The 72,089-nt window shown below is 39.3% G+C and overlaps 3 protein-coding genes and 1 pseudogene across 4 annotated transcripts in view; all 4 read right to left on the bottom strand.

Moving 5' to 3' along the window:
- LOC136174250 (tripartite motif-containing protein 5-like) overlaps nt 1-536 on the bottom strand; it is a 6,597-nt gene extending 6,061 nt beyond the window's left edge. The window contains 1 exon segment of the mRNA XM_065944264.1: nt 59-536. Coding sequence (XP_065800336.1) covers nt 59-481 — 423 coding nt within the window. The 5' untranslated portion in view covers nt 482-536.
- Nucleotides 537-12,042: 11,506 nt separating this feature from the next.
- On the bottom strand, nt 12,043-28,461 carry LOC136174185 (tripartite motif-containing protein 5-like). Of its 2 annotated transcripts, none has more exons than XM_065944155.1 (8): nt 28,305-28,461; nt 20,721-21,203; nt 20,049-20,144; nt 18,869-19,099; nt 15,368-15,390; nt 14,059-14,159; nt 13,766-13,792; nt 12,043-13,550 (listed from the first exon to the last, which is right to left on the bottom strand). In XM_065944155.1, exons 2-8 carry the CDS (start codon nt 21,141-21,143, stop codon nt 12,799-12,801), a joined length of 1,653 nt encoding a protein of 550 aa, XP_065800227.1. In that variant the 5' UTR covers nt 21,144-21,203; nt 28,305-28,461; the 3' UTR covers nt 12,043-12,798. The 2 variants fall into 2 exon arrangements, with proteins under 2 accessions (XP_065800227.1, XP_065800228.1); XM_065944156.1 differs by having other exon boundaries at nt 18,932-19,099.
- A 7,077-nt stretch (nt 28,462-35,538) lies between these two features.
- On the bottom strand, nt 35,539-42,643 carry LOC136174657 (tripartite motif-containing protein 5-like; annotated as a pseudogene).
- A 2,856-nt stretch (nt 42,644-45,499) lies between these two features.
- On the bottom strand, nt 45,500-66,109 carry LOC136174139 (E3 ubiquitin-protein ligase TRIM34-like). The gene is made up of 8 exons (XM_065944023.1): nt 65,931-66,109; nt 60,047-60,527; nt 59,385-59,480; nt 58,593-58,823; nt 48,782-48,804; nt 47,251-47,351; nt 46,947-46,973; nt 45,500-46,737 (listed from the first exon to the last, which is right to left on the bottom strand). Exons 2-8 carry the CDS (start codon nt 60,464-60,466, stop codon nt 46,148-46,150), a joined length of 1,488 nt encoding a protein of 495 aa, XP_065800095.1. The 5' UTR covers nt 60,467-60,527; nt 65,931-66,109; the 3' UTR covers nt 45,500-46,147.
- Between the last annotated feature and the right edge of the window lie 5,980 nt (nt 66,110-72,089).

Below are 72,089 nucleotides of genomic sequence, written 5' to 3'. Positions count from 1 at the left end.
GAGATTTCCCCTCAAGTAACAATCTACGACCTGTCTGTCCTCCATTCTTTTCTCTTACCTGATAGTCCTGGGCAACCTCTTCCATGAGGAAAGTGTGGTGACCATGGTGCTCCTGGGACCGCTCACAAAGCCAGCAAATGACTTCCCTGTCCTCCTCACAGAAGAGCATGAGTTTCTCTCCGTGGCGCAGACAGAGATTTTTCTCTTGCTCCACCTCTGGGCTCAGCTTGACCTCTCTGAGCCTCTGTACTATGTTGGCCACATGCCTATTAGGCCTCAGTTTCCCAGGCTCATAACTAATTCTGCACACAGGGCACCTTCTCTCCTCGTTTTGGCCACTCATGGACGCCATGTTGTTTGCAGTGATGCAGGCTTGGCAGAAGCTGTGGCCACAGTCAAGGCTCAGGGGTTCTGTCAGAAGCTCCAGGCAAATGGGGCAGGTCACCTCCTCCTGTAGGTTCATCATGATTCCTGAAGCCATGAGAGTTGCTCAGCTGCTCCGACTTGTCCTGACTTCTGAGGGTACTCTTTCTCAGAGATCCTTGTGTGTTGGACGGTTTAAAAGGGGGCAGAGTTAGAAAGATAGAAATGCAAGATACTAGTTGTGAATAAATTAATACAGTCAAATACCAGATTATTGATGGACAAAAATGAAACATGAAGATACAAGATAAGGAGCTTGGTGACCTGGCAAAAAGGATATTTCATAATACTTTAAAATTTTTTATTTATTTTTTTCATTGAATGGGAATTTGCTCTATGACTCAGGGAACTCAAACCAGGACTATATACCAACCTAGAGCGGTGGGATGGGGAAGGAGGTGGGAGGGAGGTTCAAGAGGGAGGGAACATATGTATATCTATAGCTGACTTATGTTGATATTTGGCAGAAACCAATACAATTCTATAAAGACATTTCATAATAATTTTAAATACTTTACTCTTGATTCATGTCACATGACAAATTATATCCTTATCTGTGGAATTATTTTTATTATTTAATTTTACTAAACAGAAGGATGACCTGACACCTTTTCCACTAAGATCCCTATGTGACCCAACATCTTCCCATGCCCCAAATATCCTCAGTATCAAAATATCAGTATGACTGTCTCTTGTACTTCAGTAAATTCTACTTAAGTGTTCTCTTATCACATAGACCTGCTCTGAAGACTTATCACAGTGTAATCATTGTCATCATTTGTTGGACTTTTACAATGATTTCCCTTATTGTCATGACATAATTTTAATATATGACAAGGGTTCCCAGGTGACTTAGTGGTAAAGAATCTGCCTGCCAATACAGGAGATGCAGGTGACTCAGTTTCAATCCCTGGGTCAGGAAGATCCTCTGGAGGAGGAAATGGCAACCCACTCCAGTAATCTTGCTGGGAAAATTCCATGGACAGAGGAGTCTGGCAGGCTTCAGTCCATGAGTTCGCAAAGAGTCGATCACAACTGAGCACACACATACAATATTTGACTATGTGTGTCTGTACATGGTAAGAGCAAACCCATTATCAGATATGTAAAGAGAGATGGTGACTTACAAAGATCATGTATCTTCAATACACAGAGTGGAACTAAACCTAATGTATTAGGGGTCCTCCTTCAGGGGCCTGTCTCCTACCCACTGAGCTAATCAAAGACAAACAAAGGCAAATTCATGGACTCAATTATTACCCAATGCAGTGGGGGTGTGGAAGTGAAGAAGTGAAGACATACAGATCACTTGGGAGGTACTGGGAAGTCTTAGTGGGTAAATAGTGATTTCACCTTGGCCTGGAAATAGGTCAAGGATATTGATAGGAGTCCAAAGATGGTGTGTATAAGAGGATTATAGGGAGGGAGGTATATCAATATATTCAACTGATCACAGAAGTCAGGTATCTGAAAACACATAAACAGGTGAAATAAATGTCCGTCTTGAAAATAAAACTCAATATATTGGGCAAGATCATTCAACTAATAATCACTAATAAGTAACATATGCTAGCAACTAGACTAATATCCATAAAAAGAAATATGAGTCTAAACAGAAGGTTTAAACCACTATTAACTTGATATTCACCTGGAAAATAATAGTAAATAAAAATTCAGCCTTAGGTGCATATATATATACTTGTATACACACAAAAGAACAAATGTGGAAAATATTGCCAAAAAGATGCAGATGTTTTTTAGAAATCAAATAATTGGAGAAAATAAAGGTTACCCAAGAATTTCAGCTTGAAAGCACAACAGTGAAAGTGCAAACTGAAGAAGACAAAGGAAATATGAAATGAGAAAGAAGAAAAAAACCTACCAGGTAGAAGAAATGAGCTGTGTGTGGAAGACGTATCATCTTGTATGAGTTTGAAAAGACCAGTGTGGCTGTTGTACAGAAGACCGCTAGACTTTCTGCATCACAAGAGGCTGCAGTGACATTAAACATGACACTTCCCAAATTATGTAACATTCAGGGACCCATCTCCAAGGGTCAGGAGAAGTTATTAATGTTTTCCCACCAGAGAGGAGTAGGGGCATGACCAGCTGTGCCCTTAGGCTGTAAGATGTTGGATGGACCCAGTGTGGAATTGGGAAGATCAGGTAGGGTGCAGGCACAGCTGCTCAGTGGAGAGATGATGATAGTTTGAGGGACAGGGTGATGAAGGAAATGCTGGGCAGCGGGTGAGAGTGAGATAAGAAGAGGTAAAAGAACAAGATTGGGAGTTGGACTAGATATGTGGGAACAAGGGGTAGCATCAGTCCTGGAATCTTTCTTCCTGGAAAGGTAATACTGGCTTACTCTTCTAAGTTTTGTTATTGTCGTTGTTGTTTGTTCTGTGGTGTGTGTGTATGTGTGTGTGTTTTGTTTTTCTGGAAAGCCTACTGGGTTACAATAAAGTGAAAAGTCAGCAGACTTTTGAGAGGGTAACAGGCAGGAAGGCCAGGGGTCTCCAAACGGAGGCAATAGGCTGCAAGTGTCAGACGTTCTTTATGTCTCCCTTAAGCAGCAGGAGGAAACAAACTGTAAGTGTCAGAATTTTTTCCTTCTCTATAAAAAATTAAAACAAGGTTTCTCTTAAAATTCTGTGTTGCCATGATGACACCTTGTTCCACCTGAATTTGACTTTCTCAATCCTTGAGTTAACCAATGTGTTTTTCCTATGGAAATGTGTTCCTTAAGCATGTTAATGAAACTATGTCTCTGCTTTGGAATTTGCCTTTCTTCAAAGTGGTTCCACCTAAGGCTAACTTTTTTCTTTTCTCAAATCTTGGATGGATAATAGCTCAATAAACCAGCATTCATATCAATTGTTTCATGGCTGGGAGATGACATACCTCGTGCCATCCTATCTCAAAAATGCATTCTGTGGGAGAGGGCCCAGTGAAGCTCCCTCAGTCTTCAGGTGTCTCTCATCTAATTAATAGCTGTCTAAAAGACATAAAACAGCTTGCTATAACTAGCAAGGGGGGCACTACTTCTGCCCCCTTCTGATGTCTATGTCAGAAGCTTTGTCGATCTCTTTTATACTTTAATAAAAATTTGTTAAACAGAAGCTTTGAGCGATCAAGCCTCACCACTGGCTCTGGATTGAATTCCTGTCCTCTGGAGGCCAAGAATCCTGGTGTTTTTCATGGCTCAGCAGCAACGTTTCACTTTAAGGCCACATTTTTGACAGTAAAACTAGTCTGGATGTATTAAGTGCATTTTGGTAGGTGCACAAGATAACACGTTAATGAATATCAAGGTCAGGGGTAGACATTATATCATTTTATGGCTAAAGCTTTGCTTAAAATATGGTGAGGGGCCTCCAATTATTTCTCATCCTATTCAAGAACCAGCTACTGCTGAGATGCATCAAGAGCCTATAAAGAAGGGAGGCCCAGAGCATGCATTCAGACATGAAATGGCAAAATTTATTTTCCTTGCAGTGCTCCAAGGATCTAATATCAAAGCAGCTAGATTCACAAGAGACATGAAGGAACCAGTCCTCATATCTGAAGGATGACACTCCATCACTCTCTAAGCAGTGAAACAAGCTTCCCTCGGCAACAGGAAGATAGATGTGGGAACATGAGAGGCATCTGCCTGATGAAACTTCAAGTCCCATTTGACTCCCATGATGTCAGAAGCTTGATCCTTACCTTCGATCTTTTAACTTGGAGCTCATGAAAACACAAACTTAAAACACCTCAGATATAACAGTCAAAGATAAGCATAAAGGACATAAAAAGACAGTATTTACATAAAAGGGAAAATAGTAAGATCATAGAGATGACTTTCTTCTTTTGTGACTACAGTTAAACTGTTTCTCTAAACATAATATAGCCACAAGTTGTGAATGTTATATGAGAAAACTTTACATTTCCCAAATTGAATTGGAATGTGAAATTGAGTTTTGTAATATTTCCCAGGAAGTCATCTACTATTATTTAATATAAATAGCTTACAATACTAGCAAAGTAAAATCTGAAAAACTAAAGTAACAAAACAATTCTAAAGACTTGTAGCAATTGGCTTGACAGAGGTGAACTGTATGAATTCAGAAGACAAGGGTCTAACACTGACTATGCCTGAGAAGGTGACAAGAATAGGTGGCAGAGGTGACTATCTCCAAAGTCAACCTTGATGAAACAAGACTTGGTCAGAAAAAGGGAAATTGGAGTGAGGAAAAAGATTTGACTAGTGTCATCCATATGCCTGAGAAAGGTGGGTGCAGATGAAACTTCTATAGGAAGGAGGAAAGCAGGGGGGAATGCAGAGACTCCTCTAAATTACTTTCCATGTGGGTCTCACAATGTTGTTATTGATAATACTTCTCTGACATCCTTTTATATCATTAATACCAATCAAGTAAGATTTTAAAAATAAAAGTTAGATATCACTGTTATTAGAAGGTAAACGCTTCCAGATGTCACTTCTAGAAATTCTTCCCATGTGCTCCCCTTGCCTCTGATCGCCCAGCTGAGTTGGTTCTAGGTGGCCTATCTGGCTCAAGGAGAAGGATGAACAGGTTAGGGATGTAAGGAAATGCAGCAGTTCCGAGTCTGGACAAGAGAATTCATGAGAGGCTGCAGAGCCTGCCAGATGTCATAGCCTCCAACACCTGAGCCCAGACAAGCCTAGGGAATGAGAATTTACCTGCACAGTCATGCAGGTAAAGGTCCGCAGCAAGGTGCAATTCAAACTCACAGAATGGGAAGGAGCTGTGGGTAGATTCAGCCTTGAAAAATAAACATCCCTTCCAAGGAAGAAACAATAAAGTCATTTGCTTTATTCCAGCCCAGCTTCTTGTAATAGTTCCCCTCCCCAGACATATCTTCAGTCAGCACTCTCAGAAGGAAGTTTGCAAGTTGGGCTTTTCCCCCTTTAGAACAGTTTTCACACAACAAATAAAACTCACCAAAGAAGATTTAATTTTTTCTAGTGTGTCTTTCAAACTCTGCCCTCTACAAACCACTCAGTTATCCTCAGACACCAGTGGAGAAGTTGTGATTCCTTGGAGAAGAGTGAAGGCAGGAACTGGGCAGATGTACTCAGGATTCACCCACCTCACCAGCAGCCTGACCTCCACTATGATGATCCGAAGTAGAAGATGAGGGAAATGAAAGTTAAATTCAAGGGTGTGGAGTAAGGGCAGGAAAGGATAAGATAAACTGTAGGCCAATAGAAGCTCTCTGTATAGGTTCTATGGGCAATGACAAGGCTTTTGTGCCTGAGCCTGGTGGGTCAGTGATAGTTTCTTTCTATCTCAGCTCTCCTCCTGGAAACTGTTCTCCTGTCTCTTCAAAGTATTCTATCCTTTGGAAAACTGAACTTACTGAGCAAGTTAATTTCACAGACACCCAACTTGTCTTGTTTCCTTACTGATAAGCTGTCTGGAGGAAAGAGTAAATTACCCCCTCTACCCCAGTGAAGACCCACACTGAGGATTTCCCTGAGGCAGCAACACCGCTGTGCTTTCCCCTGGCCCGTGTCCATAAACTAAAGTAAGTGAATCTGGCCGGTCTATCCTATTAGGTCATGTTAGAGGAGATGGCTCAACGAATCTGAAATCACTCAAGTGGTCGGTCAGAGGGGTGATCACAAAGCAGTTGTTCACTGACGCCAACTTTCAGGAGATAGACGTGATATGACCAAATTGACACTTTTCCTAAATAGGCTGAGAAAGATGAAACTGTAGTCATGACATTTATTGGGCAATGCCATCTAATATTATTTAACATATAATCCCTATGACCTTAGCATAATAATGATAAAGTAGGAAAATTAGTGAGATGGTTAATTTTATGTGTCAACAAGGGGCTTCCTAGGTAGCTCAGTGGTAAAGAATCTGCCTGCCTATTCAGGAGACCCAGGAGACATAGGTTCAATCCCTGTATTGGGAAGATCCTCTGGAGTAGGAAATGGCAACCCACTCCAGTATTCTTGCCTGGAAAATTTCACGGACAGAGAAGCCTGGAAGGCTACCATCCAAGGGGTTAGCAAAGAGTCAGACACAACTGAGCACACATGTCAACAAGACTAGTCACTGGGTGCCCAGATTAGACATTCTTTCTGGGTGTGTCTGTGAGTGTGTTGTTTACAGATGAGATTAGAATTGCATCTGGAGACTCAGTAGTTTGCATTCCCCAAGTTGGTTGGACATTATCCAATTTGTTGAAGGAATGAGAGCTAAGATATGAGTACGTGCATACACATACAGACAGAGAAACTGGAAAAATATCCTCTTGAGAATCTCTTGTCAAATCAAAGATTGTCCAAAGTTAAAGAAACTGGGAATTTGAGGGAACAAGTAGGAATGAGAGCAGATATCCCTGATCCACTTTATTTTTTTTTAAACTTTGATTCTATTGGAGTCTTTTAATATTAATAAATACTGGATTATTTATTGGGAATAAAGAAAAGTTAGATTTCTTGAAATAATATTTATTTTCCTTCTTTCCTCTCCTTTTCTAATGGGATACACATTACGCTAGTAGTGCTTTTCCTAAAACTGTCAGGTAGCTCTTACAAAATTTCCTTATTTCCTTACTTAGGGCTGTGTTAGATGTTTGTTGCAACATGGACTTTCTCTATTTGTAGCAAGTGGGGTCTACTCTACTTGCGATATGTGGGCTTCTCACTGCAATGGTTTCTCTTGTTGCAGAGCACACGCTGTAAGGTTAGCTGCTTCACGGCACGCAGGATCTTCTTGAATCTGGAACCCAACTCATGTCTCCTGTTTTGGCTGGGGGATTCTTTACCACTGAGCTACCAGAGAAGTGTTCCTCATTTTTTAGTATCATATTTCTCTTTCCTCTTCTACTTGTATCATCCTTAGATGTCTTTCTGTGAGCTCACAAATTCTCTCTTCCTATGGTCTGCTCTATTTTCAATGTCTTCCAGTGAATTCTTTACACAGTGAATTCTTTGTGTGTGTGTGTGGTGTGTGTGTGTTCTTCAGCTCCAGAATTTGTTTGGCTTTTCTTTAGGTTCAGTCTTCGGGGGAAAGCATTCCTCTGTTCTGTAATTTTATTTCTGAGCTCATTCAACTGCTTTTCTTAGTTTTCTTATCTCTTTGAGTTTCTTCAGACCTATTTTGAATTATCTATCAGTTAGATCAAAACATTCTGTTACTTTGTTCCGTCTCTGAAGAACTGTCATTTTCTCTTTGTTGAATGGTTTACTGTGCTTCTTCACACTGTTTGATGAATTGTTCTCTGTGCCTGGGAAATTAAATGACAGATTTTGACAGTCCTTTCCTTTGTTTTCCAGTAGGTGACAACAAGGTTTTGAGCTCTCCTATCTGCTTTGCCTCTGGTTGCATTTGAGAGGTGGCAATTTCCAGCCTCCACCATCTCTGTAGGGCTTCCCAGGTGGTGCTGGTGGTAAAGAACCCGCCTGCCAACCCAGGAGAGACGTAAGAGATGCAGGCTGGGTCCCTGGGTTGGAACGACCCTCTGGAGGAGGGCATGGCAATCCACTCCCGTGTTCCTCCCTGGCTCATCTCGTGGACAGAGGAGTCTGGCATGGGGTTGCAAAGAGTCGGACATGACTGAGCGACTTTCACTTCCTTATGCCACCAAGATCATTGTTGCCTTGTTTCTGCTAGATTTGCTGTCATCACCAAGATGATGCACTCTATCCTTGAATCCAGGATCCCCTGAGACATAGGCTCTGCTATTGGGGATGGGGGGAGGGACACAGACAACTGGATCAAGCAGGTCTTCTCAGTATTTAAATTTCAAATATTCAATTTTTTTATATGAAAGTGAAAGTCACTCAGTTGTGTCCGACTCTTTGCGACCCCATGAACTGTAGCCTGCCAGGCTTCTCTTTCCATGGGATTTTCCAGGCAAGAATACTGGAGTGGATTGCCATACCCTCCTCCAGAGGATCTTCCCGACCCAGGGATCAAACCTGCATCTCTATTACATCTCTCCTGGATTGGCAAGAGGGTTCTTTGCCACTAGCACCACCTGGGAAGCTCTATGTTTTTATATATTGGAGTCCATTTAATGTTATTATAAGCAACAGTTAGATTTGCCCATAGTATACAATATATTTTTGTACCTTATTTATTTTATGCATAGTAGTTTGTATCTCTTAATTCTATATAAATACCTCATTTCTCCCTGCTTCCCACTTACCAGTTGCAACCACCAGACTGGTCTCTATATCTAGGATTTGTGTCTTTTTTTTTTTTTTCATGTATTAGTTGGAGGCTAATTACTTTACAATATTGTAGTGGTTTTGCCATACATTGATATGAATCAGTTATGGATTTACATGTGTTCCCCATCCCGATCCCCCCTCCCACCTCCCTCCCCATCCCATCCCTCTGGGTCTTCCCAGTGTACCAGCCCTGAGCACTTGTCTCATGCATCCAACCTGGGCTGGAGATCTGTTTTACCCTTGATAGTATACTTATTTCAGTGCTATTCTCTCAGAACATCCCACCCTCGCCTTGTGTCTGTTTTTTTATATAACTTTGTTTTATTTTTTTGATTCCACATATAAGTGATAACAAATTTCTTTCATTATCTGACTTATTTCACTAAGCATAATGCACTTTAGGTCCATGCATGTTGCAAATGGCAGAATTTCACTTTATTTTATAGGTAAGTAATATTCCATTGTGTATGAAAAGTGAAAGTGAAAGTCACTCAGTCCTGTCCCACTCTTTGAGACCCCATGGACTGTATAGTCCATGGAATTCTCCAGGTCAGAATACCGGAGTGGGTAGCCTCTCCCTTCTCCAGGGAATCTTCCCAACCCAGGGATCAAACTCAGGTCTCTCACATTTCAGGCAGATTGTTTACCAGCTGAGTCAAGGGAAGTCCAAGCATACAGGAGGTGGTAGCCTATTCCTTCTCCAGCAGATCTTCCCAACCCAGGAATCAAACTGGGGTCCCTGCACTACAGGCAGATTCTTTACCAGCTAAGCTACCAGGGAAGCCCCCAAATGATGATGCACACTGCGAGCCAGCCAGGAGTCGAACCTGGACTCTTCTGATCCATAGTCAGACATGTAGTGTGTATATACACTACAACTCGTTCATTCATCTGTATGGACACTTAGGGTGCTTCCCTATCTTGTCCATAAGAAATAATACTGCTGTGAACTTTGGGGTGCATATATCTTTTTGAATTGATATTTTCATTTTCTTCAGACACATACCCAGGAGTGGAATTGCTGAATCATATGGCATTTCTACTCTTAGCTTTTTGAAGAACCTCTGTACTGCTTCTATAGGGTCTACACCAATTAAAAATTTCATCAATACTGTGCCAGTGTTCTCTATTTTTCCTCCCTCTTCACCAACATTTGGTATTTGTGCTATTTATTTTCTCTTTATATTTGTGGAATTTTTGACAATAGTCATTTTGACAGATGTTAGGTGATATTTCTTTGTAGGCTTGATTTTCATGAAACCTGATGATTAGCAATGTTGAGAATTTTTTCATGTGCCTGTTAGAAATCTGTCTTCTTTAGAAAAATGTCTATTCCAGGCTTATATTTATTTGTTATTGGGGTCTTGGTTTTTTCTTTGATAAATTTTGATATTAACCCCAGTGGTCATATCACTTGCAAATATTTTCTTCCTTTCTGTATGTTGTTTTTTCATTTGGCCAATTGTTTTGCTTGTTGTGCAGAAGTTTTTAATTAGGTCTCATTCTTTTTTGTTTTTGTTTCTATTTCTTTTGCCTTAGGAGACAGATTCAAAAACATATTGCAATGATTTTTATGAAAAACTGTCTTACCGACATTCTCTTTTAGGAGTTTTATGCTTTCAGGGCTTACATTTAGGGTTTTAATCCATTTTTAATTTACTTTTGTATGCGGTCTGAGGAAATGTTCAATTCTATTCTCTTACATATAACTGTCTAGCTTTCCCAGCATCAGTTATTGATGAAATTCCAGCACACTTTCTTTAGTCTTTTACTGAGAAGAGAATCTGTAACTGGGAGAAACTTATAGATTTCTATTCTTTTCAGCAGCAGGTGGCTTCATTTCTGGGGTCAGGAACCTCTGTGAGAAAGTGAGTACCACACAATGAACAGAACTTTTCTTTTGTATATACACATTCAGATCTTCATTTTCTCATAACTAGGTGCTTTATCCTGAACTGGAGAATAGGGTATTCCAGTAAAAGAAAAGGCATCAATGTCCCTGGAGAGCCATTGGTCAATAATTCAAGAGTACAGATTTTTCCTAGTAAGTCAGAACTTTATAGTCATAGTAGCAATGGGCAGACAGGAAGGCAGAGGTCAAAGGGAAAATTTAAAAGCCCAATTTTTTTCTGCTTCCAAGAATCAGTACTAAGATATTGATTGTGCACACACACACACACACACACACACACACACACACACACACATACACAGAAACACTGGAAAAGTCCTCCTTGATAACCCTTGTCTCATCCTAAAAGGTCTTCCTAAATGAGAAAGTTGAGAATTCCTGAGAACAAATAGGAATAAAAGCAGTTATAGCTTAAACAAATAATCCATTTTATTTCTTTAGAAAGAAAAAATGAACTATGATTTGCTTGGAGGAAGACTGGGGAAAAATTCCAAAAGATATGGGGTTCCATCAGTCCCTGAAAGAATATTCACTTCAGAAATAATTCTTTCTCTAATCTCACTAAAGGAAGATAGTAGAATTTTCTCTTCCTTTTTATGAACTTTCACCTCAATGCAAAAGTCTGACCAGGGCTCAGAAAACATTTATCTACACCACTGTTAAGAGATCCCATGACTACACTTTTGAGTATTAATGTATCACTTTTACTGTGAATGTAATCATTGTTAATTTTTTAAAGCTGGACAAACAGACCATGGGTTTCCCTGGTGGCTCAGACAGAAAAGAATCAGCTTACACTGCTGGAGACCTGGGTTCAATCCCTGAGTCAAGAGATCCCCTGGAGAAGGGCATGGCTACCTGAAGTATTCCATGGTCAGAGGAGCCTGGCAGGCTCTAGTCCATGGGGTCACAAAGAGTTACACATAACTGAGCGACTTGCACTTTCAAACAGACCACAAAATGAAATTCAACTTCAGTGAAATAGAATTACTACAGAAAATGTTTAAAATGTGAGATAATGTGGCTATCCAAAAACATTTATTTAGCAATTAGGTAAGATTGAGAAAAAATTGCAATTCTTTAATTTATTCTGTTTCTTAAAACAAAAAAATAATGTTGAAAATAAAGTAACATGTATTCTGAAAATGATTTATTTCAATCACAGTGAGAAGGAAACAAAAAGGAATAGACATTTATACTGGGTTTCCCCTTATGGGCTAGAAATTACAGAAGTTATTGCAAATGTTGTATTGTTTAATTTTCACAATATTAATCAGGTGAGTTTTTAAATGAGAAACTGAACTCTATAGAATTTAGTTTACTTGATAAGAGCTATTATGTAGAAACATAAGAATTATAATAAAATTCTGTGATCACACACACATATACACACATACTCTTCTATGGCAGGAAGAGCTACAGTAGTCTTGACAGCAGCACAAAGGTATCTAGGATCTGAAAAATGAGACTTCAGTGAAAAGAACCATTGTATTGCTGAAGGAACAAATCTGTTTAATGAGATACCTGATATAGGTTATGTAGTTTAGTAACTAATGGATAAAATATTTATTATTGAGACAGTTATATGCTTTACACTTGGTTGCATTTATTTTCTCACAATGATCTTGTATATGGTACAATTTTATAATAAGATTGTTTTAAGAAAATAAACATATCAGTTAAAATATGCTATTCAAGTTTACACTTCTAATATGTAGAGACAGAGCTTGAATTTAGACACTCTGAACACTGAAAACTTTCATTCTTAGTACATGTCATTTATGATATTTTCCCCTCAATTCCTTAATGAATATGGGCATCATGGATAAACTGAGACACAGCTCAGCACTCACTCTTTAGTGAAGGACGCCTATACTAGGTCTAATATACAAATGTTGTCAAAAAGTTTTTATTTCATTTTCTCAGTCAGTGGCAGAGTAAATGAGATTGTAAAATTTGGCAAAGGTGTTACATCAATACTGCTCTTTATGGAGCATCCATCATTTTACCATGGATAAGGAAAATTAATTAAGATTTTCTAACACATACCTGATATTGGAGAAAATATGACACAAGGGAAATTGTTCACCCTCTTAATGAATGAAGGATGTTCAAATGGAAAGAAAAAAAAAAAGAGAGGCAGCAAGGAAAAAGGGTAAGAATGTTGCAGATAAGGACAGGCGTGTTAGATGCACCTACAGTAAGAGGTACTATAGAGAAGGGAGTGTGAATGTCAGAAGACTCAACAGCTTGGTGAACACAGAGTCATGGGTGCTTCACATTGCATAGGATGGAAATATGGAACTGTTCTCTTAGGAAATGAACATGAAGAGAATTTATAAATGGGAAACCCGTGGTTGGTGACATTGAGAAATAAGACGGTGCAAGCCTCATAGTCTAGGAAAACCCCAACACGATGGGGAGAAACACTCAGGGAGAGGGTTAAAATCACAGGACATGAGGAGGAAGACTCATCAAAGGCATTATATACAGAATCATGCTTTAACCCTATGACCCAATAGCCATTTTTAGGTTGATATCTTGAATAAACATTTTGACTATTGCCATTTGTAGGTTGATATCCTGAATAAACATTTTGACAATTGCCATTTTTACGTTGATATCCTGAATAAACATTTTGACAATTGCCATTTTTACGTTGATATCCTGGAAAAACATTTTGAAAATTGCCATTGTTAGGTTGATATACTGAATAAACATTTTGACAATTTCCACTGGTTTCTAATGATAACGTCATGATATCTTCACAGTTTTCACCACATACCCCCAGGATCCAGGCACGTTTCTCTGACACGTCTACCTCCCAGTAATGTCTCCCTGATGTGATAACTGGGGAGCCCAGGACACCAAAATCTTCATAATTATGATTCCGATGTGTGTCAAGGTATCGGTAATTGGACGCATATCTCACTTGTCTCTTATCCGGAGAAACGACAACATTTGCACCCTTGGGAGAATTCAGGGTCACCTGAACTGTTGAAAAATATAGGCTTGGATTAGGGTAATGATGTAGTTTTCTTGTGACATTTTGAAAGGGATCTTTAGAATAACTTGACTGGAAAAGTAATATGTTTGCATGTGTTGGGAGAGAAAACATGGGTCTTAAAACATGGGACCTGTTAGAAAATGAAAAATTCTAAAAGATGATGAGACCAGGGTGGCTTGATTATGCTATGATGCCTCCTTACCCCAGTAGCGTTGCACATCTGTCAGCTCTGAAATGATAAAAAAAATTCACAATATTAAATATAAGCAATAGAGTCAGCCCTGAAATCTATTTTCTTCCAGATGAGGGGAATGGCTATGGTGAGGTAGTGAACTGGCAAAAGACAGGATGAACCAAGCCCCCGGTCACCCCCCATAAATATGACGACATCATTAGCACAGTGTCTGGGCTTTGCTGTCTCCATCCACACATAGAAATTGGAGCCTCCTAGCCATTTTCCCTCCATCAGAGAAGCCCTCCGACACCATTCCTCACCATTAAACACACGCAGTATCTCTCTCAGATCAGGAGCTCGAAACACTCTCCTCTGTTCCTTGGGAAAAGTTTTTGGCTTCTTCAGAGCCAAGGATTCACTCCTAGGGAAGACAAATTTGATGCCCACAAATGTGATTTTTTTTTCCCCTTTAAACCACTGGCTTGCTATATTTTCACCCTGTTTACGGGCTTGAATTGTCTTTCTTGGAGACCTTGGGAAAGAAGAGAGTGGATGCCTGATCTTGGAGCAAGAAAGAAAGTGTTCATGTCTACCTTCCCAGGTACCCTCTGTGTGACCTGGATGGTCTTAAAATGTCAGAAGGGGAGTTTCTTCCTTCTATAATGAAATCATTAACGCACCATACTCCACCTCCTAGGGATCATATGAAATTATATGAAGCAATGGATTTTACAAAACAAAACTTTGGTATCTAAAAAAAATAATTTGTGGAAAAGTCCCTGCACAGATGTGTGTTTCCAGGAAGGAGTCAGAAAGTGAGGTTGCAGAATCTGGCTCCTGGGTATTTGAGCCATACCAGGTATGAGAACACTCTCTAGAGTCCCAAGATCTTCAAAGACTTCTGTCCAATAGAGAGACTCTCAGAATACCCTGAGATTCCACAATCACTAGGAATGATTACAAACCCTTGGAAAAGAAGACATTATGAATAATAAAGAGTAGTCTGACTTTCACGTGTCTGCAAAGGTCTTGATGTTGCCATGTGGGTGTGTAAACTCAGACACAATGATTCTACCTTTCTGTTCTGGGTTCTAGAGTATGTGACCAAGCTTGATCAATAGTTTGCTCCAGGGCCAAAATATCCCTTGAGATTCAAGTCTGTTTTTGGAAATCTAAGCAGAAAAATATACAAGGACTTTGTCTCTTCTGGGAGCAGAAATTAAAATATAAAGGAGTTGTCTCCAATTCTAGGTGCTTGGCAGGAAAAGAAGACTCAACCTTCACATGACAAGTCAAGCACCTACTAAATATGGGAACCTGAGTTGCATATTGACACACAGTGTGAATTAAATTGATGAAGTTGTGGGGATCTGCTACTGTATTTTAATACTGGTACTGACCCAAACTCTGCAACTTCCCACAATTAATATTCTCTAATATAGAATCCAGTCCATTATCAATGTTTATAAAACAATCTAGTCCTGATGTATGAACAGAAATTTAAAATAAGACTATCCTCCATTTTTCTGCCTTGAACATTGTTTTATCCTAATTGGCCATCAGATAACTCTAAGGGATTTAGGTTATTTTCACAGCATAAATGGACTATCTCTGGTTTCCCACACATACCTTTTCATGATAACATTCACATCCTAGTGAGAAAAGAGAAAACATGAGTCAAAAAGTAGTAAGTCTCCCCACTTCACAAGCTTATTCACATCCCCATCAGCCCTTGATTGTGGGAATAAAGATGATCTCAATGTAAGAGCCAAAAAGTAGAGACAAGTGAAGCTAGTCATTCCAGAAGACACATGCGATGTTGTCAGATTTCCCAAAGGTAAAAGGCTTTGACCCTTGTAGAAGCATGAGGGAGACTTCTAGTATCTGGAGATGAGACATATTTATGGGAAAAACAAAAAGCTTGTAAGTTTGGTGACCCATGAGATGATCTGAATAATTCACAATTCTTCCATTTATTCAACAAAACTGTACAGTGATGTATTATTATTTGCCAAGCATTAAACCAGGCTTTGGAGAATCAAAGATGAGTTCATAATCCTAATATTCCTCAAGCTATTTATATTGCACTTGTTGAGAGTACAAGCAAACAAATGTGTTACTGTAGATAGTTTTTTGGTCTCTTTCATCTCATTTTATACACTATAAGTGATGTCACACTCCCTTAAATCCAGCATACTTACTTCTGTAAGTACAGTTGATTTCTAATGCCTTAGTTTTACTCAGCTTTGTCTCTTAAATGCTTGTTAATATATTCAGTTAAACATAAGCCACAGGAATCAGTAACTTAGGATGTCTAATATGTAACTTACTATTCATCAATCAGATTGTCTCCTCTCTTGTACCTCATTTTTATAATGTTACCAATATGCAGTCACTGTCCAAAAACTAGAGCATTTATCTGTATTGTAGTCTATACTGAGTCTGCTTAGTCCATGACTTAACAGTTTTTAGCCATGTAAACTTCTTAATCATCACATATATTATTTTATTAGTTTATTAGTTATAATAGATATACATCATTTTATCTGATCTGTTTTTCATGAAGCTTTATTTCCTCCATGTTCACAAAAACAAGAGCAACCAGTCGTTTTTGATAAAATTCTCTGTATTAAAGCTCTTTTGTGTATATCACAAAAATTAAGTAAAATTAGAATAAGTAGAGAGAAAATAAATGATTGTGGGGGGGCAATTACAAATTTATTCAAAGTCTAATCCTTAAGCCCAAACCTTGTCATCAGAAGCGGGCTTGCGTCTTTTGCAATTCTGTTCATTCCACCTCTACTGACTTTATTCTCAGTTTAAAGAGATGAATCTCCTGATAAAAACTCCAGAAGAGAGCTTCCCCTTCCAGTGTAACCAAAAGTTCAGAAGCCTGCAGTTATTAGTTTACATACAATCAGGTGTCCATATTAAAATCATCATTGTGTTGTTGCTGGGAAGAAATGAAGCAATGTTACAGGAAGGTTCTGTATTTACTGAAAATAAATTAGTTTTAGTGTGAAGTAGATCATGGTAGGATAGGAAACACTGTAGTCACTAGAGCAAACCACAGGGGGAAAAAATTTTTTTTAAACACAGTTAAAAATAGGAAAGCTTAAAATTTTACACCAGGAATATTTGTTTAACACAAAAGAAGCTAGTTAAGAAGAAAGAGAAGAATGAAAACTACAATAGCCAAATAGAAAGCAAATAGTGAAGTTTAAGTACAGCTAATCAGTATTTGTATTAAAGCTATCATCTTAATACACCAATTAAAAAGTTAGAGATTGTTGGATGGGATAACAAGGAAGAATTAGTGATTGTTATTTATAACAGATGTATTTTAGATTTAAAGATACAAATGCTGCTGCTGCTGCTGCTAAGTTGCTTCAGTCGTGTCCGACTCTGTGCGACCCCATAGACGGCAGCCCACCAGGCTCCCCTGTCCCTGGGATTCTCCAGGCAAGAACAGTGGAGTGGGTGCAAAAGTAAAAAGAGAAAAACTATAGATCATGCAAGCTCTAATGATTTCAAATTTTTATACTATTATTAGAAAAAATTAACTTTAAAAACAATAAAAATTATGAATGAATGAGAGGATAATTTTATAATGATAAAAGGTTTAGTAAATCAAAAAGATAAACCAATTATACATGTGCATACACCTAACAATAGAGATTTAAAATTCACCAAGCAAAATTAAAAGGAAAAATGCAGAATTTAACAATAACAGTTGCAGATTTCAACTCACTCTCAATAATGAGAGAACAGTTTATATGGAAACCACCCAATTATAGAAGACATGGACAATACGATCTACCAACTTGACCTGACATCTATAGACCATTTCACCCAATGAATGCAGAATACACAATCTTTTCATAGTGTAAATTTTTCTGGACATAAATATCTGAGGCCATAAACAATTATCAGTGAATTTAAAAGTTTAAAGGAATAAAATATATATTCTCTGATTACAGTTGAATTAAATTTGAAATCTACAGCAGAAGAAAAATTCAAAAATCACTATTACTAATTAACAATACACCTGCAAATATCTACATTTTAACAAAAAGAAATTGCATAGGAAATATGAAAATAAGTTTATGTGAATAAAAACAAACACTAAATCAAAACGAATGGAAAAAAACTAAGACACTGCTGCTTATATTATTAAGATCTTCTCAAATCAGTGATCTACTAAGAAAGAAAAGTTGTAAAAAACAGTGCACATACACACACACATTACACATGCACACATGCACATGCAAAAGTGTATACAAACACACAAAGAAAACAATAAATGTGAGAGCAAAAATAAATGCATAAGAAAATTTACAAAATAAATAAAATCAATGAAATAATACTTAAAAAAATTAATATAATTGACAAAAATAACTAAAAGGAGTAGGGAAAAAAGTGAAAGGGCAAAATCTGGAATACAAAAAGGGACTTTGCTCTGAGTACTATGGAAATTAAAGGTACAATAAGGAATTGTTATAACTAACTTTATGTTTACAAACCAGACAACTTCGGATAGACAGATTCCTACAAAAACATACAACAAAGGACTAACGGACTGCAAAAATCTAAATAATCTTAATACAAGTAAAAAAGAAAGAAAAAAATATGTATATTTTAAACGTTTCCAATAAGAAAAAACCTGGAGTGAAATGGTGATGCTGGTAAATTATACTGAGTATTTAAAGATAAATAACAGTTCTTCATAAGCTGTCTTCAAAAACAGAAAAGATAGACAATCTCAACACATTGAGGAAAAAAATCTTCTTGGAATCTGAAGTTAATTTGTCTGTGATAATCTGGATCATGAAAAGGTACTTGATAAATGTTTAGCACGGGACCACAGAAAACAGGGGCTTATGGAAAATCACTGAACACAATAAGTCTTCTCTAGACAGTGAAGTGTTTGCAATGAGTTTGATAACAGTAAAAATAGAACTTTTCCTTGTTATTCCTACATTGAATAATTCAGTTATTCTTATAACCTCTGAAATAGATGCAGAGAAGGTATATTGTAGGGACAAAGCAACCTCCTCGAGGGCATCAGAAGGATCACAGGAACTTAATTCTCTCATGCCTCAGATGCTGGGGTTCCTTTCCAAGTCTTACCTGCAGCAGCTCCATTGTTGACCCTTGCAAATGGTGCTCCACATCTGAGATGAGATTGGTCACCAACAGCTTCTCTTGGACCAGATCATTCTCAGATTCTGCCAGCTCTTTGAGAATAACTTCCAACTCATCCTTCAGTTTTTTCAGTTCTTTCACCTCCTCACTGTCCAGGATTTGTCTTAGCCTTGTAAAGTTTTCCTGGACACTTTGCATCTCATTTTGTATTTGAGTCTTCAGGAATGAGAAAAAGACAGAGAGAGGGACTTGGGCCATCGGCCTGAGACTGGGAGCCAGAAAATAACTATTCTGCTTGGGAAGTTCCCACAAGGAGTGAAAGTCTCTCAGTCATGTCTGACTCTGCAACCCCATGGACTATACAGTCCACGGAATTCTCTAGGCAAGAATACTGGAGTAGGTAGCCTTTCCCTTCTCCAGGGGATCTTCCCAACCTAGGGATTAAACCCAGGTCTCTCGCATTGTGGGTGGATTCTTTACCAGCTGAGCTATAAGGGAAGCCCAAGAATACTGGAGTGGGTAGTCTATCCCTTCTCCAGGGGATCTTCCCCAACCCAGGAGTTGAACTGGGGTCTCCTGCATTGCAGGTGGATTCTTCACCAACTGAACTATCAGGGGAGCCCACAAGGAAGTGAAATAGAAAGAGGAAAGCAAAACTTGGGGGAGCTGACTTTGTTTATAATTTTTTTCTCTTTACCATATTTCAAAATAATGGTCCCAAGTCTGCACTGTTGAAGGCAACTCAGAGCCAAATGGGATCTCTGGGTGTGGGCAGCCTTCACACATCTGTCCAGGATGCCCATGCCTCCCTCCATTACTCCTGACCCCCTCCCACCACCCTCTCCCAAAAAGTTGAACACTGAGGGCAGAACGATGAGCCATTGTCAGATATCTCCCTGAGAAGATTAATAAACATGACAAGAATGGAATATGAAATTTCCTAGCCATCCTCATCAGAGAGGCCCTCTCTATAAATACTCCCCCTCCAGTATTTATGTTTATTTGTGGTATGGTCCCTTTTTAATACCACACCAATTATAGGAAGGCTGAAGAAAAGGATGAGCCAAATGACTTAACTGTCATGGTGCAAAGAAAAAGGCAGCTCCTTGTGACCAACCCAAGGTCCTGCACCTGTCTAACTTTCTCAGGAAGTGTCTTCTCATACCTTCCAAGTAGACATCTCTTCTCTGACTTTAATTTCCAACTCCTCAGCTTCCTGTTTCTCCGCCTTCAGCCTTTGCAGACATGATTGGAGCTTTTTCTGTGAGAGAAGAATCACACCAGTGTCAAGATATGGGCTTTCCCAGCATCACTATATTGGATAAATGGGATAAATAAGGCTGACTTCCAAAGAGAATAGGCTTAACTGAAACTGTGAAAGTGACTAGAATCTCTGACTTGGGCGAAGACCTTGACAGTGAATGTGTTCTTTGAGACTCAAGATATAGGAGACACTGTCCCCTCACCCAGAGAAGACTGGTTCTCTTTGTTTTGGAAGAAACTTGATTCTGTAAGAAAAAAAAAAACTTACACCTCAATCCACCCAGTGTCCTAGTAACATGTTCAGAAGGGTAATGAGAGCTTCTCTTGGCCCCAGATGTCCACGCCCTAGCACAAGATACATGAATGTCTACTTTTGCTCAAGAGTCCATTTGTTTGCTTATACTTCGATGGAATGCACAGAAATTTTCTTCACATGTCAGAAGGTAGGCATACGAAGAAAAGAGATCACAGGCCTCAAGTCCCTGGTAGCCAGGTAATTAAAGTCCAATGCAAAGTAGAGATTTCCCTCAAGGACAATTTCCTGCTGTGTTTTTTCTCCATTCTGGTCTCTTACCTGGTACTTTGGTGCAACCTCCTCCAAGAGGAACGTCTCATGACCTCGGTGCGCCTGAGATCGCTCGCAAAGCCAACAAATGACCTTCCTATCCTCTTCACAGAAGAGCTGGAGTTTCTCTCCATGGTGAGCACAGAGATTTCTCTTTTGCTCTTCCTCTTGGTTCCCCTTAACCTCTTGGAGCCTCTGCACTATATTGGCCACCTGCCTATTAGGCCGCAGGTTCCCAGGCTCAAAACTAACTCTGCATACAGGGCAGCTTCTGTTCCCCTCTTGGCCAATTATGGATTCCTTATTGTTTACAGTGATACAGGCTTGACAGAAGGTGTGACCACAGTCAAGGCTCAGGGGTTCTGTCAGAAGCTCCAGGCAAACAGGGCAGGTCACCTCCTCTTGTATGTTCATCAGGATTCCTGAAGCCATGGCAGTTGCTCACTGCTCCTTCTTGTCTTGACTTCTGACAGTTCTCTCGTTCACAGATCCCTGAATGATTGGAAAGATTAAAAGTGCAGAGTAAGAAAAGTAGAAGTAAAATGACACTTGTTATCTAGAAATCAAGGATGACCCAAGAACAAAATATTGAAGGATAAAAAAGAAAAGGTGGAGATATAAAAAAAGAAATTCTTGACCTGGTAAAATGATTTTTTATAATAATTCTAAACATTTTGCTTCCATTTCATATCACATGACAAATTTCATCTATCCTTATCTATGCGTTGATTGTTATTTTTCTTTACCAAAACAAACACTAGTGAGCTTTTCTTACTAAGATCTGTGAGTGACCCACCATCTATCCTGCTTTTTCTCCTCCATGCTAAAAGCACATCCTCAATGTAAAAAGTCCTAAAGCATTTAAGTATTTGGGCTCTTATACCTGCTCTTCTCTCCTCATGGTGTATCAGTATTACTCACTCTTTTTTTTTAATTGAAGTATAGTTGATTTAGAATGTTGTGTTAGTATTAAGTGTACAGCAAAGTGATTATATATATATGTGTGTGTGTGTATATATATATATATATATATATATATATATTCTGTGCTGTGCTGTGTTTAGTTGCTCAGTGTCTGACTCTGTGACCACATGGACTGTAGCCTGCTAGGCTCCTTTGTCCATGGGGATTCTTCAAGCAAGAATACTGGAGTGGGTTGCCATGACCTCTTCCAGGGAATCTTCCCAACCCAGGAATTGAACCAGGGTCTCCTGCATTGCAGGCGGATTTTTTACTACCTGAACTACCAGGGAAGCCTATATATATATATATATATATATATATATATATATAGGCTTCTGGGTTCAGTCTCTGGGTTGGGAAGATCCTCAGAAGGAGGGCAAGGCAACCCATGCCATTATTCTTGTCTGGAGAATCCCATGGACAGAGAAAACTGGCAGGCTATAGTCCATAGGGTCTCAAAGAGTCGGACACAACTAAAGTGACTAAGCATGCATACATATGCATGTGTGTGTGTGTGTGTGTGTGTGTGTGTGTGTATAGGACTTTCCAGGTGGCACAGTGGTAAAGAATCTGCCTGCCAATGCAGGAGATGTGGGTTTGATCTCTGGGTCAGGAACATTCCTGGGGTAGGAAATGGCAGCCCACTCCAACATTCTTGCTTAGAGAATCCCATGATCAGAGGAACCTGACAGAATAGTCCATGGAGTCTGAAAAAATCAAACACAACTGAGAAACTGGGCATGCATGCATATATATGTGTGTATATATATGTATATATATACACATACACACACGTATATATATTCTTTTTCATATTCTTTTCCCATTAAAGTTTATTAAAAAGACATTGAGTATAGTTACCAGTGCTATATAGGAAACCCTTATTTACCCATTTTAAGTAGAGTAGATTGTATATGTTAATTCCAAACTCCTAATTTGTTTCCCTTACCCATCCCCTTTGATAACCATAAGTTTGTTTTCTATGTCTATGAGTCTATTTCTGTTTTGTAAATAAATTTATTTGTGTCATTTTTTTTTAGATTCCAAATATAGGTGATATCACAATATTTCTCTTTCTCTTTCTGTCATATTTCACTGAATATAATAAACTCTAGGTCCATCCATGTTGCTACAAATGACATTATTTCATCCTTTTTTATGATTAATATTCCATTGTATATATTCTTTATTTATATGTTGATGGACATTTAGGCTGCTTCCATGTCTTGGCTATTGTAAATCGTGCTGCAATGAGTACTGGGGTGATGCATGCACCTTTTTGAATTAGAATTTAATCTGGATATATGTCCAGGAGTGGGATTATAGGATTATACAGATACTCTATTTTATTTGTTTTAAAAAACCTCCGTAATTTTTTCCATAGTGGCTGCAAAAATTTACACTCCCACCAAGAGTCTAGAAGGATTCCTTTTCCTCTGCACCCTCTCCAGCATTTATTATTTGTAGCCTTTTAAATGATGGCCATTCTGACTGGAGTATGAATCTCTCATACTTCATTCAGTACACTCTCTCTTTACATGTTCTTTTATCACATAGACTCTTCCGATGACTTATTATAGTATAACTCTTACCACCATTTGTTGAATATTTACAGTGATTTCCCTTATTAGCATGCCATAATATATGACAATAGGTTTGTGTATATAGTAAAAAAAAAAAATCCTTTATCAGATGTGAAAATAAAGATAATGACCTGCAAAAATCATATATCATTAATACACAGAATGGGAATTCAGAGTCCTCCTTGAGAGGCCTCCTAACCCACTGAGTTAGTCAAAGACAAACAGAGGTGACTTCATGGGCCCAATTAATACCAAGGCAATGAGGGTGTAGAAGTAAGGAGACCTAGACAAGCTAAGAGGTCCTGGGTAGTCTCAAGTGTGTAAATATTGATTTCATTTTGGTCCAGAAACATGCCAACCAAGGACATTGATAGGAGATTAATAACATGAAAGTATGAGGATGGTGAGGAGCAAGATGGTGCAAATAGATTCATAGGATCACATGAGTCAGATACATAAAAAAATAGAAACACAGATGAAATTAATGTTGCTTTTGAGAAAAATATTCTCAAAATACTAGCCAAGATCATTCAACTAATTATTGTTGACAAAGAATTGTGTATTGTCAATTGGACAAATATCCATACATAGAAAGTGGAAACATAGAGTTTAAACTACAATGAATGGGCTTACTATTCACTTGGAAAGTAATAGTAAATTAAAATTCAGTTATATATATATATACATATATCAGGCTTCCTTAGTGTCTCAGATGGTTAAGAATCTATGCACAATGTAGTAGACCCAGTTTCAATCCCTGGATCAGGAAGATCCCCTGGAGAAGAGAATGGCAACCCACTCCAGTATTCTTGCCTGAAGAATTCCGTGTTCAGAGAAGCTAGGCAGGTTACAGTCCATGGGGATGTAAAGAGTCAGACACAACTGAACAACTAACACTTGTATATATATACATATATATATATACATATATATATAAAGAGATAGAGAAAACATTGCTAGAGAGACATATGTGTTGTTCAGAAGTCAAAGACTGGGGGGAAATATGGAATTATCCAAAACTTCCAACTTAAAAACATAAGGATTGAACTGAAAACTGAAGAAGATGGAGACATTAAAAGAGAAAGAGAAAAAGTGTGTATTAGGTGAAGGGAATGACCTGTTTGTGGAAGACATATCATCTTGTTTGAGTTTTAAAAGGCCAGTGTGGCTGTATACAAAAGACTGCTAGGCTTGTATTACAAGAGGCTGCAGTGACATTAAATATGACACTTCTCAAATTATTTAACATTTGGGGACCCATTTCTGAGAGTCAGGAGAAGCTATCAATGTTTTCCCATCAGAGAAGAGTAGGGGCATGACAAGCTGTGCCTTGGGTTGTGAGATGTTGAATGGACCCAGTGTGGAATTGGGAAGATCAGGTAGGAAGCAGCTGCCCAGGATAGAGATGGTGATAGCTTGAGGGACAAGATGATGAAGGAAATTCTGGGCAGCAGGTGAGAGTGAGAGAAGAGAGGAGGTAAAAGGACAGAACTGGGAGTTGAATTAGACATGTGGGGAAAAGGGTTAATATCAGTCCTGGACATTTTCCTCCTGTAAAGATCATATTGTCCTTTTTGTTCCTAAGGTTTTTTGTTGTTGTTGCTGTTTTTGTTGCATGTGTTTTGTGTTTCCGGAAACCTACTGGATTACAACAAAGTGGAAAGTCAGCAGCCTTTCATGACCACATTGTTGACAGCAAAACTAGCCTGATGTATGAAGCGCATTTGGGCTAGAAAGACTTTGCATGGAATTTAAATGATGACTGATGAACATACATCTCATTTTTCACAAGGGAATTGTGAGTCTTCTGTCAAATATGTCTGTTTTAGGTCCCTAGAAGTTGTGCTCATGATCATTTACAAAGAGTTCAGATCTTTACAGAACTAGACTTATTTCACCTGTGGTGGACTCACACACATTCATCTAGCATGGTTCCTTACAAAGTTGAGATGACAGGGATAATGTCCCTCCTGTAACGAACATCTCTGAGAGCTCAACTAAAGCAGCTGTGCCCAATGCTAGTTCTCCTGGCCTGTAACTCTGAGCTAAGTTTAGCCAACCTGGCAGTTTATATTTTATGAGGTTGTATGGGTAGGATTGGTGATTCAGATTGGAAACCACTGCTTGTGGTCAGTCAGTGGGGGTATCGCAGAGCAGTAGCCCAGTGATGCTTATTCATCAACCTGGACTCACTATAGCCCTGTGGCCATAGTCCAAACTCAGAGGGTCTATCAGAGGTTCCAGGCAAAGGGGACTATGAAGCAACAAACAAGAAACGGAAGACCTCAAATGATATTCCTGTCTTAATGCTTGCCAAGGTTTGATGACAAAACAAAGATCTCCAGTGTGAGACAGCTACTTTTCTCTGTTCGCTCTGAACAAGGGAATGAAAGTTATACAGCCTGCACAGACTTCAACTGAGGCTTACTGAAAATCTCCAGCTGCGCCATGTTCATCCTACATGAAGGATCCTGATAAAGATGAGGCTGAATCAAAAAGTCTACAAACCATAAATACTGGAGAGGGTGTGGAGAAAAGGGAACCCTCTTACATGGTTGGTAGAAATGCAAACTAGTATAACCCCTATGGAGAATAGTGTGGAGATTCCTTTAAAAAATGGAAATAGAACTGCCATACGACCAGCAATCCCACTGCTGGGCATACACACGGAGGAAACCAGAATTCAAAGAGACACATGTACCCCAATGTTCATTGCAGCACTGTTTACAATAGCTAGGACATGGAAGCAGCCTAGATGTCCATCGAACGGATAAGGAAGCTGTGGTACATATACACAATGGAATGTTACTCAGCTACAAAAAAGAATACATTTGAGTCAGTTCTAATGAGGTGGAGGAAAATGGAGCCTATTATAGAGTGAAGTAAGTCAGAAAGAGAAACACCGATACAGTATATTAACAAATATATATGGACTTTAGAAAGACAGTAACGACTCTATATGCAAGACAGACATCCCTCTGGATGGGGTGGGGAGGCAGGTGGAAGGGGGGTTCAGAATGGGGGGGGGACACATGTGCACCCGTGACTGACTTATGTTGATGTATGGCAAAATTCACCACAAAATTGTAAAGTAGTTAGCCTCCAATGATTATATAAATAAATACATTTTTTTTAAAAAGATAAGGCTGAAGGTGAACCAGAAATATAACCCAGCTAATGTTACAGATACCGAAAATATGCACTTTGCCCCTGACTGCAAAGATCAAGTGCCCCAGATCACTCTCTGATGAATAAGATCAGAGGTTAACATTATTCAAATCTAAGACTAAAACTGTGATCCAAATTTGGTGAGGGGCCTCCAGTTATATCTCAGTGCATTCAAGATACAACCAATGCTCAGATGCATCAAGAACCTATCGAGAAGGGAGGATCAGAACATGCATTCAGACATGGGGTGGCAGAATTTATTTTCTCTGCAGAGCTAAGAGTTAATGTCAAAGCAGTGATCACTAGACACAGAAGAAACTAGTTCTCACGTATGAAGAATGATACCTCACCACTATCTAAACAGTGACCCAATGTCTCCCCAACAAGGAGGAAGGTAGATGAGGGAACATGAATCACATCTGCTTGATAAAAACTTCAGGTGATTGCACCTTACAGGTTGGTCATCTGACATTTGAGCTCATGAGAATACAAACTCACAATATCTCAGAGGTAACAACTATAGATCAACAAAAAAGGACATAAAACTACAATAATTAAGTAGAAGTCCAAACAGGAAATTTATAAGCAGAACTTTCTTCTTCTGTGACTGCAATAAAGCTGTTTCTCTAAATATGATAGAGCCACAAATTCTTGATGTTAGATGGGAAACCATCATTTTTGTAAGTCAAATTGGAAAGTGAAATTGTGCTTTGTTTTATGTGTTAGACAGTTTTCTACTATTATACAGTATAAACTACTTATAACACTTGCAAAATAAAACCTGAAGCACTAAAGTAACAAGTCTATTTGAAAATCATGTAGTAATTACCATGGCAGAGGTTCACTGTGTGAATTCAGAAGATGTTTCTAACACTGGCTGTGGCTGAGAGGGCGACAAGGAATTTGTAGCAGAGATGATAATGTCCAAAAAAAAGATTTTGTCAACAGAAAAGAAGTTATGGTGAGAAAAGAGATTTGACTTCCATTTCTGTACCTTGAGTACAGTGGGTACAGCTGTAACTTCTATAGGAAAAGAGGAAGGGAGATAAACACAGTGATTCCTCTAACTTAACTTTCCTGGTTAAGTCTCATGATGTAGTATAAGAATACTTCTCTAACATCTTTTGATATCCTTAGTAAGAATCAAGTAACATGTCTTTAAAACTTAAAGTTAGATGTCACTGTTACTAGAAGTTAGATGCTTCCAGATGGCACTTCTGGAAGTTTTTCCCAATTTTTTTACTTGCCCCAAGTAGTTTTTCTACCTGCCCTAATCTCTCAGCTGAGCTGCTTTTGGGTGGCACATCCCGCTGAAGGAGAAGCATGAGCAGGTTAGGGATGTAAGGAAGTGTAGCATTTCCCTGTGTCTGGCCAAGAGAATTCATGAGAGGCTGCAGAGCCTGCCAGATGTCACAGCATCTGACTCCTGAGCACAGGCAAGCCTAGGGAATGAGAAATGATCTATAGAGTCATGCAGAAATATTGCATTTCTACACTGATAGAAAATAAAATATCAGGACTGGAAGACCCTTCAGCCTTTGACCTGTTACTGAGGGAAGGGACTTTCTAACTCTGAAAGACCAAAGATTCTGGCTGTTCTCAGTATGTTCGATTCATACTTACAGAATACAAAGGCTCTGTGGGTAGATTCACCGTACAGAAATAAACAGCCCCTTCAAGGAACAAACAAAGCCTTTCTTTTCTTCCAACCACCTTTCTCCAAAGAATTCTCCTCCCCCAGACTGCTCTTCAGTCCACACTCTAACCCGGAAGCCTGCAGGCTGGGCCTTTCCCCAGCTTAGAACAGCTTGCTGCTGCTGCTGCTGCTGCTGCTGCCAAGTCATTTCAGTTGTTTCCGACCCCAACAAATAAAACTCACCTAAGCAGATTCCATTTTTTTCTTGTGTATCTTTCAAATTTTGCCCTCCACAACCACTTAGTTATCCTCAGATATGAATGGAGAAGTTGTCAATCCTTGGAGGAGGATGAGCATTGGTCCTGGACACATGTGTTCAGGATTCACTCGCCTCACCAGGGGCCTGAAGGAAACTGAAAGTTAACTCCTGGTGGGTGGAGTTTGGGCAGGAAGAGAAACTATCGGCCAGTAAGAGGCATCCACATAGGGCCTCTGGAAAGTAATGAGGCTTTTGTGCCTGCGCTTGATAGATCAGTGAGTGCCTTTTATTCCTATCTCAGCTCTTCTCTGAGAAGCTATTCTCAAGTCTCTTCAAAATAATCAGTCCTTTGGCCAGCCTTCCCAAGCAGTGCAATTTCACACACCCATCTTGTCTTGTTTCCTTACTAAAGAGCTGTCAGATGCAGGAGTAAGTACCCCCTTTACCCCAGTGAAGACCCACACTGAGGGCTCCCCTGAGGCAACAGCATTGACTTGCTCTTTACTGGCCTGTGTCCACCAGCTGAAGGAGTGAATCTGGCCAGTCTGTCCTCTTAGGTCATGTTAGAGGAAATGGCTCAACAAATCTGAAATCACTCAAGTGGTCAGTCAGAGAGGTGATCACAGAGTGGCTGTTCACTGATGCTGACATTCAGAAGCTGGATGCCATGTGGCCAAAATGACACTTTTACTAAATAGGTTGAGAAAGAGTAAACTGTAGGAGGGTTATTTGTTGAACAATGATATCTAATACTATTTAACATATAATCCTTAGGATCTTATAAAACGAAGCAGTAAAATTAACTTTGTGTGTTAACACAAACTGGTCATTTGTGTCAGACTGTTTCTAGATGTGTCTGTGTGGATGTCGTTTCCAGATGAGATTAGAATTAGATCTGTGGACTCAGTAAAGTAGTTTGCTTTTTCCAGGGTGGGTGAGCATCATCATTCACTTTGTTGAGGAATATGGAAAGAACAAACATGTGGAAGAAGGAAGAATTTGTTCTTCCTGTTCCCGCCTGCCTGCTTGAGCTGAGATGCAGCTCTTCTATTGCGTTTAGACTAGACTGTACTGTGGCCCCAAGCTTCGAACTTGGACTGAGTTACCTAGATTTCCAGCTTGTAGACGGCAGGACTGGAATTTCTCAGGGTTTGTAATTATGTGAGCCAATTCCTTACATGAAAGAATCTTCAAATAAATATTCATGATGAAAATAGATATATAAATAGATATTCTGCCTCTCTGAAGTACCTTGAATGATACAGTAAAGAAACAATTCTGTGTTTTTTCTTGACAGAGGTGAAGTATAATAAAGATAATGACACAGATAAGCAACAATTTCCAGACATGAGCCAAACAGTGATATTTTGGGTTTTTTTTTTTTTTTTGGATATTGAATTGTATGAACTGTTTAAAATTTTAGATATTAACTGCCGAGGTCCAGCCCCAGCAGGACCAGTAATACCCAAGGGATGAGTGGCGTTGGCGAGGAAGAAGACACACATACAGAGAAGGTTGCGTAGAAGAGGTAGCTTTTTTTTATTTTTAGGATAGCTCAGTTTTTATAGAATCAACGTTACCTCCCCCTTCAGTCACCACATATTACATCAGATATTGGTTTGTGCTTCTGTCAATATTTTTTTCCCCATGTTTTTCCCCTATGCATTCATCTGGAACTTTTCCAATTACAGGGTTTATTCTTAAATGTCCTGTACATAGTCTTCTTGCCTCAATGGCCTAACATTCTCACTCTAACAAAAACTATGTTCCACAAATCTCAGGTACAGTGTAAATTCTTTGGACAATAAAACAGTACATGGGAAGGGTCACAGCAACATGTTTGACATTTCTGAGAATAGTACCATGAGAAAAACCTTGATATTTTTCTTTACCTGAAACCACAAAAATCTCAATTTACACTGATTAACTATTAAACAGCAAAAACACCTCTAAAGCAGCAAAACACCTCTATTAATAGTGAGATAATGGCAGTGAAGCTGGTTAATATAAATCTTCTATTGAAATCTGCGGGGAGCCGGCCTGACTGCTCAGGCCCCTTCTTGGCCCTGAGAGAGATCAAAGGGTCCCTCTCTGTCCCGCCACCCCTGATTTATTAAAGTGCAAATTGGCCTTTCTCACCTCCCTCAAGGAAATTGCTGCAGCCACCATTTGCCCATTCTCCTGACTCTGACAAGATTATCAGGCTCCTGTGAATCTTTAACTGATTGTAAGACTCCAGTGCCATCCTCTGCTAGTCTTAAAGAGTTGAGATGAAATTCATGAGCTAAAACTAGTGTCTGCAGTTCTACACGTATGCATGTCTTTGATCTAAAATTTGGTGAGTCCTGTTAGCACATATATGTATGTTACCCCTCAATAAAGTCGTCGGAATCAGTCACGGGCTGACTCCGTCCCTCTCAACCCCATCTTTCTGAGTCTTTCTCAGGTGCTCTGGTGATTGCGTCCTTGACCTGTTCCTTAGCCGGCAGGCCCGGCAGAAATCCTATGTACCCCATTTCCTAACTCTACAAAAATAGCCATAATCTCATGTTGTTTAAAGAAAAGGAAACAATGAACAAATAGCAGCAAGGAAATAGCAATAATGAAAACCCTCTCAACCAAGGAGCAAGTAAACTGAAGCGGTACATCTACTTCTAAACCTAAGTGCCTCTACTCTTTCCTATTTTAGAACATTATAATCTTTTAAGCAAGCAGCCAAACTATACCTGTGGCCTTTTGTTTTTTGACTTGATGTTTATGGTCGTGTCCTGAGCCAGAGCAATCATGAACATCTCCAAAAAGTCTTAGACTTTTCCAGGGAGGCCTTATTACTATATATTATATTTCCAAAAATGAATAGAAAGCCCAAAAACAGTAAGACAGAAGGAGGAAAGGGACATACCGGGCCCCCAGGACAAACTCGAGGGGAAGAGCTGCCTTGCAGATTCCTTTTTTGTCCTGTGACCTTGTCCCCGGGACAACCCTCAAGGGGAAGAGCTGCCTTGCAGATTCCTTTCTCAACCCGGCGGCTCAAATTGGGCCCCCGGGGCAGCACCGTGTGAGGAAGAGCTGCCTTGCAGGTTCCTCTCTCTCGTCCCCGTGACCTTGTCATGGTTTGGGGGCACCCCAGACGCTCCCAACAATTAACTTGGTATTATTCATCTCAGTTGCAAATTTTCTTCCATTCAGTAGATCTTCATTTTGTCAAATGTTTCTTTCGCTGTGTAAATGCCTTTAATTCAGTCCTATTTGTTTACTTCTGTTTTTATTCCTTTGCCTTTGGATATAAATACAAAAATATATTGCTGTGATTTATGTGAAACAGTGATCCAATTAATTATGTTATCTTCTTTGAGCCTTACGGTTACAGGACTTGCATTTAGGCCTTTAATCTATCCTGAGTTTGCCTTTGTATCTGGTGGGAGGAAATATCTGGTTCTCATCCTCATGTGCGCAGTTATACAGTTTTCCCAGCACCAGTGACTGAGGAGCTTCCAGGACACTTTCTTCAGTCTTTAACCAAGAAAAGAACATGTGACTGGGAAAAACTTGTAAGTGCCATATTCTTTTCAGGAGAGGGCTTCACTTCTGGGGCCAGTGAACGTCACTCATTCATGTCTGACTCTTTGCAACCTCATGGACTGTAGCCTGCCAGGCTTCTCTGTCCAGGGAATTCTCCAAGCCAGAATACTAGAGTGGGTAGCCATCCCCTTCCTCAAACCAAGGTCTCCTGCATTGCAGGTGGATTCTTTACCAGCTGAGCTACCAGGGAATTGCAGGAGTCCCTATTAAAAGTTAATGCCCCTCTGTGTGCAGATCTTTTCTGTTGGATACAAAAATCCAGCTCCTCAGTTTCTCATAACTAGGTACTTCCTCCTGAACTGTAGAACTGGGCATTCTAGTAAATGAAACAGCATCAGTGGCCCTGGAGAGTCATTTGTCAATAATTCAAGAGTACAGAGTTTTCCTAGTGAGTCAGAATCCCAGTCATTGTAGCAATGGGAAGACAGGAAAGCAGAGATCAAAAGAAGTATTTAAAAGACCAATTGTCCCTTGTTTCCAAGGGTGAGTGCTAAGACATGGATGTGTGCATACACACACAGACACAAAAACTAGAAAAATTCCTCCTTGGAAACCCCTGTCAAATCAAAGTTCATCCAAAGGTAGGAAGTTGAGAATTCTTAGGGACAAGTACGGATAAGAGAAAATACACTGGATCCACTTTTGAAAAAAATTAACTTTGACTCCATATGGATTAAAAATTCCAAAAGACATGAGGATCCCATCAAGCCCTGAATGAACATCCACTGTAGAAGTAATTCTTCTCTTATCTCACTGAAGGAAGATATCATACTTTTCCTTCATTCCTGAGAACTTTTGACTCATTAAAAAAGTAAGGCTGACCAGTACATACAAATACCTGCCTAAATCATTTTTAAGAAATCTCACAATTATACTTCTGAGTCTTAATGTATCACTGTGAATGGTAAATTTGGGGCAAACAGAGCCTAAATTGAAATTTGAATTCAAAGAAATAGAATTATTGTACAATTTTTTGAAAAAATAAAATAAGGCACTATCCAGAAACATTTATTTTACAGTTAGGTAAAATTTAAACAAAATTGTAATTCTTTCATCAATGTATTCTGTTTCTAAAACATAGAAAGGGTTATAATGTTGAATATAAGCTAATGTTTATTCTGAAAATGACTTCTTTTACTCACAGTGAGAGGGAAGCAGAAAATGAATAAACATATAGAGCACCACTTATGAGCTAGAAGTTACAGAAGTTATTACAAACATTGCATTGTTTAATAGATGCAATGCTAATTAGGTAAATTCTGTATATATATATTTTTACAAATAAGATCCTGAATCTCATAGAATCTAGTTTACTTAATAGGGCTTCTCTAGCAGCAGCAGCAGTGGCCCAGTTGGTAAAGAATCTGTTTACTTAATAAGAGCAAGTATATACCAATACTGAAATTTTAATGAAACTGTAATCCCGTAAACACAAAGAGACACACACACATAGGCACACAAGCTTTTCTATGACAGGCAGAGCTGGAATTGTCTTGACAGCAGCACAAAGGTGATCTAGGATCTGCAAAATGATGCATCAGAAAAAAGAATCCTTGTGTCCCTGAAAGCACAAACCTGTTTAATGAGACACTGACACAGGTTATATTTTTTTGGTATTCAATAGGTCAAATATTTATTATTGAGACATTTAGATGCTTCTCAGTTAGTATCATTTTGTTGTTGTTCAGTCGCTCAGTCATGTCTAATTCTATGATTCTACAGACTCCAGCATACCAGGCTTCCCTGTCCTTTACCATCTTCCAGAGTTTGTTCAAACTCATGTCCATTGAGTCAGTGATGACATCTAGTCATCTCATCCTCTGTCATCCCCTTCTCCTCCCACCCTCAATCTTTTCCAGAATCAGGGTCTTTCCAAGGAGAAAATATCATTTATCATCTGACAATAATATTATGTATGGCACAGTTTATATCATGATTACATTAACAAAATAAACAGAAAAGTTAAGGGTGTTATTCTAGGTCACACTGCTAATATGTAAAAACAGTTCTTGAAATAAGATACTCTGGGTATGAAACTTCCACTCAGGCTTTCAGAACCTGACTCCCAGGTGTTTGAGACATATTAGTGTGTGTCAAGAGTCCCCATGCCTTCAAAGGCTGCTCCGCAAAAGGGTGGGCATCAGAATACCCTGAGATTTCATGATCCCCGGGAATAATTACAAACCCCAGGAAAAGACGACATTATGAATACTAAATGAAGAGTGGTCTGAATTGCATGTGCTGGTAAAGCTCTTAATGCTGCCATGTAGGTGTGCAAATACAAACACAAAGATGCTGTCTTTCCATTCTAGCTTCTTGGGTATGTGACCAAATGGATCAATGATTTGCAGCAAGGCCAAAGTAGTCCTTAAAATCCAAGTCTGTTTCTGGAAATGTATACAAAAAATACCGGCTCTCTTTTATACTCAGGAGAAAATTGAAATGTAAGGGAATTGTCTCCAATTCTAGGTCTTTGGCAGGTAAAGATTCAACTTTCCCCTAAGTCAAGCATCTACTAAATATGGGAACCTGAGTTGCATGAGAGTAAGAGTGAAAGTCTCTCAGTCGTGTCTGACTCTTTGCAACCCCATGGACTACACAGCCCATGGAATTCTCCAGGCCGGAATACTGGAGAGGGTAGTCTTTCCCTTCTCCAGGGGATCTTCCCTACCCAAGAATTGAACCCAGGACTCTCGCATTGCAGGCAGATTCTTTACCAGCTGAGCCACAAGGGAAACCCAAGAATACTGGAGGGGGTACCCTATCCCTTCTCCAGCGAATCTTCCCGACCCAGAAATTGAACCGGGTTCTTCTGCACTGCAGGAGGATTCTTTACCCATGGAGCTATGAGGGAAGGGGGCTGCAGGGCACAAAGCAACCTTAGTGACAACACCAGAAAGAACACAGTAACACAGAAGAGATGGAAATTTTGTCTTCATTTTTCTCAGGTCTCAAATGCAGGGGCTTCTTCCTCAGTTTTACCTGCAGCATCTCATTTTTTGGTGCCTGCAAATGATGTTCCACTTCTGAGATGAGATCTCTCACCAAATGGCTCTGCTGGACCAGCTCATTCTCAGAGTCAGCCAGGTTACACAGACCAACCTCCTCCTCAGTCTTCAGGTTTTGCCATTCCTTCAGCTCCTCACTGTTCAGGATCTCTCTCAGGTTTTAAAAATCTGCCTGGATATTTTCTCTCTCATGTTGTATTTCATTCTTCAGGAATGAGAGAGAGAGGAGGAGGAAAGCAATTCTTGAGGAAACTGACTATTCCTGTTTTTTCTCTCTGTCACTTTTCAAAGGCTTCCCTAGTAGCTCAGTCAGTAAAGAGTCAGCCTGCAATGCAGGAGACTCGGATTCTATTCCTGGGTCAGGAAGATCCCCTGGGAAAGGAAATGCCAACACACTCCAGTATTCTTGCCTGAAGAATTCCATGGACAGATGGACCTGGCAGGCTACGCAGTTCTTAGTGTCTCAAGAGTCAGACACAACTTAGTAACTAAACCACTACCATCATCACATTTCAAATGAATGGCCTCAAGTCTGAATTACTGAGGCCAACCCTCAGCCAAAATGGGATCCTCATGAACATAGCTCAGCCATCACACATCTGTCCAGGATACTCACACCTCCCTGCATTACTCCTAATCCCCTCCCTCCTTCTTCTGCCAAAAAGCTGAACACTGAGTACAGAACCATGAGCCTTTGCCAGATGTCTCCCAAGAAGAGTTAAATGCTTTAACTTCCATGGCAGGAATGGAATGTGAAATTCAACAGTTATCCTCACCAGAAAGTCCCTTTGTATGAATACCTCCTTTCCAATATCTGTATTCATTTGTGATATATTCCCTATCCAGCACCCACTCCTATTAGGGAAATGGTGAAGAAGAGGACTAGTCAAATGACTAACTGTCAGGGAACAAAGAAGAAGGCAGCTCCTTGTGATCAACTCAAGGTCCTGCTCAGATATCTGTCTAACTCCTTCAGGAAGTGACTCCTTCTACCTTCCAGGTATTAATCTCTCCTTTGACTTGAGCTTTCAGCTTCTCAGCTTCCTGCTGCTCCCTCCTCAGCCTCTTCAAAAATTCCTGGAGTTTCCACTGTGAATAAAGAATCACATCAGAGTCAAGTTATGGGTTTTCTCAACATCACCATAGAAAATAAATGGTGGAGAAATGAAGATGTTTTCCAAAGAGAATAGACTTTACAGAACTGAGAACAGTAATTAGAATCCATGACTTTAGGGGAAAAAAATGAGGTAGGCTGTGTGTTCTTTACAACTCAAGCAATAGAAGTCACCATACACTTGCCAAGAGAAGACTGGTTCTCTATGCTCTAGGAGAGACCAGATCCTGTAGCAAGGAAACAATTTCTATCTCTTTCACCTAGTGTCCTAGTTACCCTCCTGTTCAAAGGGGTAATGTTCTCTTGACCATCAGATCTCCAACTATTAGCACAAGGTACATGAATGTCTACTTCTGGCTAAGTGTCTATACGTAGGGTCGAAGTGTCTAAGTATCGATCACTCTCTGATGTGGACTCTTTGCAACCCCACAGACTATAGCCTGCCAGGCTTCTCTGTCCATGGAATTCTCCAGGCAAGAATACTCTAGAGGATCTCCCCAACACAGGGATGGAATCCAGTTTCCTGCATCCCAGGCAGATTCTTTACTATCTGAGCCGTGTATAGGGTTATTAGTATATAATTGGAGGAATGCATTGAAATGTCCCTCAGACATCAGAAAGTGAGCATATGAAGAAAAGAGATCACGAACCCCAGGTTCATTGTGAACAAGTAATCAAGTCCAGTGCAAAGTAGACATTTCCCCTCAAGTATCATTTCTGAATTGTCTTTCCTCCATTCTGGTCTCTTACCTGATTCTTCTGGGCAACCTTCTCCATGAGGAATGTGTGGTGGCCACAGTGTTCCTGAAACCACTTGCAAAGCCAGCAAATGGCCTTGTCATCCTCCTCACAGAAGAGCAGGAATTTCTCTTCATGGCACAGACAGATTTCTCTCTTGCTCTTCCAGATTTCTCTCCTTGACCTCCCAGAGTCAATCCACTATGTTGGCCAGGTGCCAATGAGGTCACAGGTTCCCAGGTCCATACTTGATTGTGAATACAGGGCACCTTCTCTCCCCATCTAGGCCAATCATGGACTCCTTGTTGTTTGCAGTGTTGCAGGCTTGACAGAAGCTTTGGCCACAGTCAAGGCTGAAGGGTTCTGTCAGAAGCTCAAGGCAAATGGGGCAGGTCAACTTCTCCTGTAGGTTCACTAATTTTCCTGAAGCCATGGCAACTTGTCCCCTCCTGTCCTGAATTCTGAGGATCCTCTCATTCACAGATCTTCACATTATTGGGAAAGATAAAAGGGACAGAGTAAGAAAGGTAGAAATACATGATAATAACTGCTTATAAATTTAATACAGGCCAAGAAATATGGAGGACATAAAGGAAAATATAGAGAAACAAGGGAAGGATCCTGGGGACCTGACCAAAATGACATTTCATAATAATTTTAAGCACTTTACTATCAGTTCTTGATTCATATCATATCAAATTCCATCCTTATCTGTGCAGTGATTCTTGGTATTTAAATTTTACCAAAGGAAAGTTCCCCTGATACTTTTTCTGCTAAGATACTTTGATGCACCATCCATCCTGCCTTTTCTTTCCAGTGCCCAGGAAACATGCTAAATATCAAAAGACTGAAACCACTTAAAGCCATTGGGCTTTTATATCCACTCCTCTCAGCACTGGATGCTGCCACTGATATCCATATGACTCTCTCTTATAGTCCAGTAAACTGTTTTCTGACATAGTCTCTCATCCTAAAGACCTGATCTATCTAAATTATTTACAGTGTAACCATGCCATCATTTGCTATGCACTGACAATGATTTCCCACATCATCACGACCTAATATATGACTATGTGTTTGTATGTATAAGAGCAAACCCTTCAACTGATGTGTAAATGGAGACAATGACTTACAAATATCATGTGTATTCAATACACAGAATGAGGTTGAACTTAATATGTTAGGGGTCCTCCTTCAGAGACCTGTCTCCTATCCCACTGAGTGAAAGAAAAGAAAAGAAACTTCATGGACCCAATTAATACTCAGAGCAATGAATGAACTCTGCTAGGTTTTGTCTATATAAATAGTGATTTCACCTGGGCCTAAAAAGATTCATTGAATTATAGAAGTCTGGTATCTAAAAGCATATAAACATAGATGAAATGATTATCAGTCTTGAGAAAAAAATCTCAAAATATTAGTCCAGGTCATTAAACTAATTATCATTGATGAATTATCTGCTGGTAGTAGGGCTAATATCTATATGAAGTAAGATGAATCTAAAAAGAAGACTTAGATCCAAGATGCCAGAGGAATAGGTGGATGTGAAGCACATCTCTCTCCATGGATACATCAGGAATACACCTCCAGACACAGAAGACCTTGCAGAACACCAGCTGAGAATGGACAGAAATACCTGACCACCAGAAAAGAATATATAAAACCATGCAAAACTCGATAGGACAAAGGAAGGAGGGCAAAAAAGAGGAGAGTAGGACTGGATTTACCTCTGGAGGGTGGAGAAACTGAAGCAGGGGTCAGATCCCCATATCAGGACAACTGTATGGGAAGAGGTGAAGCACTTGAGGCTGTTGGAGAGTGAAGCAGCTGATCTGTGGCAGTCTAAATGGAATGATAATCACACAGACAACCCTTGCTGCAGCCATATGTTCTCTGGACAAGGACACAAGTCCCCTAGAAAGTGCAGCAGCTGGGAGCTGGAGCATAGAGATTGGAAAGCAATCTCCCTGCTATTGACTGCAGGGAAACAGCCCAAGGGGACCTGTGGAAGGAGATGCAGTGGGAAATGTTTGTGAAGGAAAGCCAAGCAAACATGGAGTCAGGGTGATACTGCTGAGTCACACACAGGAGACAGAGCCACCTCCATAGCCTCTCTTTCCCCGCACGTCATCACTGGACAGGACAGGGGGACCCTGTCCAGAGACAGAGACAGAGACAGAAAGATCCCAGAGAGAGTGGCCCTTTAAGTGCCTGACGCACCAAGCAACAGTGACGGACCCCAGTCAGGGTGGCCGCTTAAGTGCTTGATGTGCTGAGAAACAGAAAAGGCCTCCAAAGTGAGGGAGGGTCGTGTAAATGCCCGAGGTGCCAAGAAACAGAGAAGGACCCCAACTGGAGCCGGGGGGTGGGGGGAGTCCTGCAAATGCCTGAGTGGGTCAAGCAACAGAGAAGGCCTAGCCAAAGAGGCCCTCTAATTGCCAGCTGCCAGAGGCTTCCCTGGTGGCTCAGACGGTAAAGTGTCTGCCTGCAATGTGGGAGATCTGGATTCGATCCCTGGGTGGGGAAGATCCCCTGGAGAAAGAAATGCCAACCCACTCCAGTACTCTTGCCTGGAAAATCCCATGGATGGAGGAACCTGGTAGGCTATAGTCCCTGGGGTCACAAAGAGCAGGACACGAATGAGCGACTTCTCTTAGAGGCTAGGAAAAGACTCTAATAGGGCTGTAGCTCTTGCGGCTGAGGCAGTTGGTGTCCCTGTGCCCTTGACGCCACCAGAGTTCCCACGATCCAAACAGCTGTGTCACCTCCATGCTCAATCCTCACTGGGGCAGAGCTGCCAGAAGCAAGTTGTGGGCCACCCTGGTGGCTCAGACAGTAAAGAATCTGCCTATATTGTAGGAAACCTGGGTTTGATCCCTGGTTCAGGAAGATCCCTTGGAGAAGGGAATGGCAACCCACTCCAGTATTCTTGCCTGGAGAACTCCGTGGAGAGAGGAACCTGGCCAAACCCTAATAGCACCATATCTTCTGTGACAGTTGCCACTGGCACCTCTATGTATCCAGCATTGCCATGGGCCCAAGCTCCTGTGCCACCCCCTCAAATAACCCCCACTTGGACAGAGCAGCCAGAGGCTAGGAAAAACCCTAAGGGCCCCATATTCCCTGTTGTCCTAGCCGCTGGTTCCCTTTAGTACCTGCTACTGCCAGGGCCCCTGAGATCCAAGCAGCTGCACCGCCTCCATACCAGGTCCTCCCTGGGGCAAACCCAAGACCTCCAGAGCAGCCTCAGGAGCAAACCTCTATAGACCACTCACATGCAGAGGTGGAGATAAAACCACAGTTGAAATCCAGGGGTAATGTGGCTAAGGAAGAGAACCCAGAACCTTCCCACCAGTGGTACACGCTGCAGATTAAATTCACGTGATCAACTAGGCAGACTTTGTGCCTGTGGAATATATATAAGGACAAGAGGGCCTGCAAAAGAAAACACGCTAGCATGGGCAGATGCAGGCATCAGAGGCAAGAAAATGCAGGAGTAGGGTCAGATTAGAATCTGAGCTGTCCCACAACAGGTCTAGAGACTAGCCCAGTATTGGAGGGCATCCTAGGGAGGTGAGGTGGACTATGACTCACAGCGAGGGAAAAGACACTAACAGGTGAGATCCAAGAAAAGCATTTACTATTCTTATATTTTAACTTGTTCTGTCATTGTTTCTGGACCTTTTTTTCTCTTTTCTTTTTGTTCCCTCTGTTGCTGTAGTTGTTGATTTTATTAATGGTATTAAATCTGTTTACACTTTTGAGAATTTTTTATTGTTGTTAATCAGACTTCTTATTTCCTTTAAGTATGACTGCCTCTACATTGGCCTTTTGCAGTTGTGAAGGTTTTTTCCCCCATTTTTTTAAATTAAAAAAAATGGTTATTATTATTTTTCTACATCTATTTTTTCGTTTGCTTTTCTTATTCTTTTCCTGTTGTAGTTATTCTTTAGTATATACAAATCTCCTTTACCTACTTCTATTTAACTTTTCTTTTCTTTCTTTCTTTTCTTCCTTTTCTCTCTTTTTCTGTTATTAGTCTGTTTTGTTTTCATTGCTTTATTTCCCAGCTGGCATATTGCTTTAGTTTTGTTTCTCAGTTTATGTTTTAGTTTTGTTTTTAACTGGTTGATATCATTTTTGCTTTCCTTTGCTCACCAGATCAATCTCTTCTACTTTCTTCTTCTTCTTTTTTTTTTTTTTTGACTGTTTTGGTTTTGGTTATGTGTGTATATAAATGTACACATATAAAGTTCAAACAGGAAATTTATAAACAGAATTTTCTTCTTTTGTGATTGCAGAACTGTTTCTGCTAAGTACAGTAAAACCACAAATTATGGATATTGTATGGAGAGTCTTTTTTCCTAAATAGAACTGTAAAGTGAAATTGTGCTTTGTTTATTTCCCAGGCATTCATCTACTATTATTTAATATAAATTCCTTACAATACTAGTAAAATAAAACCTGAAACAGTAAACTAACAAATCAATTCTAAGACCCTATAGTAACTGGCCTGACAGAGGTGAACTGTATGAGCTCAGAAGACAAGGGTCTAAAACCAATTATGGTTGAGAGGGAACAAGGAATATGTAGCAGAGATGATAATCTCCAAAGTCAACTTTGATGAAGAAAGATTTGATCAGAAAGGGGGAACACCTGGTGAGGAAAGAGATTTGACTTGTGTCTGTACTTGAGTCACTGGGTCGGGAAGATCCCTTGAGAAGGGAAAGGCAACACATTCCAGTATTCTTGCCTGAAGAATTCCATGGACAGAGGAGCCTGGTAGGCTACAGTCCCTAGAATCACAAAGAACTGGACTTGACTAAGTGACTGACACTTTTCAATTTCACATTCTGTGCCCGAGTACAGTGGGTACAGCTGAACATTCTATAAGGAGGAAGGGAAATAAATGCGGAGGCTGCTCTAACTTATTTCCCTTTCAGGTCTAATGATGTGGATATAATAATACTTCTCTGACATCTTTTTATATCACAAACACAAATCAAGTAAGAAGATTTTAAAAGTGAAAGTTAGATGTCACTGTTACTAGAAGTTAGATGCTTCCAGATGTCACTTTTAGAAATTCTTCCCAGGTGCTCGTCTTGCTCCTGATCTCTCAGCTGAGCTGGTTCTGAGTGGCAAATCCAGCTCATAGAGAAGCTTGAGCAGGATAGGGATGTAAGGAAGTGCAGTAGTTACGTGTCTGGACCAGTGAATACCACAGAGGAGAGCCTACCAGCTGTCACATCATCAGGCTCCTGAGCATAGACAGGCCTATGGAATGAGAATTTATTGATACTGTCATGCAGAAATACTACAGTGATACCCTGATAGAAATTAAAATAACAGGACTCAAAGACCCCTTGGCCTTTGTTCTTGTTGATAGAAGGGATTTTCTACATCTTGAAAAATCAGGGATCCTGACTGACCTCAGCAAGTTGCAACTGAAACTTAACAGAATGTGAAGGAGTTGTGGGTAAATTTTAGTCTTGAGAAATAAATAGTCCCTCCAAGGAACAAACCAAGCCTTTCTCTTCTTCCAATCCCCCTTCTTCTAAGACTTCCCCTCCCCCAGACTGATCTTCAGTCAGCACTCTCAGCAGGAAGCCTGCAGGCTGGGCCATTTCCCCCTTTAGAACAGCTTGCAAACAACTAATTAAACTCACTCAAGCAGATTTCATTTTTTTCTTCTGTGTCTCTCAGACTCTGCCCTCTACAAACCACTCAGCTAGCCTCACATCCTAACAGAGAAGTTGTGATTCCTTGAGGAAGGGTGAAGACAGGCCCTGGGCAGATATGTTTAGGATTCACTCACCTCACCAGGGGCCTGACCCCCACTATGATGATCCGAAGTAGAAGATGAGGCGAAATGAAAGTTAAATTCTAGGGGGTGGAGTTTGGACAGGAAATGAGGAGAGAAATTATAGACCAATAAGCGGTGTCCACATAGAGCCTTTGGAAAGTGACAAGGCTTTTGTGCCTGAGCCTGGTGGGTCAGTGAGTGCATTTTATTCCTATCTCAGCTCTTCTCCTGGAAGCTGTTCTTATGTTTCTTCAAACTAACCCATCCTTTGGAAAACTAGGCTTCCTGAGCAATGTAATTTTACAGACCCACCTTGTGTCATTTCCTTACAAATGTGCTATCAAGAGGAGAGAGTAAAGTATCCTCTTTTCCCCAGTGAGGACCCACACTGAGGGCTCCCTGAGGCAGCAACACTGGCATGCTCTCCCCTGGCCTGTGTCCACCAGCTGAAGTAAGTGAATGTGGACAGACTGTCCTATTAGGTCATGTTAGAGGAAATGGCTCAACAAATCTGAAATCACTGAGGTGGTCAGTCAGAGGGGTGATCACAGAGTGGTTGTTCACTGATGCTGACTTTCAGAAGTTGGGTGCAATATGGCCAAAATGACACTTTTCTAAATAGGCTAAGAAGATGAAAGTGTATGAAGTATCATTTGTTGCACAATGTCTTCTAATACTATGTAACATATAATTCCTATAATTTTAACATGATAAAAATGAATTAGAAAAATTAGTGAGATGGTTAATTTTATGTGCCAACTTGACTGGTTACTGGGTGACCAGATTAGACATTCTTTCTGGTTGTGTCTGTGTGTGTGTTGTTTCCAGATGATATTAGAATTGGATGTGGACTTGGTAAAGTAGTTTGCTTTTCTTAGTGTGGGTGGACATCATCCAATTTGTTGAGGGCCTGCAAAGAACAAAGATCTTCCCTGTAGCTCAGATGGTAAAGAATCTGCCTACAAAGCAGGACACCTGGGTTCGATCCCTGGGTCAGGAAGATCTTCTGAAGGGAACGGCAACCCACTCCAGTATTCTTGTCTGCAGAATCCCATGGACAGAGGAGCCTGGCGGGCTATAGTTCATGAGGTCGCAAAGAGTTGGACATTACTGAGTGACTAATATTGCTACTGCTACTGCAAAGAACAAAAATCTTGTGTGAGATAATGTTTAATTCTCATTTTCTCACATGTAACTGTCCTGTTTTCTGAGCACCAATTACCAAATACTTTCTCTGAGAAGAGAGTATATGACTGGGAGCTACTTATCAATGTTATATTCTTTCAGCAGAAGGCTTTATTTCTGGGCCCAGGAGCCACTACTAGAAAGTGAATGCCCCTCAGGGTGCAGATTTTTTCTTTTTAAATACAAAAATTCAGGTCTTCATTTTCTTTTAACTAATTGCTTCATCCTGAATTGGAAGATTGGACTTCCAGTAAGTGAAAAGTTATCAATGACCCTGGAGAGTCATTTGTCAATAATTCAAGAGTACAGATTTTTCCTAGTGTATCAGAGCATCAGTCATTGTAGCAGTGGGATGAAAGGAAGGCAAAGGATGTATTTAAAAGACCAGTTTCCCCTTGTTTCCAAGGATGACAGTTAAGATGTGGATGTATGCATACACACCAGAGACAGAAACTGGAAAAAAAAAAATTCTCCTTAGAATCCCTTGTGAATTTAAAGATTGTCCAAAGTTAAAGAAGCTGGGGATTTGGGGGAACTAGCAGAGATGAGAGTGGGTACACTTGATCCACTTTGGCATTGGTTTTTAAACTTTAACTCCATTGGAGGCTGAATTGGGATTAAAAATTCTAAAAGACTTGGGGATCCCACCAAACCCTGAATGAACATCCCCTGCAGAAATAATTCCCCTCTTATCTCACTAAAGGAAGATAACATATTTTTTTCTTCATTCCTGACAACTTACGTCTCACTGCAAAACTAAAATTGACCAGGGCACACAAAACACCTACCTATACCATTGTTAAGAAATTCCACAATTATACTTCTGAGTCTTAATGTATCACAATGAATGATAGCTTTGTAAAGCTGGGGAAAGTGAAAGTGAAAGTTGCTCAGTTGTGTCCAACTCTGTGACCCCATGGATTATACAGTCCATGGAATCCTCTAGGCCAGAATACTTGGGTGGGTAACCTTTCCCTTATCCAGGGGATCTTCCCAACCCAAGGATGAAACCCAGGTCTCCTGCATTGCAGGCAGAATCTTTACCAGCTGAGCCACCAGGGAAGCAAAGCTGGGGAAACAGAGCCCAAATTGAAATCCAGTTTCAAGGAAAAAGGATTAGTGCAGAACTTTTTAAAAAAATAAAACAAAGCAGCTACACAGAAACATTTTACAGTTAGGCAAAATTTAAAGAAAATGTCATTCTTTAATTAATTTATTGTATTTCTTAAAACTGGAAGGGTAATAATGTTGAAAATAAAGCAATATGTATTTTGAAAATGATTTATTTCAGTCACAGTGAGAGGGAATCAGAATGAATACACGACACATTGTACTACCACTTCTGTCCTAGGAGTAACAGAACTTATTACAAAGATTTTATGATTTCATATTCACAATAGTAATTACGTAAATTCTGTATAATCTTTTTATAAGTGAGGAACTGGATTCCAGATAATATAGTTTACTTTATAAGAGCCTGAATGTAGCAACACCAAAATCATAATAAAATTTTAACTGTGATCACACACACATATGTACATGCTTTTCTATGACAGAAAAGCTAGAGTAGTCTTAACAGCAACAAAGAGGTACCTAGGATATGAAAATTTAGATATTAGTAGAAGGAACCCTTGTGTCCCTGAAGATACAAATCTGTTGAATGAGACACTGAGACAAAAGTTATATTTTTCACTAATTAATAGATAAAGTGTTTATTATTAAGTTGAGACACTTAGATACTCTCTATATGATAGCATGTATCTTCTGACAATGATCTTATTTATGATGCAGCTTTTTAAATAAGATTACTTTAAGAAAATAAAGACAGATTTTAGAGATGTTATTCTAGGTTATACTGCTAATAATATGAAAAGAAAGGAGTTGAACTCAGATACTCTGGACACAAAACTTACACTCTTACTACATATGATCTGTGATATTGTCTAATTAATTTCTTGATGAATAAGAAACATGATAGTTAAACAGTGACACTGCTTAAGATGCATCTGTTTATGAATGATTCCTACAATAGGTCCTCAATAATATGCAACAGTTATTGAGTAGCTTTTCTTCATCATCTCAGTCAGTGGCAGAGGAAATGAGACTGTGAAAATTTGTCAAAAGTGCTGCCTTGATACTACTCGTTCTTTATTTTGCATCAGTCATTTTCCCTTGGTGGATGAAAAATGGTAAATTCAGATTTTCTCCTAATGCAAGCATGATATTGTGGAAAATATGACACAATGCAACCTGTAAACCCTATTGATGAACGAAGGACATTTGAATGGAAAAAAGGGGAGGCAGTGAGGAAGAAAGGTAAGAATGGTGCAGATAAGCTCAGATGTGTTAGATGCACTCATAGTAAGAGGCACTACAAAGAGGTGGATATGAGGAGGTTCAAGAGCTTGGTGGGCACAGACTCATGGGCACTTTACAGGTCAAAGGATTGAAATATGGAAATGTTTTTTTAGAAAAGGAACATGAAGAGAATTTATAGATGAGAAACCCATGGTTTGTGACATTGAGAAATAAGAGAGTGCCAGCACTATAGTCTAGGAAAATCCCAATATGACGAGGAGGAACACTCAGGGAGAGGGTTAAGATCATGGGATCTGAGGAGGAAGACTCATCAAAAGCATTATATACAGAATCATGATTTAACCCTATGACCCAGTAGCCATTTTTAGGTTGATATCTCGGGTAAACATTTTGATGATTTCCATCAGCTTTAAGCGGTAACTTTGTGTTAAATTGAGCGTGTTTTTCACCATATACCCCCAGGATCCAGGCACGTTTTTTTGACACGTCTACCTCCCAGTAATGTCTCCCTGATGTGATAACTGGGGATCCCAGGACACCATAGTCTTCATAAACTTCTTTCCAACATGGATTTTGTCCTTGGCCTTTGAACACATACGTCACTTGTCTTCGATCAGCAGAAATGGCAATATTTCGATTACCTGTTGTATGACTGAGGGTCATGTGAACTGTTGAAAAATTAGAGGGATATGTGAGGGCCATGATGTAGTTTTATTTCAGACATTTTGAAATTAGAATAACTTTAGTGGAAAGACAATACATTTGTACGTATTGGGAGGGAAAACATGGGTCTTAAAACATGAGGTCTACTAGACAATGAAAAATTCTAAAAGATAACGAGAAAGGGTGGTTTGATGACATTGTGATATCTCCTTACCCCAGTAGCGTTGCACATGTCTCAGCTCTGAAATATTAAAAATCCACAATATTAAATATAAGCAAAAGATTCAGTCCTATAATCTATTTTCTTTCAAATTAGGGGAAGGGCTATGGTGAGGTAGTGAACTGGTAAAAGATAGGATAAAACCACATCTCTTGTCACTCACCATAAAATGACCACATCATAAGCACATAGTATCTGGGTTTTTCTGTCTTTATCCACACTGAGAAATGGGAGCCTCCTCTCCATTTTCCCTCCATCACAAGAACCCAAAGACACCAAGTTGGGTAGCACTACTCACCATTAAACACTCGCAGTATGTCTCTCAGATCAGGAGCTCGAAACACACTTCTCTGTTCTTTGGGAACTGATTTTGGTTTCTCCAGAGTCAAAGTCTTACTCCTAGGGATGACAAAAATTGATGTCCACATCTCTCACTATCTATCCCTCTAAAACCACAGACTTTCAAAACTTTCACCCCATTGATGCACCTGAATTGTTTTCCCTGCAGACCTTGGGGAGGTAGAGAGTAGATGCCTGACCTTAGAGACAGAAGAAATGTGCTCATGTCCATCTTGCCAGTTACCCTCTGTGTGACTTGGGATGGTCTTGACCTCTCAGAAGGACAGTCTCTTTCTTCTATAATGAAATCAACCTCTCCCTCTCTATTTCCTAGAAATCATACGAAATTATGGGATTCCCAGGTGGCAATAGTGGTAAAGAACCCACCTGCCAATGCAGCAGACATGAGACATGGGTCTGATCTCTGGGTCAGGAAGACTCCCTGGAGTCTTGCTCTCTCATGGCATGCCCCCACATGGCAACCCATTCCAGTATTCTTGCCTGGAGAATTCCATGGACAGAGGAGCCTGGTGGGCTCATGGGGTCGCAAAGAATTGGACACGACTGAAGTGACTTAGCATGCACACACACAGGAAATTGTATTAAATAATGAATTTAACAAGATAAATATTTGATATCTCAAAAAAATCAGTTTGTGGAAAAGTCACTGCATAGATTTGTATTCCCAAGAAAATGTCAGAAAGTTGAGGTAACAGGATCTGGCTCCTGGGTGTTCTAGATAAATCAAGTATGAGAACACTGTCTAGAATCCCCAGATCTTCAAAGGCTGTTTCTTAATAAGGAGAATATGCTGAGATTTCAGGTTTTCCAGAGACAAATACCCTTGAAGAAAAAGCCGTTATAAATACTAACAATGACCAATAATAATAATAATACTAATAACAACATAAACTAATAATGACCTGATTTTCATGTGTTTGTAAACAGCTTGAGGCTATCATGTAGGTGTGCAAATTTAGACACAAAGATGCTGACTTTCAATTCTAGCTTAAGGCCCACATGTGCTTTTGGAAATCTAAGCAGAAAGATGTAGAAGGACCTGTTCTAACATACCGAGGGAAGAAATTCAAATATAAACAAGTTGTTTCCAATTCTGGGTACTTGGCAGATAAAGAAGACTCAAACTTCCCATGATAAGCACAACTAAATATGGGAACCTGAGTTGCATAGTGACATAGTGTGAATGAAATATTTGTGGAGTCTGACAGTGCAACTCCTTATCCTAATATTACTATTCACCCTAACTCTGCAATTTTCCACAAGCAAAATTCCCTACTGTAGAATCTGTTTCACTCTCAGTATTTATAGAACAATGTAGCCATGATTTGTGAATAGAAATTTAAGGTAAATCTACACCCCATTTTTTCAGCCCTGAACATTGTTTTATTCTAACTGGTCACCAGCTATCTCTAGGGTTTTTATTTTATTTTCACAGCATAAATGGACCATCTCTGGTCTGTCACACATACCTTTTCAAGATGTCATTTACATCCTAGTGAGAAAAGAGAAAACGTGAGTCAAGAAGCAATAGGTTACCCCACTTACAAAGCTTAATCATATCCCCATCAACCCCAGATTTTGGGAATAGAAATGCTCTCAATGTGAGAGCCAAAAAGTAAAGACAAGAATGAGGCCCATAATTCCAGGATATTCATGTGATGTTGTCAAGTTTCCAAAAATGTAAAAAAACTTCAACCCTTGTGGAAGTATGAGGCTTCTAGTATCTGGAGATGAGGCATATTTATGGAAAAAACAAGAGACCTGTAATTCTGGTTTCCCATGAGGTGATTTGAATAATTCATTGTTCTTTCATTTATTCAACTGGACTGTGAAGTGACACTATAGTACACCAAGCATTAAACCAAGCTTTGGAGAATCAGAAATGAAATCATAATCTTAATATTCCTCAAGCTATGTAAATGGCTTTTGTTGAGAGTACAAGCAAACATATATACCAATATAAGCTTTTCAGGAAAAACCTGAAAAATTTTACTCTTTTCTCATTTTATAATCTGTCTTTTAGTGATCTCTTCTATTCCCTAAAGTCAGCATCCGTATATGTGCAGTTGATTTCCAACTCTTTCTTTTTTACTCAACTTTGTCTCTTATATTAATTTATTCAGTAGTAAATAAGCCACAGGAATCAATAATGTAGGATGTCTAATATGTAACTTACTATTCACCAACTAAATTGTCTCCTCTCTTGTACCCCGTTTTCATAATGCTCCCAATGTACACTTACCGTCCAAGTACTAGTGCATTTATCTGCACTTTAGTCTCTGCTGAGTCTGTTCAGTCCAGGTCCTTAGCAGTTTTCAGCTATCTAATTGTCTTAATCATCACGTTTACTGTTTTATTTGTTTGAACAGGTATCTGTCACTTTATTTGATCTCTTTTACTAAAGATTTAATTCCATGTCACCACATACTAGAATAGCTAAGTTTCAAAAAAAAAAAAAATTTGTATTAGAGCTCTTTTGTGTATATGACAAAGAAATGAAATAAAACTAGAATAAGTAGAGAAATAATAAGGAATTAGGGTGGCAGTTGCAACTGTAATCATAGTTTAATTCTGCAGCTCAAACATTATTCTCAGAATCTGGTCAGAATCTTTCTTTAATTCTATTTATTCAACCCCTAATGACTCCTTTTCCCAGTTTATGAAGGAAACATAAACCTCCTGAGATAAACTCCAGAAGAAAAGAGACTTTCTTCTCCCAGTTATAACAATGCTTGAATGCCTACAGGCATTCAAGGCAACTGAATACATATAACTGCATAGGATTAATTACCCACATTAAAGAGCAAACATTTTTGTGTTGTTGCTGGAAGGTAATGAAACAGTTTCTAGTTTTACTGAAACTAGGTTAGTATCAATCTGAATTAGATTATATAAGGCAGGAAACATATATATTACACCAACCATTATGACAAAAACTAAAAAAATACAATCAGACCTAAAATTTTATACTAGAAATATCTGTTTAACACAAAACAAACTAGCTAAAGAGAAAGAAAAGAATGAAACTTACAATATCCACATAGTAATAGAAAGCAAATGGCAAAAGAGCAAATTTAAATATAAGTGTATTAGTAATTGCTTTAAATTTCATGTATTAATGCAGCAATTGAAATCAGAGATTGTTGACCTGTATTAAAAGCAAAATTCACCTATTGCTACTTGCATGAGACATAGTCAAGGCACAAAAAGGGCAAATGTAAAATGAAAAATATATACCATGCAAGCAGTAATTTTAAAAAAGTCAAATATTTATGCTAATATTAAACAAAATATACTTTAAGATATATATTATGAAAAGACATGAGGGCAATTTTATAATTATAAAAGGTTCAGTTCATCAAAAATATACAACAATTATAAATGTGTATGTGCCTAACAGCAGAGCTTCAAAATACTCAAAGCAAAAACAAAATTTTTGCTTTGAAAAAACAATTCAACAATTTTTTATTGAAAAACATACAATTCAATAATAACAGTTGCAGATGTTAATAACTCACTCTCACTAATGAGACAACAGCTTATATGGAAACATTCAAATTTACAGAAGACATGGACAATGCTACCAACAAACTAGACCTAACTGATGTCTGTAGCCCATTTTACCCTATAAATGAGAAACACATAGTCTTTTAAAATTCATAATAAAAATTTTTCTAGATATACAATATTTTAGGCTATAAAAAGTAACAATAAACATAAACGTTTACAATAATAAAGATGTGTGTTCTTTGATTTTGACAAGATTAAATTTGAAATCCTCAGGAGAAGTGAAACTCCGAAATCACCAAGCATTTTCTCATTTACAAACTCAAAGAATCAAAATTTTAAAAAGAAAATTAAAAAAAATAAAACTGAAAAGGAAATTTGAGAACAAGTAAAACTGAATGAAAACAAAAATAAAACAATCAAAATGTATGAAATACAAAATTAGTTAATTAAATGTACTTTGCCATTAAACACTGTATCAAAAAAGCTTGTCTCAAATCAGTGGTCTAAATTTTCACTTCAAGAAATTAAGAAAGGAATAGTAAATTAAGTCAGCAGCTCCCCATGCACACATGTGCACAAATATATACACACATACAAATAAAGAAAACAATATATGGACCTAAGAAACTATTACTAGGGGATTGGCCTCAAGATGGTCAAGCAGAAGGATGTGTACTCACCCCATCCTTGAGAGACCACCAAAATCACAACTACTAACAGCCATTGACAAAAAAATGCTGGAACCTCCAAAAAAAGATACTCTACATTCAAAGACAAAAGAGAAAAAACACAGTGAGATGGGATGAGGGGTACTATTGCAATGAAATCAAATCTGATACATGACAGGTGGGCAAACCACAAACTGGGGAAAAAAAAAAAAACTACAGAAATTATCCTACACAAGTGAAAATTCTGACCCCAAGTCAGGCTTCCCAGCCTTGGGGGCCAGCAATGGAGAAGTCACCAGAGAACCTGACTTTGAAAGCCAAAGGAGCCTTATCACAGAAATTCCACAGGGCTGAGGGAAACAGAAATTCCACTCTTGGAGTGTACGCACAAAGTTTTGTATGCACTAGGACTAAAGGAAGAAAAGCAGTGACCTGCCGGGAGCCAGCACACGAGATCCCACCCATGATAAGGCCATGAGGGAGAAAACCTAACAGGCAAGGCAGATCAGGTTATCAGGGATTCCAAAAACCTGCCCCCTTGAAGATGATATCTGTCTTTCTGATGCTTGCTTCAATAGACTACTCCGTAATTTTTGTGACACAGGCAGAAGGCCTTGCCTGATCTCTTTCCAAATAAGAATCAATTTAGAACTTTTCTGGATGGTGATATTATATGAGATTATCCAGGGTGAAAGGAGTGTTTTAATGTAAGCTCCTTTGCTGGTATTTTAGTTTGTTGGGCAAATGTGTCTATGCCCTTTTTACTAATATGCGTGACTTCTTATAATATTCTAATCATAAAACAGCATAAAGAACCTGATTATATAGAAGCCCTAATAGACATAGAGCCTTTTTGAGGGGTGAAGGAGTCCTATTAGAAAGCATAAGAAAAATTATTCTAAAGGTGGTTATTGGGTTGATGTTTGCTTGCTGTGTTTTTACTCTTAATGTGCTAAGGTTGTATCATGGAAACCATTGTTAATATAGTTAAAGATCTAGAAAAATAAGAGCTTAGCCCTAGTGTGGTAACAATGCGATGGTTGTTAATTGTCAACCAGGAGTGCTAGGTAGAAGCTGCCTCACCAAAGTCGCAGAGTCAATGTGGGGTAAACTTAGATAAACGCAACTGACAACTTCTGCAGAAGGATTAATTTTTGTGTTAACAAGGTTATACTTCTACTCTGTGAGACTGCTACCTTTTAGTTAAGGTCACCACAGAAACAGAAAATAGGTTTACATTCACCTGACTTGCATAAAATGTTAATTGGCCCCAAGGTCAGACGATAATATAAAAGACCCTGATAAACAAAGAAGTATGCAGAAAACACCCTGGTTTTGTGAAGAACAAGCTGATGTAATGTTAAACTATCTTCCCCTTCGAAATGTACTAACTTAGGGTATAAAAGTTACAGTTAAAAAATAAAGCATTGCCAGACTCTACCAGACCCTGCCAAATCCTGCCAGACCCTGCCAGACTCTGCTACAAACACCCCCGTCTGGTCACTCTCTCTCTCTTTCTCTCTCTCTCCCTCGTAGACTTGGCCCTATCAAGGCAGGTCTCACGTGTCTTCTCTCTCTCTCTCGCCGATGCCATTCATCCTGAGGGTACCCCCTGAATCCTGCCAAGGCTCGACCCCGGCAGTGACCCCATAAGAGATTGGGTGAGATCTACTTGCTAGGCCTCCTGCAGAAGCATGGGATGGCTTTTCATTGTGGCAAAGACACCGGCACTCATTGGAGTGAGCTCTCCTGGGGGCCACCATTATCCCTAGCCCTGTCCACAAGAGGGATGAGAGTCAGTTCCACCCACCACCAGTCTCTCCTATAAGGAAGCTTGCACAAAGCACTTAGATAACTTCATCCACCAGAAGACAGACAGCAAAAGCAAGAACTACAATCCATCAGCCTATAGAATGGAAACAACAATTAGAGAAAGTTAGAAAAATAAATAAATAAATAAAACACCAGAAGAATATGTCCCAGATGAAGGAACAAGATAAAACCCCAGAAAAGAGCTAAGTGACATGGAGATAGGCAAGCTCCAGAAAAAGAATTCGGAATGATAGCGAAGGTGATCCAGGATCTTGGAAAAAGAATGGAGGCAAGGATCAAGAAGATGCAAGAAATGTTCAGCAAAGGACCTAGAAGAACTAAAAAACAAACAAGGGTGAACAATACACTATCTGAAATGAAAGCTATACTAGAAGGAATCAATAGCAGAATAGCTGAGGCAGAAGAATGAATAAGCAACCTGGAAGACATGGTGGTGGAAATCACAGCTGCAGAACAGAATAAAGAAAAACAGCAACAACAAAAAACAATGAGTGTCTAAGAAACCTTTGGGACAACATTAAATGCACAAATGTTTGCATTTTAAGCGTTCCAGATAGAGAAGAGAGAAAGAAAGGATTTGAGAAAATATTTGAAGAGATAATTGCTGAAAAGTTCCCTAACATGGGAAAGGAAACTGTCACCGAAGTCCAGGAAGCAAAGAGAGTTCCAGGCAGGATAAACACAAGGAGGAATATTCCGAGGCACATAGTAATCAAAGTGACAAAAATTAAGAGCACGAAAAAATATTAAAAGCAACAATAGAAAAATGACAAATAGCATATGAGGTGATTCCCATAATGTTATCAGCTGATTTTTCAACAGAAACTCTGCAAGCTAGTAGGAAATAGCACAATATATTTAAAGGACTTACAACCAAAAACACTCTACCCAGCATATACTCTTGCCAGAGATATAAAGAGCTTCACAGAAAAGCAGAAGCTAAGAGCATCACCATACCAGCTTTCAAACAAATGCTAAAGGAACTTGTCTAGGTAGGAAAGAGACCAGCAATCTGAAAAGTCTTATATATATATATATATATATATATATATATATATATATGTATATATATATGTATATATATACTGCTGTATGAAAACGTCTCAAGAACAGCAAACACTAAAAACTATAATAGATATATACACAAAAAAGAAAAAGCAAGTCAAACACAATGCTAAAATGTTCATCAAGCCACAGGAGAAGTGAATAAGAGAGGAAGGGAAGAAAAAAGACCTAAAAAAAGAAAACCAATTAAGAAAATGGCAATAGGAACTTGCATATCAATAATTACCTTAAATGTAAACAAATTAAACTCTCCAACCAAAAGGCATAACCTGGCTGAATGGATATAAAACAAGACCCATATATATGCTGTCTACAAGAAACTCACTTTAGATCTAGGGATACATACAGACTGAAAGTGAGGGGATGGAAAAAGATTGTTGTTGATATTCAGTTGCTAAATGATGTACAACTCTTTGGGACCCCATGGACTGCAGTGTGCCAAGCTCCTCTGTCCTCCAAAATTTCCCAGAGTTTGCTCAAATTCATGTCCACCAAGTCAGTGATGTTACCTAACCATCTTATCCTCTGCGACTCCCCTTCTCACTTTGCCTTCAATCTTTCCCAGCATCAGGGTCTTTCCCATTGAGTTGGCTCTTTGCATCAAGTGGCCAAAATATTGGGGCTTCAGCTTCAGCATCAGTCCTTCCAATGAATATTCAGGGCTGACTTACTGTATGACTGACTGGTTTGATCTCCTTGCAGTCCAAGGGACTCCCAAGAGTCTTCTCCAGCACCACAATTCAAAAGCATCAGTTCCTCAGCACTCAGTCTTCTTTATGGTCAAGCTCTCACATCTGTACATGACTACTGGAAAAACTATACCTTTGACCCTATGGACCTTTATTGGCAAAGTGATGTCTCTGTTTTTTAATATACTGCCTAAGTTTGTCATAGCTTTCCTTCCAAGGAATAAGTGTCTTTTAATTTCATGACTGTAGTCACAATGATTTTGGAGCCCATTAAAATGAAATCTGTTACTGTTTCCGTTTTTTCCCCTTTTATTTGCCATGAAGTGATGATGAGCTGGATGTGATGATCTTAGTTTTTTCAATGTTGAGTTTCAAGCCAACTTTTTCACTCTACTCTTTCACCTTCATCAAGAGGATCTTTAGTTCCTCTTCACTTTCTGCTTTAGAGTCGTATCATCTGCATATCTGAGGTTGTTGATATTTCTCTCAGCAATCTTGATTCTAGTTTGTGAGTGATACAGTCCAACATTTTGCATGATGTACTCTGCTTGTAAGTTGAATAAGCAGGGTGACAATATACAGCCTTGATGTACTCCGTTCCCATTTTTGAACCAGTCTGTTTTTACATGCCTAGTACTAACTATTGCTTCTTGACTTGCATACAGGTTTCTTAGGAGGCAGGTAAGGTGGTCTGGTATTCCATATCATTAAGAATTTTTCAAAGTTTGTTGTGATCCACAGAGCCAAAGGCTTTAGCACAGTCAATGAAGCAGAAGTAAATGTTTTTCTGGAATTCTGTCTTTTTCTCTATAATCCAATGAATGTTGGCAATTTGATTTCTGGTTCCTCTGCCTTTTCTAAACACAGTTACTACATCTGGAACCTCTCAGTTTGTGGAAAAATGTATTCCATGGAAATGGAAATTGAAAAAAAAAAGTTGTAGTAGTAATACTCATGTTAGACAAGTAGATGTTAAAATAAATATTGTTATAAGAGATAAAGGAAGACACTACATAATGATCAAGGGATCAATTCAAGAAGTTGATATTACAATTTTAAAAATACATTCACCCAACATAGGAACACCTCAATATATAAGGCAAATACTAATAGCCAACAAGGGAGAAACTGACAGTTATCACAATAATAGCAGGGGACTTTAACACCCCTCTTTCATCAATGGACAGATCATTCAGGCAGAAAATCAACAAGGAAACACAGGTTTTAAATCACACATTAGGCCAGATGGACTTAATTGATATTTATAGAGCATTCCATCTAAAGCAGCAAAATACACATTCTTCTCAAGTGCACATGAAACATTCTTCAGGATTGATCACATATTGTGCCACAAAGTGAGCCTCAATAAATTCAAGAAAATTGAAATCATATCAAGCATCTTTTCCAACCGCAATGCTATGAGACTAGAAATAAACTATAAGGGAAAAAAACTGCAAAAAACAAAAATATGTGGAGGTTAAGCAATATGCTACTAAACAACCAATGGGACCACTGAAGAAATCAAAGAGGAAATTAAAAAGTACCCAGAGACTAATGAAAATAAAAGCACAATAATGATCCAAAACCTACAGGATTCAGCAAAAGAAGTTCTAAGAAAAAAGTTAATAGCAATGCAATTGTACATCAGGAAACAAGAAAATTCTCAAATGTACAACCTAGCCTTATGCTTAAAGGAACTAGGAAAAGAACAAACAAAACCTAAAGTTAGTAGAAAGAAAGAAATCATAAAGGTCAGAGCAGAGATAAATAAAGTCGAGGCAAAGAAAACAATAGCAAAGATCAATAAAACTAAAAGCTGGTTCTTTGAAAAGATAAACAAAATTGATAAGCCTTTAGCCAGACTAATACCCCGGAAATACAAAGAATCATAAGAGGTTACTACAGGGAGCTGTATGCCAATAAAATGGACCACCTCAAAGAAATGGACGAATTCTTAGAAAGGTACCTCCCAAGACTTAACCAGAAAGAAATAGAAAAGATGAGCAGACCGGTCACAAGTATTGAAACTGTGACTGAAAAAAATCCAAAGCGTGAAAGTCCAGGACCAGATGTGCTCACATGTGAATTCTATCATGGGGAAAAGCTATCAACAATTCTTCTGAAGCTGTTCCAAAAAATTGCAGAGGAAGGGAAACCACCAAACGGGGGAAACTGGACAACTACATGTAAAAATGAAATTAAAACACTTCTTAACACCACACACAAAAATAAACTCAAAACATATTAAGGATGTACATATGAGATGAAACACTATAAAACACTTAGAGGAAAACATCGGCAGAACACTCTCTGGCAAAAATCACAGCAATATGTTTTTTGGATCTATCTCCCAGAGTACCGGAAATAAAAACAAAAATAAATAAATGGAACATAATAAAATTCAAAACTTTTAAATAAAATGAAAAGACAAGCCACAGATTAGAAGAAGATATTTGTAAATGATGTGAATTCAAAGGGATTTGTCTCCAAATTTACAAAGAGTTCATGTAGCTTAATATCATGTGACCCCATGGACTATAGCCTACCACGCTCCTCCATCCATGGGATTTTCCAGGCAAGAGTACTGGAGTGGGTTGCCATTTTCTTTTCCAGAGGATCTTCCCAACCCAGGGATCAAAGCCAAGTCTCCCTCATTGTGGGCAGATGCTTTACCGTCTGAGCCACCAGGGAAGTTTATATCATCAAGACAAATAACCAAATCAAAAAACAGGCAGAAGACCTAAATAGACATTTCTCCAAAGAAGACATATAGATAGCCAAGAGGTATTCGAAAAGATGTTCAACATCACTAATTATTAGAGAAATGCAAATCAAAATTGTTAGAGAAACACAAATCACCTCACACCAGTTAGAAAGGCCAGTATCTAAAAACCCACAAACAATAAATGTTGGAGACTGAGTGGAGAGAAGGGAACCCTTCTACACAGTTGATGGGAATGTAAATGGGTGAGGCCAATAGAGATTCCTTAAGAAACCAAAAATAGAGCTACCATATGATCCTGCAAGGCCACTCCTAGAGATATGCCTGGAGAAAAACATGATCTGAAAGGATACATACCCCAATATTCTTTGCAGTGCTATTTACAATAGTCAAGACATGGAAACAACTTAAATGTCCATCAATCAAGGAATGAATAAAGAAGATATGATACATATGTACAATGGAATATTAGCCATTAAAAAGAATGAAACAATGCCATTTGCATCAACATGAATGGAACTAGAGATTGTCATACTGAATGAAGTCAGACATACAATATAGTGTCTATTATAGGCTATCATTTACATGCAGAATCTCTTCAAAATGATACAAATGAACTTATTTACAAAACAGAAGCAGACTCATAGACTTAGAGAACAAACTTATGGTTACAAGGAGTGAAGGATGCGGGGGCAGTGACAGCACCAGAAAGAGCCCAGCAACTTGAAGTGATGGAAACCTTGCCTTCATTTTCCTCATGTCTCAGACGCTAGGGCTTCTTCCCAAGTCTTACCTGCAGCATTTGCACTGTTGACCCCTGCAAACGATGCTCTATATCTGAGATGAGACTTCTCACAAACTGGCTCTGCTGGATCAGCTCATTCTCAGAGTTTGCCATGGTACACAGAATAGCTGTCTGCTCAGCCTTCAGCTTTTGTAGTTCCTTCCTCTCCTCACTGTCCAGGATTGCTCTCAGTTTTTTAAACTCTGCCTCGACATTTTGTCTCTCATATTGTGTTTGACTCTTCAGTAATGAGAGAGAGAGAGGAAGAAAACAATTTTTGGAGAAGCTGACTTTGCTATTTTCTTTTTTTCCTCCCTATCACATTTCAAAATAATGCCTCCAAGTCTGCATTGTTGAGGACAACCAAGAGTCAAAAGGATTCCGTGGGTGTGGCTCAGCCTTCACACATTTATTCAGAATTCTCTTGCTTCCCTGCATTGCTTCTGACCTCTACCAACCAACCTCTGCCAAAAAGGTGAACACTGAGGACAGAGCCATGAGCCATTGTCAGATGTCTTTGTCAGAAGAGTCAAAGGCTAATGAACATGTCAAGAATGGAACATGAAATTCCCTAGTCATCCACTAGAGAATCCCTCTAAAAGAATACCTCCCTTCCAATATCTGTGTTCATTTGCTCTATGTTCACTTTTCAGCACCCGCTCTTATCAGGGAAACGGTGAAGAAAAGGACTAGTCAAATGACTTAACTGTCTGGGAACAAATAGGAAGGTAGCTCCTTGTGATCAACCTAAGGTCCTGCCCAGATATCTGTTTAACTCCTTCAGGAAGTGTCTCCTCCTACCTTCCAGGCAGCAATCTGTTCTCTGAAGTCAGATTCCAACGCCTCAGCTTCCTGCTGCTCCTGCTTCAGCCTCTCCAGAGCTGCCTGAAGTTTCTTCTGTTGAGAAAAGAATCACATCAGAGTCAAGCTATGGACTTTCTCAGCATCGCTATAGAGGATAAATGGAGGAGAAATGAGCCTGATTTCCAAAGAGAATATGCTTCACAGAAACTGAGAACAGCAATTAGACTCTATGACTTGGAAGAAGACCTGAGGTGGGGAATGTGTTCTATAAGACTGAAGAGATGGAAGTCACCACCCTCTCACCTAGAGAAGACTGGTTGTTTAAGAAGAAACCTGATCCTGCAACAAGGAAATAGCTTACATTTCAATCTACCTGGTGTCTTGGTTACTTCTCCTGTTCAAAGAGGTAAGGAAAGCTTCTCTTGGGCACCAATCTCCACGTATTAGCACAAGGCTAAGAGTCTGTGTATAGGGTTATTACTTTGTAATTGTCAAAATGCACATTTATGTCCTTCAGACATCAGAAGGTGAGCATAGGAAGAAAAAAAATCACAGACCCCAGGTTCTTGGTGTGTAGGTAATTAAAGTCCAATGTAAAGCAGACATTTCTCATCAACTACAATTTTCTGCCCTGTTTTCTCTCCATTGTGGTCTCTTACCTGGTAATCCTGGGCAACCTCCTCTATGAGAAATGTAGAGTGACCACGGTGCTTCTGGGACCGTTCACAAAGCCAGCAAATGACCTTCCCGTCCTCCTCACAGAAGAGCAGGAGTTTCTCTCCATGGTGCACACAGAGATGTTTCTCTTGATCCTCCAGGCTCAGTTTGACCTCCCTGACCCTCTGCACTATGTTGGCCAGATGCCAATTAGGCCGCAGTTTCCCAGATTCATAACTGATTCTGCACACAGGGCACTTTCTCTCCTCCTCTTGACCAGCCACGGACTCCTTGCTGTTTGCAGTGAGGCAGATTTGGCAGAAGCTGTGGCCACAGTCAAGGGTCAGGGGTTCTGTTAGAAGCTCCAGGCAAATGGGGCAGGTCACCTCCTCCTGTAGATTCACCAATTTTTCTGAAGCCATAGCACCTGCTCACCTTCTCCTACCTGTCCTGACTTCTGTTGGTTCTCTTGCTCACAGATTGCTACAGGATTGGGAAGGATAAAAGGGAGCAGAGTAAGAAAGGTAGAAAAACATGGTACTAATTGCTTATAAATCAAGTACAGGCCAAGATCAAATTATTGAAGGACAGAAAAGAAAACATAGAGAAACAAGGAAAGGATCTTGGTTACCAAGTCAAAAGGACATTTCATAATTTAATGCTTTACTATCAACTCAGTAAATTTAATGATTCTTATTATTTAATGTTACTTAACAAAAATACGACCTGAAGCTTTTTTTACTAAGATACTTGTATGACCCACCATCCATCCTGATTTTTCTTTCCCATGCCCAAGAAGCATCTTCAGTATCGAAAGGCTGAAATCACTTAATGTCTTTGGGATTTTATATCCACTCTTCTCTAAGTATGAAATACTTCCCCTGATATCGATATGACTCTCTCTAATGCTTTGGTAAACTCTTTCCTGATGTTCTCTCATCACAAAGAACTGCTCTAACTAAAGTATTTATGTGTAACCACTGCCATTAACTGTTGGACATGTGCAATGATCTCCCATATTATCATGACATAGTATATTACAATGTGTTTATACATATGATAAGAGCAAATCCTTCATTAGATGAGTAAATAGAGCCAGTGACTTACAAAGATCATGCATTCTTTAATACACTGAATGGGCTGAACCTAATATATTGACAGCACCCCTTCAGAGGCCTGTCTCCTACTCCACTGAGTTAATCTGAGACAAACAGAAGTTACTTCATGAACCCAATTAATATTCAGAGCAATGTGAGGGGGTGTGTGGAAATGAAGAAATTCAAACCAGCTGGATAGTTCTACAAAGTCTTGAGTGTGTACATATTGATTTCTCTTTGGCCCAGAAACATTCCTAGGAGCATTGATAGGAGTCTAAAAGAAGTATCTGTATGATGGTGAGGAGGGAGTTAGTATAAATAGACTCAAAAGTCAGATATATAAAAACATATAAACATAGATGAAATGAATGTCAGTCTTGAGAAGAAAAATCTCAAAATATTAGGTCATATTATTCAAATAATTATTGTTAATGAAGAATTATGTGCTGGCAACTGGATTAATATCCATACACAGTAAGATGAGTTCAAAAAGATGATTTAGACCACTGTAAACTTGATATTCACCTGGAAAGTAGTAGTAAATAAAAATTCAGTCTTATAGATACAGAAGATCAGATATAAAGATACCACTACAGAGACATATATGTTTATCAGAGATCAAATATAGGGATGGAAAAAAGGGTTATCCAAGAATTCCAACTTGAAAACATAAGGGCTAAACTCAAAGAAGATGAAGGAAACATGGAAGGAGAATATAAACATTTTAGGTATAGGAAATGACCTGTTCCTTGATGACACAGCCTCTTATATAGGTTTCAAAAGGCCAGTTTGACAGAAGCGCAGAGAAGTGCCAGGCCCCTGGTATCACAAGAGGCTGCAGTGACATTAATCATGACACTTCCTAGCATCTGTAACATTTGCAGACCCACCTCCAAGAGTCAGGAGAAGTTATCAATGTTTTCCCGTCAGAGAAGAGTAGGGGCATGACCAGGTGGGCCCTTGGGCTGTGAGGAATTGGATGGACCCAGGGCGGAATTGGGAAGATCAGATAGGATGCAGCTGCTCAGGCGAGAGATGATGATAGTTTGAGAACAGTGTGATGAGGGGAATGCAGGGCAGCATGTGAGAGTGAGAGATAAAAAGGCAGGATTCTGTTTTAGATTAGATATGTAGTAACAATGGTTAACATCAGGTCTGGGCTTTTTCTTGCTATAAAGATAATACTGGCTACAATTCTCCTAAGTCTGTGTGAGTGTGTGTGTGTGTGTGTGTGTGTGTGTGTGTGTGTGTGTGTGTTGTTTTCTGGGAAACCTATTGGATTACAACTGAGTAGAAGTTCTGTAGCCTTTCAAGAACACATTATGGATAACACAATTAGTCTGATATAAACAGCATTGGGGACTAGGAAGGCATTATATAGTTCTTAAATAAATACAGTTGGTTAGAATATACCTCATTTTTCACAAGGAGATTGTGACTCTCATCATCAAATATGTCTCTTTTAGATACCTGAAAACTGGTGCTCGTAGTCTTTTTACAAGGTAATCAGTTCACTAGGCTTATCTCATCTGTGGTGGGTTCACACACATCCATCTATGTGGCTCCTTACAAAGTTGAGATGATGGGGATACTGCACCTCCTGTAAGGATCATCTCTGAGAGCTCACCTCGAGCTCTTAGGCCCAGTGTTGTGTCTCCTGTCCTGATACCTCTCCCTAAGCTTAGCGCCCCTGGTGGTGAGACTGTTAACAGCCTTGATAGGGAGGCCAGAGGTCCTCAAGCAGCAGGAGGAAATAAAACTTCAATGGCAAGCTTTTTTTTTTTTCTTTTCTCTTCTAATCCTGTGCTGTCATGGTGATATCTGGCTCCCTCTGAACTTAACCTTATCTCAAACCTTGAGCTAACCAATGCGTTTTTCTCATGTAAATGTCTTTCTTAAGCTATGTTAATAGCCTATGTTCATTGGAAAAGACCCTGATGCTGGGAAAGATTGAAGGTGGGAGAAGAGGATGAAATGGTTGGATGGCATCACCAACTCAATAGACATGAGTTTGAGCAAGCTCTGGGAGTTGGTGATGGACAGGGAAGCCTGGTGTGCTGCAGTCCATGGAGTTGCAAAGAGTCAGACACGACTGAGCAACTGAACTGAACTGAATGAACTATGCATTTGCTTGGAAATCTGCCTTTCTTCAAGATTCATGTCATTAGTTTTATGGCCAAGGATGACTCACCTTGTGTCAGTGTTAGCTCATAATGCAAGTTGTGGGTGAGAACTCTGGTGAAACTCTCTCAGTTTTGAGGCATTTCCTTTCTCTAATTAGCAGCTTCTAATAGTTATATAACTCCTCCTAAGACTAGCAAGGGGGCATTCTTTCTGTCCCCTTCTGATGTCTATGTCAGAAGCTTTCTCTCTTTCATACTTTAATAAAACTTTATTATACGCAAAGCTCTGAGCGATCAAGCCACATCACTGGCCCCGGACTGAATTTCTCTCCTTCAGAGTCCAAGAATCCTGTGTCGTTCTCGGCTCGTAACAGCAACCTTTCAGTGGCTTGTGTTTTGTGAGATTGTGTAGGTGGGATTTGTGATCCACATTGGAAACCAGAGCTGGTGGTCAGTCAGAGGGGGCATCACAAAGTTGTTACACAGTGATGCTCGCTCTTCAACCTGGAATCACTATGGCCCTCTGGCCATGGTCTAGTCTCAGAAGTTTTGTCGGGACTTCAAGTAAATGGGGCTATGAAACAATAGATGAGGAAAGGGAACATCTCAGATGATATTCCATATCTTGATGGTTGCCAAAGTTTGATGGTAAAAGAAAGAGCTCCAGTATGAAACAGCTAATAAGTTTCCCTTTGCTCTGCCCAAGGACTGTAGAACTCCTAAAAGCTAAATAGAGATAAATTGAAACCTATTGAAATTCCATTTGTGCCATGTTCATCCTGCATGAAAGAAACCAAATAAAGAATGAGGCTGAAAGTGAAGCAGAAATGCTATCCAGTTAAAGATACAGATACCCAAATAGCTCAGAAGCCATGTGCAGTTTGCCCATGGCTGCAAAGTCTATGACCCAATCAGACTCTGATAAAGAACAAGGTCAGAGGTGGACATTATATCAATTGATGACTCAAGCTGGGTTCCAAATGGTAATGGAGCCTCCAACTATTTCTCTTCTATTCAAGATCCAACCAATTTTGAGATGCACCAAGAGCATGTAGAGACAGGAGATACAGAGCAAATATTCAGCCATGAGACTGCAGAATCTATATTCCCTTCAGGGTTCCAAAGAGCTAATACATCAAAGTTGATGCAGCACAACTGACATGGAAGGAACTAGTCTCTACCCATGAAGGCTGAACCTACCCCCCGACTTCTCCCTAAGCAGTGACCCAAGGGCTCCAAGGCATTCAGAGAAACAGATGTAGGAACATGATGTCATTTGCCTGATAAAACTTTAGGCCACTTGGCTGCCATGGTGTCAGGTGACTGAATCTTACATGTTGCTTTTCTCACATCTGAGCACAGAGTTAAAATACCTCAGAAGAAACAGCTATGGATAAGCAAAAAGGACATTAAAAAATAATTATGCAAAGGTTCTATAAGTAAATTTATATATAAAACTTTCTTCTTTTGTTTCTAGTAAAACTGTTGCTCTAAGTAGGATAAAGCCACAAATTATGGATGTTATATGGAAAGGGGTCACTTTTCCTAAGTAGACTTGGCAAATGAAATTTTGCTTTGTTTTATTTCCCAGGCAGTCATCTATTATTATACAACATAAGCTCATTGTGATACTAGCAAAATAAAACCTGAAACAGTAAACTAAAAAATCAATTCTAAAATTCTGTAGTTTTTGGCCTGACAGAGGTGAACTGTGTGAGCTCAGAAGACAAGAGTCTAGCACTGACTATAGCTGAGAGAGCGACAAGTAATACGTAGTAGAGATGATAATTCCCAAAGTCAATGTGGGAGAGATAAGATTTGGTCAGAAGCTGGTAAGTCATGGTGAGATGAGACTTGACTTATGTCCCATGTCTGGGAAATGGCGATTAAGATGGAACTTCTATAAGAAGGAGGAGGGAAGGAACGACAGAGACTTCTCTAACTTACTTTCCTCATGGTCTTATGATACTTCTCAGACATCTTTTTAATATCATTAACACCAATCAAGTGCATTAATCAACTTTTTAATATTAAAAGTTAGATGTCATTGTCACTAAAAGTTGGATATTTCCTGATGCCACTTCTGGAAATTATTGCCACGTGCTCCTCTTGCCACTGGTCTCTCAGCTGAGCTAGTTATGGGTGGCAGATCCTCCTCAAGAAGGAGGAGCAGGTTAGTGATGTAAGGAACTGCAGCAGTTCCCTGTGTCTGGATGAATGAATACATAACAGACTTCAGGGCCAACCAGCTGGCACACCATCAGACTCCTGAGCACACGCTGACCAAAGTGATGAAAAAATTTTCTACACAGCCATGCAGAAATATTCCATTTTTACAGTTAGAAATTAAAACATCAGAACTGGAAAACCACCTTGGCCTTTGACCTGTTGTTGAGGGAAGGTCTTTCTACCTCTGAAAAATCAAAGATTCTGGTTGTTCTCTGCATGTGCGATTCAAACTTACAAAATAGGAAGGTGATATGGGTAGATTCAGGCTAGAGAAATATAGTCCCTTCGAGGAACAAACAAAGCCTTTTTCTTCTTCCAACATCCCTTTTTGTAAGACCTCCCACAGACTGATCTTCAGTGAGCACTCTAACTAGGAAGCCTGCAGGCTGGGTCATTTCCTCTCTTAGAACAGCTTCCAGACAACAAGTGAAACTCACCCAAGCAGATTTCGTTTTTTCTTCTGTGTGTCTCTCAAACTCTTCCCTCCACAAACCACTCAGCAACCCTCACATCCTAATGCGGAAGTTGTGATTCCTTGGAAAGAAGTGAAGACTGGCAACGGGCAGATGTGTTCAGGATTCACTCATCACACAAGCGCCTGACCGCCACTAAGATCTCTAATAGATGACAAGTGAAAATGAAAGCTAAATTCTAGAGGGTGGAACATGGGCGAGAAAGGAGGAGAGAAACTATAGACCAGTAAGAGGCGTCCACCTAGGACACTGTGAGGAAACAAGGCTTTTATCCCTGAGCCTGGTGGGTCAGTGAGTACATTTTATTCTTTTCTCAGTTCTTCTCCTAGAAGTTGTTCTCAAGTCTCTTCAAAATAATAAATCCTTTGGAAAATCAGGCTTCATAAGTAATGCAATTTCAGACACTCAACATGTCTTGTTCCATATTAAGGAGCTGTGAGGCAATAACACTAGCACGCTCTCCCCTGACCTGTGTCCACCAGCTGAAATAAGTGAATGTGGACAGTCTGTCTTATTAGGTCATGTTGGAGGAAATGGCTCAACAATCTGAAATCACTCAGGTGGTGAGTCAGAGGGGCGATCAGAGAGCAGTAGTTCATTGACACTGACATTCAGAAGCTGGATGCTATATGGCCAAAATGACACTTTTCCTAAATAGGTTGAAAAAGAGGACACTATAGGAGGGTTATTTGTTGGGCAATGTCATCTAATGTTGTTTATCATATAATCCTTAGAGTCTTATAAAATGAAGCCGGAAAATTAGTTTGATGGTTAATTTTGTGTGTTAACACTGACAGGTCATTTGTGTCAGACATCGTTTCTGGATGCATCTGTGTTGGTGTTATTTTCAGATGAGATTAGAATTAGATCTGTGGACTCAGTAGTCTGCCTTTCCCAGGGTGGGTGAGCATCATCATTCAATTTGTTGAAGGACCTGAAAAGAACAAACATGTGGAAGAAGGAAGAATTTGCTCTTCCTGTTCCTGCCTGCATGCTTGAGCTGAGATACAGCTCTTCTATGGCCTTCAGACTAGACTGTACTGTGGCCCCAAGCATCAGACTTGGACTGAGTTACATAGGTTTCCAGTCTGTAGATGGCAGGACTGGAATTTCTCAAAGTCTATAATTATGTGAGCCAATTCCTTATAATTAAGTACTTTCAAATAAATATTTATAATGAAGCTAGATAGATATATAGATAGATATTCTGCTTCTCTGAAGTACCCTGACTAATACAGTGAAGAAAAAATTCTGTGTTTTTTCTTCACAGAGACAAACCATAATAATGATAATGATAATGACACAGATCAATAGCAATTTCAAAAGACATGAGTCAAAGAGTGTTTTTTTTGGGTTTTTGTTGTGTGAGTGATATTGAGTTGCATGAACTGTTTAAAAATTTTGAACATTCAGTTCAGTTCAGTCAGTTGCTCAGTTGTGTCCAATTCTGCGACCCCATGGACTGCAGCATGCCAGGCTTCAAGGTCCATCAGAATTCTTGGAACTTACTCAAACTCATGTCCATCAAGTCAGTGATGCCATCCAAGCATCTCATCCTCTGTCGCCCCCTTCTCCTCCTTCCTTCATCTTTCGCAGCATCAGAGTCTTTTCAAATGAGTCAGCTCTTCACAACAGGTGGCCAAAATATTGGAGTTTCAGCTTCAAAATCGGTCCTTCCAATGAATATTCAAGACTGATTTCCTTTAGGATTGACTGGGTTGATCTCTTTGCAGTCCAAGGGATTCTCAAGAGTCTTCTCCAACACCATAGTTGAAAAGCATCAATTTGTCTGCACTTAGCTTTCTTTATAGTCCAACTCTCACATCCATACATGACTACTGGAAAAACCATAGCCTTGACTAGATGGACCTTTGTTGAAAAAGTAATGTCTCTGCTTTTTAATATGCTGTCTAGGTTAGTCATAACTTTCCTTCCAAGGAGTAAGCGTCTTTTAATTTCATGGCTGCAATCACCAGCTGTAGTGATTTTGGAGCCCAAAAAAATAAAGTCTGACACTGTTTCCACTGTTTCCCCATCTATTTGCCATGAAGTGATGGGACCAGATGCCATGATCTTAGTTTTCTGAATGTTGAGTTTAAAGCCAGCTTTTCCACTCTCCTCTTTCACTTTCATCAACAGGATTTTCAGTTCTTCACTTTCTGCCATAAGGTGGTGTCATCTGCATATCTGAGGTTATTGATATTTCTCCTGGCAGTCTTGATGCCAGCTTGTGCTTCATCCAGCCTGGCATTTCACACAATGTACTCTGCATATAAATTAAATAATCAGGGTGACAATATACAGCCTTGACATACTCCTTTTCCTATTTGGAATTAGTCTGTTGTTCCATGTCCAGTTCTAACTGTTGCTTTCTGACCTGCCTACAGATTTCTCAAGAGGCTGGTCAGGTGGTCTTGTATTCCCATCTCTTTCAAAATTTTCCAGTTTGTTGTGGTCCACACAGTCAAAGGCTTTGGAATAGTCAATAAAGCAGAAATAGATTTTTTTCTGGAACTCTCTTGGTTTTTCAATGATCCAGTGGATGTTGACAGTTTGATCGCTGTTTCCTCTGCCTGTTTTAAATCCAACTTGAACACCTGGAAATTCACAATTCACGTACTGTTGAAGCCTGACTTAGAGAATTTTGAGCATTACTTTACTAATGTGTGAGATGAATGCAATTGTGTGGTAGTTTGAGGATTCTTTGGCATTGCCTTTCTTTGGGATTAGAATGAAAACTGACCTTTTCCAGTCCTGTGGCCACTGCTGGGTTTTCCAAATTTGTTGGCTTATTTGGGTGCAACACTTTAACAGCATCATCTTTTAGGATTTGAAACAGCTCAACTGGAATTCCATCACCGCCACTAAGTTTGTTCATAGTGATGCTTCCTAATGCCCACTTGACTTTGCATTCCAGGATGTTTGGCTCTAGGTGAACGATCACACCACCATGGCTAGCTGGGTCATGAAGACCTTTTTTGTGTAGTTCTGGGTATTTTTGTCACTTCTTAATATCGTCTGCTTCTGTTAGGTCCATACCATTTTTGTCCTTTATTTGCATGTGTCCATCTTTGCATAAAGTGTTCCCTTGGTATCTCTAATTTTCTTGAAGAGATTTCTAGTCTTTCCCCTTCTATTGTTTTCTTTCATTTCTTTGCATTGATCACTGAGGAGGGTTTTCTTATCCCTTTTTGCTATTCTTTGGAATTCTGCAGCCAAATGGATGTATCTTTCCTTTTCTCCTTTGCCTTTTGTTTCTCTTCTTTTCTCAGCTATTTGTAAGGCCTCCTTAGATAACCATTTTGCTTTTTTGCATTTCTTTTTCTTGGGGATGGTCTTGATCACTGCCTCCTATATAATGTCATGAACCTCCATCCATAGTTCTTCAGGCATTCTATCAGATCTAATCCCTTGAATCTGTTCGTCACTTCCACTGTATAATTGTAAGGGATTTGATTTAGGTCATGCCTGAATGGTCTAGTGGTTTTCACTACTTTCTTCAATTTAAGTCTGAATTTGGCAATAAGGAATTCATGATGAGCCACAGTCAGCTCCCAGTTTTGTCTTTGCTGATGATATGATGCTTCTCCATCTTTGGCTGCAAAGAATATATATATTCAATCTGATTTTGGTATTGACCATCTGGTGATGTCCATGTGTAGAGTCTTCTCTTGTGTTATTGAAAGAGGGTGGTTGCTATGACCAGTGTGTTCTCTTGGCAAAACTTTGTTAAACTTTGACCTGCTTTGTTTTGTACTTCAAAGCCAAATTTGCCTGTTGTTCCAGGTATCTCTTGACTTCCTATGTTTTCACTCCAGTCCCCTATAATGAAAAAGACATCCTTTTGGGGTGTTAGTTCTAGAAGGTCTTGTAGGTCTCCATAGAACCATTCAACTTCAGCTTCTTCAGCATTACTCTTTGGGGCATAGACTTGGATTACTGTGATACTGAATGGTTTGCCTTGGAAATGAACAGAGATCATTCTGTTGTTTTTGAGATTGCATCCAAATACTACATTTTGAACTCTTTTGTTGACTATGGTGGCTACTCCATTTCTTCTAAGGGATTCCTGTCCACAGTAGTAGATATAATGGTTATCTGAGTTAAATCCACCCATTCCAGTCCATTTTAGTTCACTGATTCCTAAAGTGTCTATGTTCACTCTTGCCATCTCCTGTTTGACCACTTCCAATTTGCCTTGATTCATGGACCTAACATTCCAGGTTCCTATGCAATACTGCTCTTTACAGCATCAGACTTTACTTCCATCACCTGTCACATCCAAAACTGAGTGTTGTTTTTGCTTTTGCTATGTCTCTTCATTCTTTCTGGAGCTATTTCTCCACTGATCTCCAATAGCATATTGGGTACCTATCGACCTGGGGAGTTCATCTTTCAGTGTCCTATCTTTTTACCTGTTCATACTGTTCATGGGGTTCTCAAGGTAAGAATGCTGAAATAGTTTGCCATTCCCTTCTCCAGTGGACCACATTCTGTTAGAGCTCTCCACCATGACCTGTCTTGGGTATAGTTTCATTGAGTTAAACAAGGCTGTGGTCCATATGATCTTTAACCCAGTATTATTTATTTTGGTTGTGATTTTTTTCTCCCATTCAGTAGGTTATCTTCATTTTGTCAAATATTTCTTTCACTAACTGTGCAAATGATTTTAAGTTTAATTCAATCCTATTTGTTTATTTCTACTTTTACTCCTTTGCCTTAAAGATAAATAAAAAAAAAAATTACTATTATTTAGGTCAGTGATCTAAGTGTGTTTTCTTCTATGAGTTTTATGGTTGTAGGACTTATATTTAGATTTAACTCAAAATATTTAAATTTAATTTAGATATATTTTAATTATATTTAAAATATAATAATATATTTAATATAAATAAATTTTTATTTCTATTTATATTTAATTAAAAATATTAAAACATATTTAAATAGATTATATTTAATCTATTTTGAGTTCACTTTCATATAGAGTGGGTGGAAATGTTCAGTTCTCATTCTCTTGCGTGTAACTCTCCAGTTTTCCCAGAACCAGTTGCTGAAGAAATTTCAAGATACCTTCTTCAGCCCCTTACTAAGAAAAAACATGTGACTGGAGCAATTTATAAATGTCTTATTCTTTTTAGCATAGGGCTTCATTTCTGGGTCCAGGAGCCCCTTTTAAAAGTGAATGCCCCTCTGTGTGCAGATCTTTTCTATTGTATCTAAAAATTTAGGTCCTCTTTTCTCGTAACTAGGTACTTCCTTCTGAACTGGAGAACTGGGCATTTCAGTAAATGAAAGAACATCAATGCCCCTAAAGAGTCATTTGTCAATAATTCCAGAGTACAGATTTTTCTTAGTGAGTCAGAGCCGCAGTCATTGTAGCAATAGGAAGACAGGAAGGCAGAAGTCAAAGGAAATATTTAAGAGACCAATTTTCTTTTGTTTCCAAGGATGAGTGCTAAGACATGGATGTGTGCATACATACACAGACACAGAAACTGGAAAATTCCTCAGTAGAAACACTTTTCAAATCAAAGGTCATCCAAAAGTAGGAAGTTGAGAATTCTTGAGAACAAGGAGGGATAAGAAACACTTCATCCACTTTAAAAAAAAACTAACTCCATTGGGATTAAAATTTCCAAAAGACATGGGGATCCCACCAAGCCCTGAATGAACATCTATTGAAGCGGTTCAGTTCAGTTCAGTTCTGTTCAGTCACCCAGTCGTGTCTGACTCTTTGCGACCCCATGGACTGCACCATGCCAGGCCCCCCTGTCCATCACCAACTCCTGGAGTTTACTAAACTCATGTCCATTGAGCTGGTAATGCCATCCAACCATCTCATCCTCTGTCGTCCCTTTCTCCTCTCGCCTTCAATCTTTCCCAGCATCAGGGTCTTTTCATATGAGTTAGCTCTTTGCATCAGGTGGCCAAATTATTGGAGTTTCAGCTTCAACATCAGTCCTTCCAATGAACATTCAGGACTGATTTCCTCTAGGATGGACTGGTTGGATCTTCTTGCTGTCCAAGGGACTCTCAAGAGTCTTCTCCAACACCACAGTTCAAAAGCATCAATTCTTCTGAGCTTAGCTTTCTTTATAGTTCAACTCTCACATCCATACGTGA

The sequence above is a fragment of the Muntiacus reevesi genome, chromosome 9 (assembly GCF_963930625.1).
Source record: "Muntiacus reevesi chromosome 9, mMunRee1.1, whole genome shotgun sequence".
NCBI classification, from domain to species: domain Eukaryota; kingdom Metazoa; phylum Chordata; class Mammalia; order Artiodactyla; family Cervidae; genus Muntiacus; species Muntiacus reevesi.
The sequence above is the reverse complement of the archived record's forward strand: the minus strand, read 5'-3'. Positions and strand labels throughout refer to the sequence as shown.

What these genes read in the sequence shown, in the direction of transcription:
- LOC136174139 (XM_065944023.1), bottom strand. Translation starts at nt 60,466, where the DNA reads ATGGCTTCAGAAAAATTGGTGAATCTACAGGAGGAGGTGACCTGCCCC. An exon ending in AACAGATTGCTGCCTGGAAG is followed by an intron (nt 58,824 to 59,384) that starts GTAGGAGGAGAC and finishes TCATTACTGAAG; the next exon opens with AGTCAAACACAATATGAGAG. An exon ending in ACATGTGCAACGCTACTGGG is followed by an intron (nt 46,738 to 46,946) that starts GTAAGGAGATAT and finishes ATTTTTCAACAG; the next exon opens with TTCACATGACCCTCAGTCAT.
- LOC136174185 (XM_065944155.1), bottom strand. Translation starts at nt 21,143, where the DNA reads ATGGCTTCAGGAATCCTGATGAACATACAAGAGGAGGTGACCTGCCCT. An exon ending in AAGAGATGTCTACTTGGAAG is followed by an intron (nt 19,100 to 20,048) that starts GTATGAGAAGAC and finishes TCATTCCTGAAG; the next exon opens with ACTCAAATACAAAATGAGAT. An exon ending in GTGAATGTTATCATGAAAAG is followed by an intron (nt 14,160 to 15,367) that starts GTATGTGTGGGA and finishes TGTCTTCCCTAG; the next exon opens with GAGTGAATCCTTGGCTCTGA.